At 40.5% G+C, this 70136-nt stretch overlaps 6 protein-coding genes, 2 non-coding genes and 1 pseudogene across 29 annotated transcripts; all 9 read left to right on the top strand.

Annotated features, from left to right (window-relative positions):
• Positions 1-7076: 7076 nt before the first annotated feature.
• Positions 7077-10017, top strand: LOC121977781 (annotated as a pseudogene).
• A 1237-nt stretch (positions 10018-11254) lies between these two features.
• On the top strand, positions 11255-24787 carry LOC121975783 (probable protein S-acyltransferase 23). The gene is made up of 13 exons (XM_042527643.1): positions 11255-11616; positions 11704-11844; positions 17380-17492; positions 19169-19248; positions 20558-20721; positions 21386-21524; positions 21618-21717; positions 22553-22607; positions 23163-23237; positions 23366-23464; positions 23599-23677; positions 23751-23899; positions 24152-24787. The coding sequence occupies exons 1-13, from the start codon at positions 11362-11364 to the stop codon at positions 24353-24355; spliced, it is 1653 nt and encodes a 550-aa protein (XP_042383577.1). The 5' UTR covers positions 11255-11361; the 3' UTR covers positions 24356-24787.
• A 1292-nt stretch (positions 24788-26079) lies between these two features.
• LOC121975782 (tubulin beta-1 chain) lies at positions 26080-27947 on the top strand. The gene is made up of 3 exons (XM_042527641.1): positions 26080-26517; positions 26754-27023; positions 27114-27947. Exons 1-3 carry the CDS (start codon positions 26124-26126, stop codon positions 27791-27793), a joined length of 1344 nt encoding a protein of 447 aa, XP_042383575.1. The 5' UTR covers positions 26080-26123; the 3' UTR covers positions 27794-27947.
• A 5137-nt stretch (positions 27948-33084) lies between these two features.
• Positions 33085-39600, top strand: LOC121975780 (pentatricopeptide repeat-containing protein At3g49710-like). Of its 14 annotated transcripts, XM_042527629.1 has the most exons (6): positions 33085-35547; positions 35715-37063; positions 37859-37968; positions 38081-38793; positions 38910-39134; positions 39425-39600. In XM_042527629.1, the coding sequence occupies exon 1, from the start codon at positions 33133-33135 to the stop codon at positions 35299-35301; it is 2169 nt and encodes a 722-aa protein (XP_042383563.1). In that variant the 5' UTR covers positions 33085-33132; the 3' UTR covers positions 35302-35547; positions 35715-37063; positions 37859-37968; positions 38081-38793; positions 38910-39134; positions 39425-39600. The 14 variants fall into 14 exon arrangements, with proteins under 14 accessions (XP_042383563.1, XP_042383574.1, XP_042383573.1 ...); XM_042527640.1 differs by lacking the exons at positions 38081-38793; positions 38910-39134; positions 39425-39600 and having other exon boundaries at positions 33085-35391; positions 35489-35547; positions 35715-35773; positions 36912-37063; positions 37820-37969; XM_042527639.1 differs by lacking the exons at positions 38910-39134; positions 39425-39600 and having other exon boundaries at positions 38093-38543.
• On the top strand, positions 38400-41856 carry LOC121978469 (growth-regulating factor 6-like). Its single transcript, XM_042530810.1, has 7 exons — positions 38400-38793; positions 38910-39134; positions 39425-39758; positions 40234-40916; positions 41217-41308; positions 41414-41482; positions 41806-41856. The coding sequence occupies exons 1-7, from the start codon at positions 38400-38402 to the stop codon at positions 41854-41856; spliced, it is 1848 nt and encodes a 615-aa protein (XP_042386744.1).
• Positions 41530-41601, top strand: TRNAD-GUC. Its single transcript has one exon. It is a non-coding gene; the product is annotated as a tRNA-Asp (tRNA).
• Positions 41692-41763, top strand: TRNAD-GUC. The gene has a single exon. It is a non-coding gene; the product is annotated as a tRNA-Asp (tRNA).
• A 50-nt stretch (positions 41857-41906) lies between the features above and the next one.
• On the top strand, positions 41907-44990 carry LOC121975779 (EEF1A lysine methyltransferase 4-like). The gene is made up of 7 exons (XM_042527625.1): positions 41907-42062; positions 42141-42237; positions 42326-42464; positions 42573-42655; positions 44286-44420; positions 44514-44618; positions 44768-44990. Exons 1-7 carry the CDS (start codon positions 41974-41976, stop codon positions 44900-44902), a joined length of 783 nt encoding a protein of 260 aa, XP_042383559.1. The 5' UTR covers positions 41907-41973; the 3' UTR covers positions 44903-44990.
• Positions 44991-46695: 1705 nt separating this feature from the next.
• Positions 46696-68026, top strand: LOC121975777 (disease resistance protein RGA2-like). Of its 9 annotated transcripts, none has more exons than XM_042527619.1 (4): positions 46696-47089; positions 47177-47326; positions 47405-47494; positions 62894-68026. In XM_042527619.1, exon 4 carries the CDS (start codon positions 63120-63122, stop codon positions 64791-64793), a length of 1674 nt encoding a protein of 557 aa, XP_042383553.1. In that variant the 5' UTR covers positions 46696-47089; positions 47177-47326; positions 47405-47494; positions 62894-63119; the 3' UTR covers positions 64794-68026. The 9 variants fall into 9 exon arrangements, 6 of the variants coding, with proteins under 6 accessions (XP_042383553.1, XP_042383555.1, XP_042383557.1 ...); XR_006110419.1 differs by having other exon boundaries at positions 46714-47089; positions 47177-47494; positions 62897-67060; positions 67781-68026; XR_006110418.1 differs by having other exon boundaries at positions 46714-47089; positions 47177-47494; positions 62897-67060; positions 67180-68026.
• Positions 68027-70136: the final 2110 nt, after the last annotated feature.

The raw sequence follows: 70136 nt of genomic DNA, 5'->3' as shown, positions 1-70136 counted from the left end.
TCTGTCTTCTACTTTCTGCATTTTTACAGCTCTTCTGGGGAAAAAGTACCTGACTTGAGCATCGGAGAGCCTGCTCTGGGGACTTTTCCCCTGGTTCTTGGTCTCTAACGTGGAGAGGGTTCGTTTGAGTGTGTGCAGGGAACTCTCGCTTCGTCATCCTAGTCACCGCCCCTCGTCAGTAGCCTGGGGAACCCACTTGTGAAGTACTGTACTCGTAGGAAGTCTTCATCGCCTTCCATCAACGCCAGCGACAGCGCGGCCGACCTCCATCTGACTCAGATTCCAGACGAGATCAATTTGGCGTCGTATGTGGGAACACATTTACCTGTTCTGGAACATGAAAATGGACGAGACAGGCAAAATCAACATGACTATGACCGCTAGAGAATACGAACTATTCAAAGAAGCCAAAAGGCATACAGCTTCAGCAAAACAAACCACCGTTTCCTGACTGCACAAGATGCCTGAAGTTTCCAAAGATCCAACAAATATTTTCGATTGAGGATCTAAAAGAAAGCAGCCCGAGGAGTTTTCCCCGACCTTCTACAAGAGCCCGGTTTGGGTTTCTATCAGCGGGACCCTAGGTGCTACAATCAAAAGAAAGAGCAACCACAAGCTTCCATGGCAGAGAGTTCCTCGCCCAGGGACTCTAAGAAAGGAAAGACCATTGTCCTTAGGGAAGAGCCTACGATAGAACCTGAAGAACAAGTGACTTTCTCCTTAAGGGTACTAGAAGAGAAACTACTTAAAGGGTACACACCCCCTGCTATTGGGGAATATGACGGTAGCAAGGACCTTGAGGATCATCTTCGCAAATTTAGGAACGTGGCGATGTTGCATCAATATAGTGATGCTGTCAAGTGTCGGGTATTCATGAACACTTTGTCGGACTCAGCTCAGAAATGGTTTGATGAACTGCCACACGGGTCCATCACTTGTTTTCAGGACTTCAAAACCGCTTTCTTGCGTCACTTCGCTAGTAGCAGGAAATATCAAAAAATGGACCACTGCCTCTTTGCCCTCGAGCAAGGATCTGCTGCGCCTTTAAAGAGTTATATTAAGCGCTTTAATTAAGTGGCTCAGGATGTCCCATCTGCCAATTCAGAGATATTGATGAGCACCTTCTCCCATGGATTGGTAGAGGGGAAATTCTTCAAAGACCTTATCAGAAGTCCTGTGAAGAATTTCGATGAGATGTTGGAGAAGGTTGCCAGTTATATCAATGTGGAGAAAGAGCAGGCGACGCGAAGGAAGGTCGATAGAACGCCTTCTTCCGTCAACAAGCCGGAGAAAAGAACACCCCAGCCACTGGCTCAACCTCTTCCGCGCGCCCGGGAAATCCGACCTCCCTTTCCTCCTAGTCAGGATTCCCGGTCGGCCCCACGGGTGGCCACAGTTCACGCTCCCAGACCTGGTCCATGGGGTCCGCGTTACTATACCTACCACCGGTCACATACGCACACCACCAATGATTGTTTCCAATTCGCTCGAGACTCTCGATGCGCTGTTGAGTTAGGCCTACCAACGCCCTAGCTGGCCCCCCAAGTGCAGTAAATGATGGACGACCAATGTATCACGGTGGGTCAAGCAAGTATGCCCCAATCAGATCGAGCGGGGCCAAATGGCCAGCAGTAGGGAGGTGCCCGGGAGCAAGGAGAAGTTCGAGAGGAGGAGAATAGAGGCAATGCGGTCATTCGAGAGATATACATGATTTCTTGAGGGTCTACAGACGGAGATTCGGGCAGGGCAAGAAAGTCTCATGAACGACATTTGGAGATTTATGCTGTTGGATGCAGCCAAGAGCAAGCTTCCGCCCCTGTCGAGGACAGACTGATATGAATCGATGACAGGTCGTTGTTATCTAAGTCAGAAATAAAATATGAGTACCAGGGTACCTCCCTCTCCCCAACTATGAAAGAAATGGAAATGAGGAAGAATAGGAGGAGAGCACTTACAAAGGACAAATACGAAGAGGAGTGCTTAACGGGTGAAAGCAAGAGGAAGTTGAAAGAGCGAAGGCGGTTAAAGCAGGAAGAAGGCGAAAGGTCGAGGGCAGTTGAAGCAAGGAGAAGACGACGACATACAACCTTTAGGGTTTATAAAACAGAACCCTTAGGAAGCATCGAAGGGGGGTATGATAACTCAAGCCGTCAGATCAAGAGGCTAGACTTATCTAGGGTTGTGTGCAAAAAAGTGCTTATCAATCACAGTATTGTGAAAGGTTTGTGGGGCACGTGTCACTCCCCGATGAAAGGTATTAATGATGGACGTGACAAGGAAATTATAGAGAGATAGATTTATGTACAACAACAACTAAACGCAGGAAAGTCATATGTCGGGTGGCAGGACGCCCATGCGGTTACCTTGGGAAAGGGAAAGAAAGATCATACGTCAGGTACCGAGATAGTTATGCAGTCACCTCGGGAAAGGGGAAGGAAGATGAAAGGAAGCGTCAATTTGAATTTGGCGCTCTCATTTTATTCTTTCTACCTCAAAAGCAGAGTAAGATTTAAAGATGTCTTGTTAATTAATTAAAGCTTACGTAAGGTATTTTGAGATTGCAGGGGGCATCACAAGTTACGCACAATTGGCTCGACCTTTAAGTGCAACACCAAAGCAGGAGTTATGGGACTAATTCCTGGGCCAACCTTCAGACGCCAATTAGATCTCCAGACTAGTTCCAAGGGATTTCTGAATGACCTCCCGGTCGGATTCCAAACTCTCGCCCCAGCGTGAGTTATAAATGAGTATGCTCTCACGATTCCAGACTCTCGCCCCAGTTCAAGTTATAAGTGAGCTTGCTCTCACGCCCAATGACCTCTCAGTCGGGATTCCAGACTCTCGCCTCAGTGCATGTTATAAGTGACATTGCTCTCACAGCTAACGACCTCTTGGTCGGGATTCCAGACTCTCGCCCCAGCGCGAGTTATAAGTGAGCCTGCTCTCATGCTCAACGACCTCTCGGTCGGGATTCCAGACTCTCACCCCATCGCGAGTTATAAGTAAGCCTGCTCTCACGCCCAACGACCTCTCGGTTGGGATTCTAGACTCTCGCTCCAGTGCGAGTTATAAGTGAGTCTGCTCTCATGTCGAACGATCTCTCGGTCAGGATTCCAGACTCTCATCGCAGCACGAGTTATAAGTGAGCATGCTCTTATGTCTCCAGACTCTCGCCCCAGTGCGAGTTATAAGTGAGCCTGCTCTCACGCCTAACGACCTCGCGACCGAGATTCCAGACTCTCGCCCCCAGCGCGAGTTATAAGTGAGCATGCTCTCACACCTCCAGATTCTCGCCCCAGTGCAAGTTATAAGTGAACTTGTTCTTATGTCCAACGACCTTTCGGTCAGGATTCCAGACTCTCACCCCAGCGCGAGTTATAAGTGAGCATGCTCTCATGCCTCCAGACTCTCGCCCCAGTGCGAGTTATAAGTGAGTCTGCTCTCACGCCCAACGACCTCTCAGTCAGGATTCCAGACTCTTGGCCCAGTGCGAGTTATAAGTGAGTCTGCCCTCACGCCCAACTACCTCTCGGTCGGGATACCAGACTCTCGCCCGAGCGCGAGCTATAAGTGAGCATGCTCTCACGATTCCAGCCTCTCGCCCAGTGTGAGTTATAAGTGAGATTGCTCTCACGCCCAACGATCTCTCGGTCGGGTCCCAGACTCTCGCCCCAATGCGAGTTATAAGTGAGCTTGCTCTCACGCCCAACGACCTCTCGATCGGGATTCCAGATTCTCGTCCCAGTGCGAGTTATAGGTGAGCTTGCTCTCACGCCCAACGACCCCTCGGTCGGGATTTCAGAGTCTCGCCCCAGCGCGAGTTATAAGTGAGTATGCTCTCACACCTCCAGACTCTCGCCGCAGTGTGAGTTATAAGTGAGTCTACTCTCACACCCAACGACCTCTCGATCAGGATTCCAGACTCTCGCCCCAGTGCGAGTTATAAGTGAGTATGCCCTCACGCCCAACGACCTCTCAGTCGGGATACCAGACTCTCGCCCGAGCGCGAGCTATAAGTGAGCATGCTCTCACGATTCCAGACTCTCGCCCAGTGCGAGTTATAAGTGAGCTTGCTCTCACGCCCAACGACCTCTCGGTCGGGTCCCAGACTCTCGCCCTAGCGCGAGTTATAAGTGAGTCTGCTCTCAAGCCTAATGACCTCTCGGGCGGGTCCCAAACTCTCGCCCCAGTGCGGGTTATAAGTGAGCTTGCTCTCACAACCTTCGATGTTTCGGCCTAGATTCAGGACCCTCACCTCGGCGCAAGTTTTAATGATTCGAAAGGTCACACCAAAGAAGAAATACCACGAAAGGAAGGAAAACACAAGCGAAAAAGCATGAGCAAAGGTTGACAATATAGCCTGATTAGCATTCATTTGATAAAGTTCAGAGGACATTCTTTAAAATACACGCTATCATATTAGGGGTGCCAGTTATGCCGAACTCCCTTTCAGATGGCATGATCGGGTGGGCTTTAATGGCTGGAGTTATATGCTCAACCTGCTTGCTCCAGTTGAGCTCATACCTGAATCAGTTCTGTCTTGATATGCTGAAGGGAGTAGCGTTGTTGGGCGATAGTTTCATCTTTTATCTGATTTTCTTCTTGAGGAAAGGTCAGAGAATCCTCATGTTTTATCTTCATATATGTGATAAAGTGGGTCTGACTCTCCAAATTTACATAAGCCTTATGCTTTAAAGCCGATTCAGCCCGGGTCCGGGACTTAGCAGCCAACTAGAGCTCCTCCATCTCTCGAAGAAGGGAAGACTGAAGGTCCCTACTCTGATTCATCTCCAATAAAGTCTCATCTTTTTGTGCAAGCAACTGAGTCAGATAGGTAAGTTGGTGACGTAAAGATGATATTTCATCATACCCCATTAAAGGTTTCATGGCGTGTAGGAGCACAAGGAAAGCATAAGTGTAGGAGGAGGGTTAACTCTTCTTAAAGAGATGAAAATAAAACATTTTCCTTGGGGCGTGCAACTGCCTCCGGGAAATGATGTCGCATTTAGGGACACGTTACATATTCCCAAATCTAGGGATAGATGAGTTAGCCCAAACATTCGGGAAATTGTACAACACTTGGTAGCGTGATAAATTCCCAAGGACCAGGGGAAAGGCAGAAGTGGTTAATGTCTCGGTAAGAGGGTAAAGTGAAATCGAATTCCAGTCTAGTCGGTCGAGCCTGAACCTCCTTCGACTAGACTTGAGGGGGAGACTTGTGATATGGTGCATAATGGTAGGGTGTGGTCAAGGGAATGTGACAATCAAAAGTCAAGGGGACGTGACAGTCATAAGTTAAGGGGACGTGACAGTCAGAAGTCAAGGGGGTGTGACAGTCAAAAGTCAAGGGGGCATGGTGGTCAGGAGTCAAGGGGACGTGGTAGTTAGAGGTCGAGAAGATGTATCACCCCATAGAGGGGCTGTAATTTTAAAAGTCGTTACCCAGCTAACACTCGGTTGGGAGGCCTAGGTCTGGAATTCAGACAGGTTACTCGGGCGAGGGGCCTAGGTTGGGAATTCAGACAAGTTACTCGGGGGAGAGGCCTAGGTCGGGAATTCAGACAGGTTACTCGGGCGAGAGGCCCAGGTCGGGAATTCAGACAGGTTACTCGGGCGAGAGGCCCAGGTAGGGAATTCAGACAGGTTACTCGGGCGATGGCCCAGGTCAGGAGTTCAGAAAGGATGTTCGGTCAGGATGTCCAGGTCTGGAATTCAGACAGGTTACTCGGGCGAAAGGCTCAGATTGGGAATTCAGATAGGTTACTCGGACGAGAAGCCCATGTCAGGAATTTAGACAGGTTGACCGGTTGGGATGCCCAGGTCGAGAAGTCAGACTAGTAGCACAAGGAACCTTGTCAGACTAGTAGCCCAGGTCGAGAAGAAGGAGAAGGAACCATCTCTACCGGTCGGGTTTTCTTATAGCAGACTTATATATAAGAATTTGATGTGCCTGGGCGGGATATAACAGACTACTCAGATGCACCCCGGTCAGGCTCGTTGAGTGCTGGTTGTCAGGAGTTCTCTTGTTCATGCCCGATTAACAAAAACGCCAATAGAGTCTGAGAATCGTAACCACCTGTCAGAGAATATCTATTGTGTCTCAGGGTATATTTCAACGGTCTGTGACCAACTGGTAATAGAACCTTCCTTCGACCTATAAGAGGATGCCAAGTGTCACCCATCGCTAGACATGGTCTGACACCCGACATTCCTTGACACTTGCCAGAAACCTTAAGTACACATGGTCATATAAAAAGAGGTGTCCTCTCCCTGGTACAGGTACGCTCACTCATCTTTTCGCATCTGTCTTCTACTTTCTGCATTTTTACTGCTCTTCTGGGGAAAAAGTATCTGACTTGAGCGTCGGAGGACCTTCTTCGGGGACTTTTTCCCGGGTTCTTGGTCCCTGACGTGGAGGGAGGTTCGTCTGAGTGTGTGTAGGGAACTCTCGCTTCGTCATCCTAGTCACCACCCCTCGTCAGTAACCCGGGGAACCCACTCGTGAAGTACTGTGTTCGTAGGAAGTCTCCATCGCCTTTCGTCAACGCCAACGACAGCGCAGCCGACCTTCATCTGACTCAGATTTCGAACGAGATCAGTATAAGTATTACACTCTTTGGAAAAACTTAGAAAATATATTTTATATAATGTTACACTTTTTGAAGAATATTAAAAAATATATTTTGTATGGAGTTTATCATATTTTAAATAAAATATATTGATTTTTAAATTTTTTTATTAAACTATATTGAAATTTAAGTATAGAGATCTTTTCTCTTTTCTTTTCGTACAGGGACCCCAAAATCGGGGCCAGCCATGGGGAAAAAATTGGAGCTCCCTGCGAAAAAATAGAACGAGATTTTTGCTCTTAAATATATTTGCCAAATTAATTAAATTTTATTTTCTAAACATTTTTTTTTTGGCTGCAGTTCGTCTACACCGTCGAGAAACGCGACCGAACATGTCAGAGGACTAAAAGAGAACGTGATTTTTCCCCTTAAATATATTTGCCAAATTAATTAAATTTTATTTTCTAAACTTCCTTTTTTTTTTTCCCTGCCGCAGTTCATTTACACCGTCGAGAAACGCGACCGTACAGTTCAGAGGACTAAAAATAGTACTTCCCAAACAAAAATCGGCACCACCGGTGGACGGTGGTCGTCGATCCCTCAACTCGACGCCCTTCTCCTCCACCAGTTCATTCCCTTCCCCCGATTCCCTTCTCTGTGAACCAAAACAGCCAAACAAAATCGTAGGATCAACTCCCATCTTTGGGTTGCAGCTACCCCTTTCAACTCGCTGAGACGGTACTCGCGACTTTGATTTCCCCATTTCTTGCAGGTTTGGAGATTTCCGGCGATGTTTCTCATGGTGGATTTTTCATTTTGTGTTTTACAGTTTGGCTTAGGAAGCACGGGAAGAGAGAGAGTGGAGTCGTCTGCATTTTGCACTCCGTCCTATCCGCATGGCTTCGACGCCCGCGGCTGCTCCGCCGCAAACTAACTCCTCTGCTTCTGCTCCGCCGCCGACCAATTCCTCTGCTTCCTTGACCTCTCCTCCTGCTCAGCCATCTCCTCCTCCGCAGTCTCCTTCGCCGCCGCCGCCTTTGCCGTCACCTCCCCCGAAATCTCCGCCCCCTGCCTCCTCGCCGCCTCCTCCGTACTCACCAACCGCTGCTCAACCTCCACCTTCCTCCCCGCTGCCGAATCCCTCCTCCTCGTCTTCTGCTTCACCTCCGCCACCCAAGTCCGGCAATGTCTGGTCGCCGCCCACGCCGCCATCGTCTAAACCAAAGTCGCCGCCTTCACACAAGCCTCCGACATCGGCAGACGGCTCCCATACGCCGTCAGAGAACCGCCACTCTGGCAACTCCGGCGCGAGTCTTCCTGTCGTTATCGGCGTTACCGTCGGCGTCGGAATTTTACTAGTCCTGATGCTTTTTGCATTGGTGCTCTGTTGCGGCAACAAGAAGAAGAAGAAGAAACCCATGGCCACGGACTACTATGGCACCCCCGGTCCCAATGGTATTCCAAAGATAGCTTCTTCTCCGTCGTCGTCGTCGTCGTTAAATTTCTAATTTCGTTCACTTCAACACGCGCAGGAAGCTTCAACAACTGGCAGCACGCAGAGCAGAGAACGGACTACCGCGTCAACTTGCCACCGCCTCCCGGCGCCACCGCCTTCTCACCGTGGCACCAACCTCCCCCTCCTCCCCAATCGTACAGCGGCGGCATGAGCTCGACGAGCTCCGGCCTTCACAGCGACGGCGGCACAGGCGCCGCATTGCTGCCCCTTTCCCCCAACTTGGGCTTCAGCAAGAGCAGCTTCACCTACGAGGCCCTCTCGGCCGCTACCAACGCGTTCAGCCGCGACAACATCCTCGGCCAAGGCGGCTTCGGCTACGTCTTCAAGGGCGTGCTCCCCAACGGCGTACCCATCGCCGTGAAGCAGCTCAAGTCCGGCAGCGGGCAGGGCGAGAGGGAGTTCCAAGCGGAGGTGGAGATCATCAGCAGAGTCCACCACCGCCACTTGGTCACCCTCGTTGGTTACTGCATTGCAGGGGCCCAAAGGATGCTGGTCTATGAGTTTGTCCCCAACAACACTCTTGAGTACCACCTACATGGTTAGTCTCACCTACAAACCGATAACAAACCCAATTATCGATCTACTAATGATCGATCGATCGATTGATCTCCCGATACAGTAAACAATAATCCGGTGATGGATTGGCCCACGAGACTCAAGATCGCGATCGGATCCGCAAAGGGACTTGCTTACTTGCACGAGGATTGTGAGTTCACAATCGTTCTCCTCTTCGAGTCTTTCCCCCCCTCTCCTTATTACGATCGATAATTTGATCTTTGTTTAGGCCACCCTAGGATCATCCATCGCGATATCAAGACTGCAAACATTCTCTTGGATAACAATTTCGAAGCCATGGTTAGTGATATCCGTTGGGATGACAAATTCCACCTTTGTCATGTCAGTTAATATGAGTATTCAAGAATTTACTTTGTCACTAAATCTAGGTTGCAGATTTTGGACTAGCGAAGTTCAATTCCGATACGAACACTCATGTCTCTACCAGAATCATGGGAACTTTTGGGTAAGAAAACACTATAGGATTCATTTTAAAAAGTGTTTGTTCTTGAATGGTTGGTGAACTCCATGAAGGTACTTGGCTCCGGAGTATGCATCGACCGGCAAGTTAACCGAAAAGTCGGATGTTTTCTCGTTCGGCGTAATGCTTTTGGAGCTAATAACAGGAAGGAGGCCCGTCGATCCCTCAGGGTACATGGAGGATAGTTTGGTCGATTGGGTGAGCATGCCAATTTCTAGCCAATTCTAAACAACTCAAACGTTTTTTTAAGTATATATGCTTTTGAAAAACTTTTGCTTTGTTGCAACAGTCCAGGCCTATTCTAACCCAAGCATCGGTCGACAAGAACTTTGATGAGCTCGTGGATAAGCGGCTCGAGAACAAGTACAATGTCGAGGAAATGAAACGAATGGCAGTGAGTGCCGCTGCTTGCGTTCAATATTCCGCACGAAAACGCCCCAAGATGAGCCAAGTAGGCCTCCCTCTCTTCGCCTTATTCATGGATTAGTATGTTTCGAACTTGACTCTATTCATTGTGTCGATGAAGATCGTTCGCGGTCTGGAAGGTGACGTTTCGCTCGACGATTTGAGCGAGGGGGTGAAGTCGGGCAACAGCAAGCTATACAACTCGAGCTCGGACTTGGATTCGGGCAACACACATTCATCGCAAATGAGGGAGTTTAGGAGGGTCGCATTCGAGAGTAATGAATACTGAATACAATGGTGGCGCTATCGAACATGGGCTCAATGCATCTGACTCGAGTAGTAAGTAGCTCAAGGGAGTTGAATTCGTTTGGCATGGGTCAAAAGAAGCCATATCATCCTAATGTTTGAACAAATAGGAGAGAATCCTGATGCTTAAACATTAAAGAAGGGACACAAGAAGCATGAAAGACTATTTAAGCTTAATCATCTAATCACGTTGCATGTGCATTTCCTTCTCTCGATTTACTATGCATTTAGATGCGGTCTAATTTTGCTATTAGTAAAAGTTTTAATTTTGCAACTAGTAGAATGTTCTGCTGGAGAGCTGTTGGCATAATTGTAAAATTATTACTATGTGATCTGGAGATCGAATCTCGAAAATATTTTCTTGCGAAATAAGATATGCTATCTACAATAAATTTTCCCTTGGGACCTTACATTGATAAGAACTTAGATGCACTAGCAACTTCCAATAGTGAGGAGGCTATTCCAAGTGTTTTGCTCCATCATGTACATTTGGTTTGTTTCGAGGTGATCGAGAGCCGCCTTTATGAATTGAAAGATCGGAGTGATTTTATTTTGTAATAATTGTTATGATTAGCAAGTGTTTAATTAGTTTCTTATTTTATTGAGTAGTTTTATTTATAATCGGGTATTCAGTTCTAGCAAGTGGATTGAGATGACTATCAAATAAATTAGGAAGGGCTTAAGATTGTCCATCCAACACGCCAAATTATTAAATTTGTCATCTTAACTATAGTAAAATGTCCTATAATGCATCTTAATTGGAAATTGAATTGGTCTGACCACTGCATCAAAATCTGGGATTGTACCTATAAAATTTATAATTGAAAAAATTATAAAAAATATCAATCATAAAAAAACATATAAAATAAAAAGCACCATACTCACTATTATGTTTCATGATCAATTTACTTAGGACAGCGAAAATCAAAATTAAAAAAAAAATTTTGTCGTTTAATTCATTAAAATTTTTAGATGGAAATGAAACATAATCCATCAACTGATGATTTTGAAGTCAAAATTGATCATCAAAAAATCGGACGAAAAGCAACGGATAAAAAAAAAATGACACATATACTCCTTTTAATTCATAAAATTACACCATATACTAAAAAAAATGATACATGTATTATTTTTAACTCATAAAATTATACTATGTACCTTAAAAAAATGATACATCTATCATTTTTTTATTTATAAAATTATCTTACATATATCCATCATCCTCTATTAAAATAAACAAATATTCGATTTTTTTTTTTATCCTTCCTCATCCACGCTTTAGGGGAGGCGAGGTACAGAGGAAGCCAACGGACAGCCCGCATTCTTAGACTTGGTGCGGTTTTCTGACTGCCCAATTCTCCTTCATTGGGCCGGGCCCTAAGGAACCCGATCGCGAAACGGAGGGAATTGTTAACATACGACCCTGATTCCCCACCACTCTTCGCCACTGTGTCGCCTCCCCCTCCCGATTCGCTCCTCTTGGGAGATCCCTCAATCTCCCGATTTGATCCTTTGTTCGACGTCGTTACATGGCGGAGATCGATGTGATCGTCGACTCCAAATCCGAGCACGGCGTCCGTGATCCTCACGCTAGTTCGGCCTCTCCGAACACCGAGCTCGTCGTCGACGTCTGCTCCGCGTGCGCCTACGGCGACCTCGAGAAGCTCCGGGGCTTCGTGGAGAGAGACGGGCAGTCCGTGTCTACCCCTGATCGGAATGGGTACTACGCCATCCAGTGGGCTGCCCTCAACAATTTTCCTAACGTGGTTCTGTATGTAATCGAGGTAATTGGTTTCGTGAACAAGTTTTGTTGGTTTCCCCCTCGTTTCGGTATGGACTGAGAAATCTGTCTTGGCTTCTTTGATTGGAAGCACGGGGGAGATGTAAACGCTAGTGACCACAGGAAGCAAACGGCTCTGCATTGGGCCGCAGTAAATGGGTCTATTCCCGTGGCAGATGTATTGTTGCAGAATGGAGCTCGGGTTGAGGCGGTTGACATTAGTGGTTACCGGGTAAGATCTCCTGTAGACGCAGATGAGATATATTTTGTTCATGTTCCTCTTGCTAGGTGAGTGCTATAACATGAAATGATGGTAGGACTTCTATATTACCCAATAATGTTCGACGACTAGATAGTTAGGATCTAAAAATCACTGTTTGTGGTTCTTCTCCTCATTTTCGATTTTTATTTTATTTTTTGCTTACGTATGTTTAGGACAAATTATGTTTACAAGGATTGCAGGGATAAGTCCATATTCCATGGTCAAGGACACAACCATGAAAATGCCATGTCCATGCTTATAGATATGATAAATCTTTTGAAACGCATGACTATATCTAGTGTTTATACAAATACATCTATGTTTACACTTATTTGTGTTGATCACTTGGTGCATGCTATCTTTGCACTTCCTTTAAGCGCATTTGATGGTTGTAAGTCAATCCCGTCTAGAAGCTGAGAAGGCGGAACGACCGAAATGATGTGGTTGAAATGTTAACCGAGTTGCTATGACACGGAGGGGGAGGGTATTATGAGCTGTCTTCTATGTTGACCAAGTCGTCAAAAGGCCTTTGGTCAACACTATCTGTAGATAGCAACCGGGTTGCTCCGGTCTTGGTACCTGATGCTCGAGGCAGATCCCAAAAATATATAAGAAGCAGGCTAAATAGTAGAATAATGAAATACGTGAAAAATAAGCATGGAAAATGTACCGTGGCCCCGGGGGTGCCCTCTGGTAAATCGGTGAACAAGTTGAAACGTTGATCGAGTCGTCATTACCCGAAAGAGTAGCTGCATGTGAGCTGGATGAGGAGTTAGATTTGAGGAGCCGAGGGCCGGAGCATAACAGTGACTCATAGGCCAAACCATAATAGCACGCAGGCCGGAATAGGATGACAACATGCAAGCCAAAATAAGACGGTGACACGCACGCCGGAATATGACGTGTCACGGTGGCTGAAATACAATGGCTTGAAGGCCGGAACACAATATCGGCTCGAAGGCCAGAATACAACATCGGGTTGAGGGTTGGAACACAATAGGTCAGATGGTCAGGGCGGCGGTAAGGGCCAGATGGCGACAACGACTGTGGATGTTGGAAAGGAGGCCGCTGGTGGTGACGCACGAGCTGTCGGCATGCCTGTGAGGAGGTGATAGCAGCGCTAGAGGCCACGCGGATGCTGCGGCAAGATGTGGTTGCGATGATGTGGGGGGTCTGCTGGAGGTGGCACGTGGTCTGCCAGACACATGAAAGAGGGGGGCAACACTTAGCTGCTAAAGGAGAGGGGATCGGCGTGGGGCGGCTGCTGGTCGGCGACGACAAGGGGGGCAGTGCTTAGCTGCTAAAAGAGAGGTGACCGACGACGATGAGGGGGCGGTGCTTGACTGCTAAAGGAGGGGTGACCAGCGTGGGACTAGGTTGCAGGTGTGGGAGATCTCGTGGGAGGAGATCAACGAGAAGGGAGTCGGCTACGAGGCTTCTGGCGAGGCGGCGGTGGCGAGTCCTCCGGCGATGCGGCGCCGAACTGAGGAAGGGGGGCCGACTGGTCTTGGGCGGCGGCAGCGGAAAAAACCCACGAAGACCTCTTTCCTTCTCTTCGATGAACAGTGCCCTAAATTAAAGGGGCTACAATAAAATGACAAAACTACCCCTCTTGCCCACGTGTCTTTCTTTCCATATCACCGCATCACAAGCCTTCCCTTCAAGTCTAGTCGAAGGAGGCGCGAGTCCGATTGTTTAGACAATACATCGCAAAGGTTGAATCACTCCCGAGTACAGCGATCTGACTCTGGGCTCGTCATATAACATCTTGGCTGTAGTTGTGGTGATGCCGAGCGAATGGCGGAAGCGGTGTCGAGCGAAAATCGAAAAATAATACCGAGTCGATAACCGAGAAGACAATCGAGCGAATGCCGAGCGAGCCATCAGGAGAATGTCGAGCTGGCAATCGAGCGGACGACCTAGCAGAGGCCTAGCGGATGCCGAGTAGAGCGATCGAGCGAATGTAGAACGGGTGATCATGATCCCGAGCAAGAATTAAAATGGGTGCCGATCGAGCGGTGAATGTTGGGCAGGGCGGCGAGTGAGGTGGGCGGCGAGTGAGGCGAGCATCAAGACAAGTGTTGACCGAGTGACGAGTGACCATTAAGAAGTCCCAAATGGCAAGTGAGGTGAACAGAATGTCGAGCTGAGCGGCGAACAAGGTGTTGGGAGTCGAACGTGAATGGGAGCGGAGCTTGAGAGATCGAAGGGCATGGAGCTTGTGAAATCGAAGGCGAATGGGAGCGAATCGTGAGCCGGGCAAATGTGGAACTTGAGAACTGAGCAGGAGCATAGCTCGTGAAATCGAAGGCAAATGAGAGCGAAACCCGTGAGCTGAGCAGGTGTAGAGCCCGAGAACTGAGCGGGAGCGTAGCCCGTGTAATCGAAGGCGAACTGGAGCAAAACTCGTGAGCCGAGCGAGCGTGGAACTCGAGAACTGAGCGGGAGTATAGCATGTGAAATTGAAGGCGAACAAAAGTGAAACCTGTGAGCCGAGTGGGTGCGGAGCCCGAGAACTGAGCGGGAGTGTAGCCCATGAAATCAAAAGTGAATGGAAGTGAAACCCCTGAGTCGAGCGGGTGTGGAGCCTGAGAACTGAGCGGGAGCATAGTCCGTGAAATCGAAGGCAAATGGGAGTGAAACTCGTTAACCGAACGGGCTTAGAACCCGAGAACTGAGTGGGAGCATAGATAGTGAAATCGAAGGCGAACGGGTGCAAAACCTGTGAGCCGAGCAGCCGCGGAACTCGAGAGATCGAAGGGTGTAGAGCCCGTGGGATACTCTGGTCTGAGTCCAATGGAGATAACTCGACCCCAAATGGGTGAGGTTGAGCCCTAAAGAGGACATATTGATAGAGATATTCAGGTCCGAGACTAGTGGTGATATTTTAGTCCGAGAGTAAGCTCGCTTATAACTCGGCCGAATGACTCCTGATTTTGGAATATAAGCGCGAGTGCAAGCTCATTTATAACTCGGCTGAATGACTCGGGAGTCTGGAATATAAGTACGAGAGCAAGTTCGTTTATAATCCGGCCGAATAGCTCGTGAGTTTGGAATATAAGCACGAGAGTAAGTTTGCTTATAACTTGGCCGAACGGCTCGGGAGTCTGGAATATAAGAGTGAGTGCAAGCTCGTTTATAACTCGACCAAATAGCTCGGGAGTTGGAATATAAGCGCGAGTATAAGCTCGCTTATAACCCGACTGAACGGCTCGGGAGTTTAGAATATAAGTGTAAGGGTAAGCTCGCTTATAATCTGACCGTACGGCTTGGGAGGTTGGAATATAAGCACGAGAGCAAGGTCGCTTATAATCCGGCTAAACGGCTCGGGAGTCATGGAATATAAGTGCGAGGGCAAGCTCGCTTATAACTCGGCCGAACGACTCGGGAGTCTGGAATATAAGCTCGAGCAAGATCGCTTATAACCCGGTCGAACGACTCGGGAGGCTGAAATATAAGCGTGAGTGCAAGCTCACTTATAACCCGGTCGAATGACTCGAGAGTCTGGAATATAAGTGCGAGGGCAAGCTTGCTTGTAACCCAGCCGAACGACTCGGGAGTCTAGAATATAAGTGTGAGGGCAAGCTCGCTTATAACCCGGCCGAACGGCTTGGGAGTCTGGAATATAAGCGCAGAGCAAGTTCTCTTATAACCTGGCCGAATTGATCGGGAGTTTAGAATATAAGTGCGAGAGCAAGTTCGCTTGTAACCTAACTGAACGACACGAGAGTCTAGAATATAAGCGTGAGGGTAAGCTCGCTTATAACCTGACCGAATGACTCGGGAGTGTTTGGCCGGGAGTCTGGAATATAAGCGTGAGAGCAAGCTCGCTTATAACTCGGCCAAACGGTTTGGGAGTCTGGAATATAAGCGCGATGGTAAGCTCACTTATAACTCGGCCGAACGGCTCGGGAGTTTGGAATATAAGTGCGAGTGCAAACTCGCTTATAACTTGACCGAACTGCTCCGAAGTCTTGAGGTGCGGTGTATGATCAAAATGCCTTCGAGATACTATGGTTCGAGACCGGCTGCGATGAGGTGGAACCCTGATGTCAGTGGAAGTAGAGCCCATAGCATGCCTGATCGGGGAGCTTAGTCTCTAGTCTGTGATTGGAGAGCTAGGCCCCTAGATCCTGATTCGGGAGCTATACCCCTAGTCTTTAATCGGGGAGCTGTGCCCTTAGTATCTAATTGGGTAACTGGACCCCAACCTTTGATCGAGGAACTGTGCTGCGAGTCTCTGATCAGGGAACTATGTTCATAGTCTCTGATCGGGGAACTATAGCAAATCTTGTGATTGGAAGAGGAAATATAATTGAAAAACTAACCTGCTGATCGACTGAGGATCTGACTCGGACCCTCGACTCCCAAATACCCGTGGAGTGAGGGGAAGAATATAATATAATATAATAAGAATCCAACACTAGTGCCACATGAGGATCTAGAGAATACGGGTCTCGACAAGACGAAGATTCGTAAGCTTCTAGCGCCTCGATCGACCGAGAATGATGCATAAGAATGAGGATATAATCCTTGGCCGCTGAAGGAGAGGCAACCTGCATGAGGCCACTGTTGGCCGCCGCCGCCGAGGGGGCAACGCTTAGCCGTTGAAAGAGAGGCGACAGTAGCGGCGGGGACAATGCGAACGTTGCGGCATTCTGCTGCGAGAGGTGATTATGACACTGTGGGTTGTTGACGCCGTGTGTGTGTGTGGGGGGTGTCTACTGAGGTGGCGCGTGAGCTACCGGACACATGGGTGGGGGGGTCTACCTAGGCGGCGCGTGACCTGCCGGACGCATGAGAGGGGGTGCTTGGGTGCTAAAGGAGATGTGACCGGCGTGGGGTGGCTGTTGACCGGCGGCGACAAGGGGGCGGTGCTGAGCCGTTGAAAGAGAGGTGACTGGTGTGGGGTGGTTGCTGGCAGGCGACGACGAGGGGGGCGGCGCTTGGTTCGCTGAAGGAGGGGCGACCGGTGTGGGAGGTTACCGGCGTGGGAGATCATGAGGGAGGAGATCGACGAGAGGGGAGTCGGCTGCGAGGTTTCTGGCGAGGCGGCGCCGAACTGGGGAAGGGGGGGCCGATTGTGCTTGGGCGACGGTGGTGGAAAAAACTCATGAAGACCTCTCTCCTTCTCTTCGATGAACAGTGCTCTAAATAAAAAGACTACAGTAAACTGCCAAAACTGTCACTCTTGCCCACATGTCTTCCTTTCCATATCACTGCATCATAAGCCTTTCGATTACTGAGATTGGTTTCTGCATTCTACACATGTATCTCCAATTGTTGCTGAAACGTGTGCAGTTCTTTCACTGCCTTTTTGTACTATTAACAGGCTTTTTGGGACCAACTTTTTTTAACTGAATTGTAGCTGTTGAGTAACTGATATAGTTTCCTTATAGAATGGCATTTATTCTCTTAAGACTAAGTCACACTACACAACTAGCTATTCCCTTGTACTTTGGCATTATGTTGATCACACACTGTTTTGGCTACTTTTCCAATCAGGCAGTTCATGTTGCAGCACAGTATGGACAAACATCATTCTTGAATCGCATTATTGCCAAGTATGGTGCCGACCATGATGCCACAGATAATGATGGGAGAAGTCCACTTCATTGGTATGTGGTGTCTTGACCTAATTATATGCTTGTTTTTTTTGTAAAATTGATGTTTTTTGAACTGAAGGAAAATCTCTTAAGTAGATCTGTATGCTATGGTTGTGAATTTAGACTTGTTGGTCTGATTAGGCTGCTTATACAAGGTTTGCATTTAAATGGGATGATAAATCAAACTCATACCTTGCTTTCAGGCTATGTTGCATGGATATGGGTATGAGTATCGTATCGAATACGATACAGATATGGCGATATGACAAATTTTGAAAATATAAGATACGATACGGCTAGGATACGACAATCATTATATATAGTATTGAAAATTAAAAATTATAGAGATCGAAAAGGATTATATTCAAATTTCTAAATCAAATCTTTTTAACAAAATGATTAGGGTTTAAGCACTTTAGAGTAGAGCAGAAATCAGAAACAATAATTTAGGGTTTACACTGCGGCGTCGGCGTCGATGTCGGCAAGAGGCGTTGATGAGAGGCAAGTAGGGCATTTAGGGTTTAAAAACCCACAACTCAATTTATTTTTATTAATTATTTTCCAAGTAATCCTAGAAATTTTCAAGTTTTTTCAATTAACCCCTAAAAATTTTAAATATTTGCAATTGTGCCCAAACGTATCCGGAAAAACGTATCCTAGCCGTGACCAAAACGTATCATCATGGTCAAACCTCTAAAAAGTCAATGACACATTTTTGCCCGTATCCGATACGTGTATTTGCGTATCGTATCCGTGTCGTATCCGTGTCCGATACTTAAAAAAAAAAATCAGAGTATCCGTGCTACATAACTTTCAGGTTTTGTTCAATGTGTTGTATTGTCTATTACAGGGTTTGTTCAATGTGTTGTATTGTCTATTACGGACATCAAACTCAAGTGTGAAATCCATCTTTAGCAGTTCCTTGCATATTACTTAAGCTAATCCAGTTCCCTATCTGATTGTTATGTTGCTTTTGTATTTTTTTTTCATTCTATTTTCACTTTAGTCTTGTGATTTTTAACATTATATTATATTATTATTATTGTTCATATGAAAACTTTGATTTCTTTAGCATTTCTTCATATCTTGCCATTACCGGCAACCTACTGCTCTTCCTCACTTTGTCATTAGCTAGTTGGAATTCATGAGACTTGAGATCAAACTCGTTTCCTAATTTCCTGTTATAATCTCAAGGTTATACTTCTTTTGTGACTTAAGTCCCTTCATTTACTACCTAGCATGGTTAATCTACAGATTTCTAATGGCTTATAATTTACCAGGGCATCTGGTTGTATGTTCAGTTATAGAAGGTTACTTGCACTGTATGGTGCTATTGTAATCCTTGAAGTACTTGCCACCCTAATTGCCTGTGTTCTAACAAAGCTTCTAAGCCACCACCAAGGATATTTAAATATAGCAAAAAAGAAGATGTATTTAGGAAACAAGGCAGCATTAACAAGGACCTTAAATTTGTTGGTGGGCCAGGGTCACACAAGAAAGGAGGATTTGTTGCATCTGTGTAGTATCTTAAGTTCGGCAATGAAACTCTTCCAAACTACTGATAATATCTGAGCATTATTTCACTTGCATAATTATTTTCTTTCATCGAAGGACTGCTAATTTGTAGCAAATCTATATTGATGCATAATTATTTCTTATTATAGCCGTTAGTTTATTATACTTCTCAGGGCTGCTTATAAGGGATATACAGATGTTATCAGGCTACTTCTTTTCAGAAATGCATACCAAGGGAAGCAAGATGGAAATGGTACTTCTCATGGTTTCTTACTTTAGTTCTTTTTCGAACATCATGTTTTTCTATATTCAAATTCCTAAGAGTAGAAGAGGTGCAATGGTTAATATTTGATAATCCTTCTTTAGATTAATACATGCCTATATTTTCAAGAAATTAATGATAGATATTTATTGCTAATTTGGTGCATAGTAAACTACTTGCTGTTCAACCACTCTGCCAAAGCAGATTTTGCATGTTTGGTTTGATATTAAATTTTGATCAAGGAAAGTTGCTAAAATGTCCTGGTTAAGAAATGACGTTGTTATAATTACAATAGTGCCACGTCATTTTGTTAGTGTTGTGTTAATAATCTACTTCGAATATTAAATAATATTTTGTTTACTGTTTTTTAAGTTTTTATATTATTAATTTTAGCATATTTCTTTTATTTTGTTGTAAGCTATTTCCAATCATTTTTCATTTTATTATTTGTATTAGTAAATAATGCAGTCATTATTTACTGTTTCTTGTGATATTTATGATGCCAAATCATGCAACTCTCAATTTAATTTTTTTTTTCCCCTTGGGCCTAGTACAAATGGTTTTACATTAATAAATTTTGAAGTTGGGTAAGTTGAATTGGCCACAAGATGAGGTGGTCTTTCTAATAGAGGGTGACAAAAAAAACTCTAGCACTAGCAATTAAAGAGGATCTAAGATGGAGTGGCATTAAGTGGTCCTATTTTAGATATGTGGTGAAGCTATATCTGTAATTGGCATGCCCCTTTTTTTTTGTTACAAGGTTTTGGTTATTTTTACTAGTTTTTAGATTTTTAATTTTTTGATAGAGAGAAATAATTCCTTCTTCCATGTTTTCTTGACTACCAAAAAGGCTGGGGTTCATAGCACTGTGAAGTGTGAACAGTTATTTTTCTTACACCTTGTTAGTTTCCTTGTGCACATGTCTGCCAGAGAAGTAAAGCCTTCTAATATTTTGGTGTTTGCTCTTCTAATGCTTCAGTTGCAACATCAGGAAGTGTTTTTGTTCATGTTTTCGTGATTTTATTGGGTTAATTGCTTGTTTATGCAATTCTTATGTCTTTTTGGATTTCTAGTATGTCTAACGAATTCTTTGGCTTCCACTTGCCTTAAATAATATATATGCAACTTTTTTTTTCTTTTCATGTGGCTTTGAGAATTAATTGGAATATTGTTACTCTTGGTTGATTTTAGTGCATATCATTTTGTCATTTTTAATTTGTAATTTTCTAATTAATATATTTCAGAATGACAATATCATCTAAATTTGTAATTAGAATGACCATTCATATGATTACTGCAGGCTGTACGCCTTTGCATTGGGCTGCATTGAGTGGCAATCTGGAGGGATGTACTGTGCTTGTGCATGCAGGCAATAAGAGAGAATTAGTGGTGAAGGATAGAAATGGCTTCACTCCTGCCAACCTTGCTGCCAACAGGGGTTATCGACATGTCGCATACATTCTTGTATGTGGTTGTTCAGGGGCTAATGTTTTAATTTATTTTTTCCAATTGAAAGATTAATTTATTATGAGAATAGAGTTGATTAATGAATAGAGTCTTCAGATGATTGGGCCTCTTTTGCTGGCATACACCAAAACTTCCACCCATTCAATAAAATCTGCTTTGATCACGGCGGCATTTGCATTTTGAATTCACCTTGGTTGAAACTAAAAATATTTAACGATTCAAAGTGACAATAGTTTTGTCTTAGTTCAGAATATTGAGTTAGCTTCAATATTGGTAATTTGGATTAATCTGAATTTAAATGAGAAATAAAGTAACTTTAAAGGTAAATAAGGCTGTCTGTGTCCTGTACGTACTTTCTAAAACTATTTTGATTCCTCATTTGTTTACATAACACACAGCTAATATTTGCTGAAATTTGGAAGAGATATCAGCATTAAGATCCAATATTACAACCAACATTAATTACGTGTGGATGGAGATAGATGGCAACAAGTTAGGTATCTAATATGACATTTGAAAATATTGTGTATGAGAGGGATTTATAAATATTTGTTCTAATTTTCATTGCGTACTTAGCAAAATGTATTGTTTCTCTTCATTATACATTTTTATTTTGTGAATGTCATTAATACCGCTGATGCATAGTGCTTTGTTTTTATAGAGTAATGCAGGAAAAACAAGAGGCAATTTTTGTAAAGGCAGGATGTTTTCTGGAACAACTGGAACAGTTGGATATGCTCCTATCCTTCTGTTTTTGATAATCATTTTAGTCATTCTCTTCATAAATTCCATTATGTTAGGTTGGTATGATTTTTGTCTAGAGCTAGTTATTGGCAGTCAGTGGATTCATATTTGCGGGAAAAAAAAATTCCAACTGGATTCTTTGTTTCTAGGACCTGGTTTTCCTGAGGCTACTACAGTTGTTTTGCTTTCGGGATGGATTGGTGTATCTTTGGCACTTAGTTCTCTAATAATGTTTTATAGATGCAGCAGGTGACTACTCCTTTAGCGCAGTGTCTCTTTTCACTTCATATCTGCTGAACAAATTTGAATGTTCTTATTTCTAGTACTACGTATGAATTTACAGCCATATATATTCTTGAATGCAAAAAATGGAAAAGTATCCTCTCTTAACTAACTGGAAAGAAAAGGAGGTAATAAGAAAGGAAATTAATATATGGCTATATAATAATCTAAAAATATCATCATTCTATCAATTAGTGAGAGTAAAAATAACCCAGCACTCAAGCTGGTGAATGCATGTTTTTTTCCCTTAATTTGCAGGGCATCTGCAATTTGTTCTTCTGATTGAACATATAATATGCTTAAATTCAGTTGCAGATTCATTTTATTTTTATGTATTAGCACATGGATAATAGATATATTTTATTTCAAGTTTTGGCTTCTCTTATGCACTAGCATACATCTAAAACATTTATTGTTCTGGTTTATTCACATGTGTCTGTCCAGCAGCTATCACATCTGTTCCAGTGGCTAGGCTGTTGCTTTTTCTGTTTTGGCGACATAATACTTTCTCATCCACCTAGGCCATACTGAAAACATATTGTTTGACCATTCTTTGAAATAACAATCCTTCTTGTGGACTGATTTTACTTATATTGTATCGGTGTTAATCAGTCACTTCAGAGGCCAGAGCCCATGCCATATCCAGTGGAGCCTCAAAATGTTATTTTGTTAGCATATTTTGACAGTGCAAATGAATCCTTCCTCCTTTATTTACTTTCCAAATAGTATTTTGATGACATGATGCATCACTTTATTGTCTTATTTACGTCTTCAATGAATTGATTTAGTTGATTTCATGCAGCAAGGATCCAGGTTATATCAAACCTAACTCAGGAAAATCTGAAACTCGTGAAAGTGTAAGCGACAATATCCCATGCCTTTGATACAAATTCAAATGGCTAGTTGTTTTGTTGAAATTCTTGTAAAGGTTCTGGAGCAAAACATCGGTTAATAAAAGAATAATTAAAACCTGTGGGAAATGTGTCTCTCTTTTATTTGTCAATCTTAAATTTGAAAAAAAAAGGAACTAAATGCATAACCAATAATCCTTAACATTTGATGGTGCAAGAAGTATCAGCTACCAAAGTTAATGTACAAGATTTCTTATAGATAGTTACTTCACTATATTGTCATTCATAAATTTTTTTCTCTGCCATAGTTAGTGTTGCTTGCTGTTTTACTGATTCCTTGGTCAGAACTCAGAAGGTCGCAATTAAAAGAATATCAATATAACTTTATGAATTGTTAGTATTAGTAGAGGATGTTGTTTTGCTTATTTTTTGTTACAGAGTTCACATTTGAGGTATATTGTTGACCTAGTTGAGCCCACCCACTATGCATTTGCACCTTTTTGTTGCTTATTTTTATTTTTTAAATTATTTTTTACAATTGAATAATTTGATATTTGATAGGATCCTCTGTTGGACATTGACTTCAACAACTCTACTTGGACAGGAAGTTGGTCTCAACTCTGCCCTACATGTAAGGTAGTGACTCTAATTCTGTGCATTACTTTGCCCAAATTCACAGGCAGCATCTATTGGGTGTTTTGATCTCTATTCCTTCTTTTGTGGGTCCTATTTTTGACTTCAATAGAACTCTCATCTCTTATCAGATAATCCGACCTGTTCGGTCTAAGCACTGTCCTCAATGTAAGCACTGTGTGGAGCAGTTCGATCATCACTGTCCTTGGATATCCAATTGCGTTGGTAAGGTTAGTAGTAGAATAAACCAAACTATACAAAAAAATATATCAATAGATTTTGGCAGAGTTCTTAATCTGTGGATTTGAGATGAAAGACCTTTTTTGCTTGGCTTCATCGTTGCCCTTTTTATTTGTTTTTTCAGAATAACAGATGGGACTTTTTTGTTTTTGTCTTTATGGGAGCATTGACATCGTCCATTGGTGCTGCCGTTGCTATGCACAGTAAGTGTTTTATAAGTATATCCTTTAAGTTGGCCTGACTAAACAAAGCTTTAACCTGCATGTACTATAATAGGGTTATGGACATGGTCACCGCAGATTCCCTCATCTGAGACATGGATGCATCTTGTCATGCTTGAACATCCTGGTGCTGTTTCATTCATGGTGATGGATGTTATTTTGCTATCTGGAACTCTGACTTTGACGGTGACACAGGCATACCAGGTAACCACTGTTTGCATTTGTTTCCAGCACAAGTTTGGATCCATATGTGATGGGGAGAAATTGCATTTATGAATAAAGGAACTGAATTTATAATATTAAAGTATAATGGAGAACTCAAATATTTCATGGAAAGGAATCATATATAAAGTTTTGCTAAATGGACGGCCAAGTGTGTCTCTGCAATTGCAGATCTATACATCTTCACATGATTTACATGAATTAATCATGAGTTCTGATCCAATCTCTCTGCAGGTAGCTCGAAATATCACAACCAACGAGTTAGCAAATTCTGCTCGGTATTCTTATCTTCGGGGTGCGGATGGCCATTTCCGCAATCCTTATAATCACGGATGCCATAAGAACTGCTCAGATTTCCTTATTCGTGGGTACATTGATGATGAAATAGCTTGGCCGTCGCTCCAACAAGCTGTACCGCATAAGCATACAAAAATATGAGATTCAATTATCACACAGCCACATCTTCTTACCCTTCATTCTCGTCTTCACAACTCCCTTGGCACGTCAGTAGGTGCCATCGAGTATCTCTATCTTCTAAACTTAATACTTGAAAGACTGGGTTGAGTGTATAAGCTGCTGTTGCTCTGGTGGATGTTTCAGGGACTACTTTCACACCAGGTTCTACGATAAGAGGGGGAAGTGAATTCTGGAGCAGCTCCAGTATTTATAGCTAACTTGTATTTTTATGATGCAATAATTAATATTGGTTGTAAATCAAGAAAATATAAGATCACAGCACGTCACGTTGAATATTCCGTATAGCAAAAGTGATCAGTTGTATGGTGTGCAAGGAGACTGATTCGGAATAGTATCAAGTGGTGAATAATAAACAATCTAAAGTTGCAGTTAAAATGCCTATGTTTTCATGCATTTCAGGTGTTGTGTTTCATACGTGTAAAGAAAAAGATAACTTGTTATAAACGTCGAGAATGTCTTTTATATTTCATGTGTTTGTTTCATGTGTTGTGTGTTTCATACCTCTAAGAAAAAGATTATATCTTGTTCTCAAAGTCGAGAATGTCTTTTATGTTTCATGTGTTGTGTGTTTCATACCTGTAAGAACACTTCCTAAGGAACTCCAGTTCACTCGGCTACTTGCAGAATTGAGCAGATCCCTTTGCTTGAGACAATGCTGGATCTGCAGAATGCCTACAAGCAATGCGAGGTAAAAATGCAAATTTTTATCGCAATGATTTTTATTATTTGATGATGTTATTCTGATTGGTTCTTGGATTCCTGCAGGAAAGAAAGAAAAGACGATGGAGGTAAGTTTTATCATTGTGCAAAAAGGTGGGTCCCGCCGCCCCCTAGCCTGGTCCCACAGGGATTCTAGGAGGAGGTAAATCAGCGGTGAATGTTGGCCCGGGTAAAGCGTGGTGTCTCCGGAATTTAACACAGCCAGTCCAGATTATTCATCCAGTGCGCGTCCGTGGACCTTCGACCCTACGACTCATTGTACAAGGATGTCACGCCTTAACCGGTTATCCAGCCCGCGGGGGCAAAGTAGTAATCTCAGCGATGAGAAGGATCAGAGGACATTAAAGGGGGAAGAAAAATTTCAAGTAGCCATCATTGAAAACATTTGCTATTGATGTTTTATTTCTCTCAAAGAAAACACAGCCTGAAAGCTCTATCATGGCCATGAAGTAGCCCCTACTCCATTTATGATCCAGTTGCAATCTTCGTGAAGAGTAAGGCAAGAAACCAGGCAGTTGTGTTCATTATGGCCATTGAGGATCATCCATTTCAACTATTTTGATCTATTTTGTGTTGAATTATTTCTTTTTGATTTTTTTTAATACAAAAATTTAGGTGTTAATTTATAAAATAGTTAAAAATTTGGATTAATCTGAAAATTTCCCCAAGAATTTAGATTATTTTTGGCCCCTAAAAAAAGAATGAATATTCACAGATAGAAGATTGTCTCTGAAATTAAAAGTTTAGAACGGTAAAAATGGCCGTTACGCATCACGTTTGACTACCCCATTTCAAATTTCAAATTTCCCGCCTAAACTAAACGATCGCCGTTAGTCGTACGCCGCTAATCGTACGCCGTTACTAAGAAGGAGTCCACGTTTCAACTCTCACTCCGCTCCAAACGTCCGTCTGGCTCCGCCACGTTCCAGGTTATAAAACCCCCTTCTCGTTCCGTTCCCAATCACGTTTCTACTTCCTCGCTCTCTGCCGCAACCCTAGCGGGATCAAGATGCGTGAGATCCTCCACGTCCAGGGCGGCCAGTGCGGCAATCAGATAGGAGCCAAGTTCTGGGAGGTGGTGTGCGCGGAGCACGGGATCGACCCCACTGGTCGCTACGCCGGCGACAATGAGCTCCAGCTCGAGAGGGTGAACGTCTACTACAACCAAGCTAGCTGTGGCCGCTTCGTCCCCAGGGCGGTGCTCATGGACCTCGAACCCGGCACCATGGACAGCGTCCGATCCGGCCCCTACGGGCAGATCTTCCGCCCCGACAACTTCGTCTTCGGCCAGTCCGGGGCCGGTAACAACTGGGCCAAGGGGCATTACACTGAGGGCGCCGAACTCATTGATTCGGTGCTCGATGTCGTCAGGAAGGAAGCTGAGAACTGCGATTGCTTGCAGGGTGAGGTTTCCTTTCCTCCTGTTTTATACGTTTATTTTGATCAATCTAAGAAATTAAACGATTTATATTATTTATTCAGCGGTGGTGAATCATAGCTTTTGTCATTTGTTTTTCATCTCTTACGATTCGTTTTTTCTAATTTTGTCGTTATTACAAGCAGATTTGAGCATTTTTTTTATCGTCAGAACTTCCAATTTCAACTTCAATGGTTGATCGATTGATTGAACATGGAACAGGTTTCCAGGTTTGCCATTCACTAGGAGGTGGGACTGGTTCTGGCATGGGGACGCTCCTCATCTCCAAAATAAGAGAAGAGTATCCAGATCGTATGATGCTAACGTTCTCGGTCTTCCCTTCACCTAAGGTATCTGACACGGTAGTCGAGCCCTATAACGCGACTCTTTCGGTCCACCAGCTCGTCGAGAATGCCGATGAGTGCATGGTGTTGGACAATGAAGCTCTGTATGACATTTGCTTCAGAACTCTTAAGCTCACCACTCCCAGTTGTAAGTATCCCTTCCCCTGTTCACCCTAATACTGTTTTCCGTTGGGCCTATCAATAGTTAATCATCATTCATCATATATGCAAACTACAGTCGGCGATCTGAACCATCTGATTTCGGCCACCATGAGTGGGGTCACTTGCTGTCTCCGATTCCCCGGACAGCTCAACTCTGACCTCCGAAAGCTCGCCGTCAATCTCATTCCTTTTCCTCGTCTTCACTTCTTTATGGTCGGCTTCGCTCCTCTCACCTCCCGCGGGTCGCAACAATACCGTGCTCTCACCGTCCCCGAGCTCACCCAACAAATGTGGGACGCCAAGAACATGATGTGTGCTGCCGATCCCCGTCACGGCCGCTACCTCACAGCTTCAGCCATGTTCCGTGGCAAAATGAGCACAAAGGAGGTGGATGAGCAGATGCTGAATGTGCAGAACAAGAACTCCTCTTACTTCGTCGAATGGATTCCGAACAACGTGAAGTCTACAGTCTGTGACATCCCTCCGACTGGATTGAAGATGGCATCTACGTTCATTGGCAACTCGACATCCATCCAAGAGATGTTCCGGCGCGTCAGCGAGCAGTTCACGGCCATGTTCCGAAGAAAGGCTTTCTTGCATTGGTACACAGGCGAAGGGATGGACGAAATGGAGTTCACTGAGGCGGAAAGCAACATGAATGATCTGGTCTCGGAGTACCAGCAATACCAGGATGCAACTGCAGATGATGTTGAATACGAAGACGAAGAAGAGGAAGGCGAGTATCAAGAGGACTGATATCAAATTCTCTTCTATTGGTAATTTGTATGAATTTTGCATTCATACAGTTACCGGTCTCTCTTTTCTCTTTTCTCACTGTGCTAGCAAGGAAAATGGAAGTGGATGCTTTGGTATGTTCCTTCTAAATATATAATTGTTCTTGAGTTTCCCACATTGATCCTCAAATATAGAATTAAATCTGTATTTTTTTAAAGGAAAAAAAATGATAAAAAGTGAAAATGTTTGTAAAAAATTAGACACTTTGCTAAACTGCTTTCAGTATTATTCAAATCACATATATAATTTTTATAATATTTAAATCATATATTATATTTTTGAAATATCTCTTCAGTCAGTTTATTTGAAATCGATATAAAAGAATTTCAAATCATATCAAATCACATTTAATTTATATTTAAAAATCTTCTTATATTTGTCATTATTGAATTTAAATTTAATAATGTAAATTAACAAAAATGAATTTTTAAAAATTTGATAAAATTTAATATGAGATGTAGAATAATGAAGGATAATGAAAAAAAAATCCTTTCCACCCTTAAACAATCGGTTATACAAGTGGGATGGACTAGGAGAGACATAAAAATATAATTACGTTTTTTATTACAATTAAAACTTTTTATTTACAAAAATATCAAACTTATAAAATTTAGAATGGTATAAATCAATCTATAGAAACTAATTGATAAATTTAGAAAAGAGAAAAATATCTTTAACATTTTTTTTTATTTTCCATCCAGTAGTATTTTATCCCTTACATTTAAAAAATAATATTAATCTTTCTTTCACCAAAATTAAATGTGAAAAACATTATAAAAAATAATTATGGCTGTTTTTGTTAATACAAGGAGGAAAAAAAATATGAAATTGATGTGGAAAATAATTATATATGTCTTCAGGGTCGACTTTTTAATTATTAATAGTGTATACAAGGAGAAAAATATACATAAAAGGATAAAAAAATATAGAAGCATCTAGTGATTGTACCCTTTGTCACTCTTTCATATCTGTGGTTGATGTCAGTTTGTCGGTGCGTCCGCTATCGATGTCTTGCAAAGTAAAGTTTGTCAACCGAGGGTTGATATTTTCGATGTTACCCTCTTTGACGATCAAAATAGTGATGAACTAAGTTGTAAGGCTCGTGTGTATGCATGAAAAAGCAAAAGAGTTCGAAGAATACGAAGAAAATTTGCCTTCGTGTAAGAAAAGAAAATTATATCTTCATCTATTTTCACGGAACCTTATATAATCATGGACAACGATGGATCTAAAATTTTAAATTTAGAGGAAAATAAAGAAAATAATCATTATACATTGTATTCAAAGACCGACGAGGGATGAAAATATACATTTTAAACTACTTAATTTTATTTCAGCTTTTTATTGGCCACGTACATAAGTTTGCAAAATACTCATTTCACGTAGAGAAGTTTCAAAATGACCAAATCACGTACCTATTTCTTTCGAAGCTCGATTCGATAAAAACTCGTTTGAGCTCATTTAATGAGACTCGTTAAGATAAACAAACCAAGCTCAAGCTTCACAATATTCGGCTCGTTAGCTCGTGAACATGTTCGTTAAGTTCATAAATCAACTTCTAAATAAAAAAAATAATAGTTTTGATATTGAATTTATAGATTTTATACTCTACTTATGAAAACATAGATAAATATATTAAATTTATTTATTAGAATAAAATTATAAATTTTAACAAGAATATTATAATTTTTTAAAAATATATAATTTAATTTTTAATGAATATTTAAATTTATAATTTATATTTATTAAGCTCGTTTAGGCTCGATAAAAGCTCGAATAAGCTCGTGAACCATGAATATATTCATTAAATAAAGCTTGAGCTCGGCTCGATTATAAACGAACCAAACTCAAACATCCAAAAGTTCGACTCGACTCGGCTCGATTACACCCCTAGCGGCGGTCGTCTCCCCTTAATTTTTAAGTATAAGAAATGTATGAGGTATATGAATAGAGGGTGAAAGAGAGGCGAATGAGAAGCTACGACATGGTCGCCTCCCCTCAACATAAACACATACATTTCACCCCCTCGATATGAAATTCCTGGCTCCATCCCTGGTTATGGAGTAGTCGAATCGATTTGGTTTTGTATTGAAATGCCAAATTTTTAATCAAATTTGTTAAATGAGTTTTGAAATTAGTCGAACTGATTTATTATTTTTTTAAAAAAATCAAAATCGATTTAAGATTAAATCGGTGGATAGATTAAACGACTTTGGATTGATATGAAACTAGTTCCTATGTGTTCGTCCATCTCTCTTGATTATATCTATGCCCTCAAATGTCAATTCGACGTTTGGTACATCAGCCGATTTTGTCCAAAATCGACTGATGTACCAAATGATCTCGGATTGACATGAAACACGTTCTTATATGTTCGTTTACCTTTCTTGATTATATCTATGCTCTCAAATTTCAATTTGACCTAATATATTAAGAACAATAATTTGTTGGACATGAATATGTTTGAAAATTTTAATTCATATTCAAAAAATATTACTCTCAATATATTAAGTCAAATTAATGTTTGAGGACATGAATATAATCAAGAGAGGTAGACGAACATATAAAAACTTATTTCATGTAAATCTAATGTCATTTGGTCCATTAGCCAATTTTGCCCTCAAACTTCAATTTGACCCAATATATCAAGAACAATATTTTTTGAATACAAATTGAATTTTTCAAATATATTTATGTTGAAAAAATTATTGCTCTCAATATATTGAGTCAAATTGAAGTTTGAGGGTATGAATATAAATAGGAGAGGTAGGCGAACATATAAAAATGTATTTTATGTCAATCCGAGGCCATTTGGTCTATTAGCCGATTTTGGGCAAAACCGGCTGATGGACCAAATGGCCTCGGATTGACATAAAATACATTTTTATATGTTCGCCTACCTCTCCTATTTATATTCATACCCTCAAACTTCAATTTGACTCAATATATTGAGAGCAATGATTTTTTGAAATAAAAAATACTTAAAAAAATTTAATTTGTGTTCAAAATAAGATAATGGATCAAACGACTATGGATTAACATGAAACTAGATCCTATATATTTGGTCAGTTCTCCTGATTATATCCATGCTCTCAAATTTCTATTTGACCCAATATATTGAGAACAATGATTTTTTGAACACGAATTAAATTTTTTAAACATATTTGTGTTCAATACCTTGCTCTCAATATATTAGGTCAAATTGAAGTTTGAGGACATGCATATAATCAGGAGAGGTAGATGAACATATAAAAACTTGTTTCATATAAATCCGAGGTCAGATCCATCAGTCGATTTTGGACAAAACTAGTTGATAGACCAAATGATCTTGGATTGACATAAAACAAGTTTTTATATGTTCGTCTACCTCTCCTAATTATATTCATATCCTCAAATATCAATTTGACCTAATATATTGAGAGCAATATTTTTTTAAACTTGAATTAAAATTTTTAAACATATTTCTATTCAACATATTATTACTCTTAATATATTGAGTCAAATTGACGTTTGAGGACATGAATATAATCAGGAGTGGTAGAGGACATATAGGAACTAATTTCATATCAATATGAGATTATTTGGTAAATTAGTCAATTTTAGACAAAATCGGCTGATGTACTAAACGTCAAATTTACATTTGAGGGTATGAATATAATCAAGAGAGATAGACAAACACATAGAAACTGATTTCATATTAATTCGACCTAAAACCGGCTGATGTACCAAACGTCAAATTGATATTTGAGGATATGGATATAATCAAGAGAGATAGACAAATATATAAAAATTAGTTTTATATCAATTCGAAGTCATTTGGTCTATTAGCTGATTTAATCTAAAATTGATTTTGATTTAAAAAAATTAAAAAAACAAAACAGTCAGTCAACTGATAAGGGTAAAATCAAAAATAGTTACGTGATTGGATCATTTTGAAACTTCTCTATGTGAAATTAGTATTTTGCATACTTATGTATGTGTTGCAGTAAAAAGTTGATTTTATTTTATTTATATAATTAAATATTAATTTTTATATATTATTGGAGGTTCTATATAATTTATTGATTTTAATTAGTAAATTAATAGTAATATAAATATTAAAAAAATATCAATTAGGAGTTTGAATTGTCTAAAATTAGTTATGATATTAATAAAGAAATATAAATGAACGTAAATTATCAATATATTCAATATGTTTTTTTTCCTCTTTAGATTATCAAATTATCTTTTATAATTTTATTTGACATTTTACTTTGGTAAAAAAAAAAGAGTTAAATGCTATATTTAAAATATAAGGAGACAAAATGTTACTTGATAAAAGATAGAGAGGAGTTAAAGTATTTTTCTTTTGAAAACTCTAAATAATTTCAAAATCCTTCTAAATATATGTCACATTTGAATTTGAGACTGCTCTCAATTTAATTCATGTTTTTAATTTATTATCATATGCCGGTGGTTTTAAATCAATATCCCGGAGGATATATAAGAAATATCCCATCTAAATATTTGGAAAAATATCTTTTACAATATCTATGATTTAAGCTTCAGGAAATAGTCAGTTATCATATAACAGATTTATCGAATTAAATAAAGATATTCCGATTAGGGGTGAGCAGTTAATCCGTCAAATCGACCAACCCGCTTATATCGATCCGAAAAAAAATAATCCACTGGATATAGGGTCGGATGTAGGGTCCTAATATTACATTATCTGATCTAGTAGGGTCGGATAGTTTTTTATCCTAATAACCGAACCAACCCGATCCGTGATCATCCCTACTTATAGCAACTAATATTGATAAGCTATTACACGTTGTAGCAACTACTGCCGATAAGTTGTTACACGTTGTAATAGCTATTTCCGATTAGCTGCTATAATATGTAATGAGTAATGTCTTTTATCATTTTAAATTTTATTTTATTTTTGTTATATTTATATTTATATTTTATATTTCATTGGATATAGGGTCGGATATCCAAATAACTGACAACCCGTTGGATATCCGATACATAAGAACCGCTGGATATAGGGCCGAATGTAGGTCCCAATTTTACATTATCTGATCTAATAGGATCGGATAATTTTTAGCCCAATAACCAAATCAATTCGATCCATGATCGCCCCTAATTCCGACAAAGATCAAGGACCTTCTCATATAATAGTTAGTTTTGATTTACTCATTTACTCTCTATGGACCGCCAGGTGTTTTTGGTTAACAATATCTATGATTTGACTAATACCGAACGGTTAGTGAGATTACGTGTCCAAAAACAATCTGTCGATCAAGCGCAAGCTTGGAATGAACCGTCTCTTGGCCCAGCTATCCCAACTCCGAGCTGCCGATCTCCGCTTCCGTGACCTCCTAAAGCTCTGTGTCGCCCGCCGCGACCTCGTCGCCGGCCGTGCTCTCCACGCCCTCTTCCTCAAGTCCCATGTGCCTCCATCCAACTACCTTGCCAACCATTTCATCCTCCTCTATTCGCACTGCGGCCACCTCCCTCTCGCCCAGCAGTCGTTCGACGAAATACCCCAACCGAACGTTTTCTCCCACAACGCCCTGCTCGCGGCCTACGCCCGCCTCTGCCACCCTGACGCTGTCCGCCGCCTCTTCCTCCGCATCCCCTCCCCCGACCTCGTCTCCTACAATACTCTCCTCTCCGCCTACGCCGCCGCCAACGGTGGCGCCTACGCCGGCGATGCCATCCGCCTCTTTTCTCGCATGCGCTACCTTGGCTCCGACGCCGACGGCTTCACCCTCTCCTCTGTCATCTCCTCTGTCGTCGGTGCAGTCGAGCAGTTCCACTCCTTCGCCATTGCCTCAGGTCTAGGCTCCTATATCTCCGTGAACAACGCCCTCATCAGCAGCTACAGCAAAGGCGGCTTTTTGTTCGAAGCCGAGCGGGTTTTCAATGAGATTTTCTGCGAAAGGGATGCGGTTTCTTGGAATTGCATGATCGTTGCGTTCGGGCAGCACCGTCAGGGACTAAAAGCCCTCAACTTGTTTCAGGCAATGGTGAGGAAAGGCTTCGAGGTTGACATGTTCACGCTCGCCAGCGTGCTCACAGCATTCACTGCCGTGAAGGATTCAGCTGGCGGTGCACAGTTCCATGCGCAGATGATCAAGTCCGGTTTTGCAATAAACTCTCATGTGGGCAGTGGCTTGATTGACCTGTACTCGAAGGTTGGCTGGATAGTCGATGCGAGGAAGGTCTTCGAGGAGGTTCATAATCCTGATTTGGTCGTATGGAACACAATGATCTCAGGGTACTCGCTCAATGATGAGTTCTCAGAGGAAGGCCTTGAATGCTTCCGCTGTATGCAGCGGGCTGGTTTTAAGCCGGATGATTGCAGCTTTGTGTGTGCGATCAGTGCGTGCTCAAATTTGTCATCCCCATCGCAGGGGAAGCAAATGCATGGACTAACCATTAAGACTGAATTGCCATGCAACCAAATCTCTGTTAACAATGCACTAGTTTCCATGTATGCGAAGTGTGGAAATCTCAAGGATGCGAGTATGCTTTTTGAGAGGATGCACCAACGCAACACGGTCTCATTCAATACTATGATAGCGGCTTATGCTCAGCATGGACTTGGTTTGGAAGCATTGGAGCTGTTCAAAGTGATGCTTGATTCAGATAATGAGCCCACAAGCATCACATTCATCTCGGTGTTGTCTGCGTGTGCTCACACTAGGAGGGTCGATGAAGGATGGGAGTATTTTGATTCTATGAGGCAAAAGTATAATATTGAACCCGGAGAAGAACATTATTCATGCATGATTGATCTCCTGGCTCGCACCGGGAAGTTTGAGGATGCCAAGAAGCTAATTGAATCGATGCCCTTTGATCCAGGCTTGATAGGATGGGCTACTTTGCTCAGTGCTTGCAGGACCCACGGAAACTTGGAGGTTGGAGCAATGGCAGCACAGAAGCTTCTCCAGCTGGATTCTTCTAATGCAGCTGCTTATGTGATGCTCTCAAATATTTATGCCAGCACGGGTAGATGGGATGAGTTTGCGAAAGTACGAAAGCTGATGAGAGGCAGGGGAGTGAGGAAGAAACCTGGATGCAGTTGGATCGAACTGGGGAAGCAAATCCATGTATTTGTTGCTGATGATGTATCACATCCAAGGATTAAGGAAATTTACTTGTTCTTGGAGGAGATTTCGAAAAAAATGGAACAGGCTGGGTATGTCCCAGATATGTCATTGGTGCCTAGGAGGGACAACATTGCTGAACGTGACACGAGGCTCGGATATCACAGTGAGAAACTCGCTGTTGCCTTTGGGTTGATCAGTACTGGAGAGGGTGTGCCTCTACTGGTGGTGAAGAATCTTAGGATATGTGGAGATTGCCATAACACAATCAAAGTTGTTTCTGCAATGACTGGAAGGGAGATCACTGTGAGGGATGCACACAGGTTTCATTGTTTCAGCGCTGGAAGTTGCTCCTGTGGAGATTTCTGGTGATATAACCTTCAAGCTGACTAGTGTACTTTTCGCTTGGAACTCAGTTATCGCAACACTGATCCAATCATCTAAAGAAATTGCCGTCAGCAGGTTCGGAACTTGTTTTTCTGGAGAATGCATGGCATTTGCACTTAGCAGGGAAATTGAAATCCTTGATCTTCTAAATTTTGCAACTAAGGGTCATCAGGTGTTAAATGGTCAGCAGTTAACGTGCTTATCACATATGTATACCAGCCAAGAGAAGAGGTGAATCTTGATCATAGATCTCGACTTCATTTACTGGCTAGAAAGTTAAGAAAAAGAATGAATTATATTTATTCTTGATCCTCCTGATATTTGTAAACTGGATCGTGGTTTTATTTAGTTGCATTAGAAGTGAATGAATAATTGTTATACTGATCTGTTCATTTTAGGATTCATTTTCCATGAGCAAATCCTCCTCATTGAGACCTGCTATTGGGTGCAAGCAAAGGTAAGCATTACAATTTCTACTGGTTTGAGCATATATATGTTGATTTGCAATTCACATGTTTCTTTTACCTCGAATTATGTGGTTTGCCATATATAAATTAACTTTCTGCAATTGCAAATGGAAATTGTTGTATCAGATACCCTTTACAGGCTGAACAAATAGTCATGTCAACATGTAAATACCAACTGATTGCAGGCTAACTGAAATTACATGCATGGTATATTTTTGGAGTTTTAGTCATGCACTGTTTTTCTTCTATACTTGTTCTTAGAACTTGATTAGTCAAACAATGGTTTATGAGATTATATAGTGTTGGAAGGTCCAACATAGGATTCTCTTGCAATTCACTTTTCTAAATTTTTTGTGTTCAAATCTATCTACAGTTTGAAATAGCCTTTACTTGTGGGCTTTTAGGTGTTTAATTTTCCAAAACGCAAAATCTATTGTGGTTTTAGATGATTAACTATCAAAGAAACATTAGGCACAGTTGCAGTGATGTGCTATTCACAAGTATCAACACAACTAAGTGCACGTAACAAGGCTAGGAAAAAAAGCTAGGCGAGTAAGGAGTTGACTACCATAACACAACCAAGCTGAGCTCTTCCACTGTGTTCTGAGGACTGCTTGTAGCTTTGTCTTCCCTTGCTTTTTTAAGGTTCTCAAAACCTTCATTGAGGGCAACCAGTTATACCAACATGTGAATGTTAGCTTGACTCGGCAACATCCATGAAGTAGGATATTGAGAAAGTCCTGCCTTTCGCCATGGCTTAATCTGTGCTAACTACCAAGAGGACTGAGGAGGTAGCTCTTTGCACAGTACGAGCCTCTACCTTAGATATAGTGAGGACAACCAATGAATGTGCTTGATATACATATAATATAGTATCGTAAGAAAATGTGTTGGATAGTGATGTTATCGTGCAGACTAAGGAGACGCTGTTACCTGCACCTGCACCTGTGTGATAAACATTCATCACACGTGATAGCGAGCACAAAGCAATGCTACAATGGCATGCATTATTCTGAAGATTTCAGTAGTTAAACAACAAGAGCAGAAGGAATTCAGGCATTTTTTTAATATCAATGCTAACATTGCCTAATTTCATACTTATTTAAGTCCTTGAGACACTGGTTTCAGAGAAAGAGAACAGCAGTAAGCAATTCCAGTTACAGCTTACAAGAGACAAATTGTAAAGAGCAAGAAAGTCTTTTAATTTTGGGCAGCAATTGAATGAAAGCAGCAGCAACAGCCTTGTGAGGGAGGGAACGTTACTGAAACCAATCCTAGAGGTGAGAATAAAAAACTTTTCTGTCTTTTAATAATCAGCTATTTCTTAATCATTTAACAATGAATAAGGTGCATTAGCATGTGAGGAATGGTCTCTAGGACAATTCATTTAAGTTGTTTTATGCATTAATAATAATAAAACTCATTGGGGTTTGTGAGATCTAATTGGGTTCCACCCAATCACACAAGACTTCTCTTTTGTTGCATTCCAAGTGCCAACTTTATCATTTATGTCGTCGAAAGGAGAAACCTTTTAAGGGCAAAGGCAATGGTGAGGATGATGGAAGTAGAGCTTGGCTAAGCTATATATATATATATATATATATAATATATATATATAGGACAGTAGTCAAAGAGACAACACTAATTGAATATATAACATAGAGAGAGCTATGTTATCTTCCATTTTATTCCTCTTGGCTCACCTTCTTATGTATGCATGTAAGTTTCTTTAATCATGAACCACAAGCCAACCACCAGTACTACTACTGACCTTATTCAATATATTAATATATACAATAGTTAGTGTTAATGAATTGCTGCCTTACAACTATAAGTACTGTTATTTATATATCTGTTCAAAAGGTGTAGCCCATGGCTTCCACATGCATGGATTGAATCATTGGATGCAAAGGTTTGGCATCTACTTCTTTTCATTAAACTACATAAAAATACATGGCCACGTGCTTCGACAACCTAAGCTTTTTCTATTATAAAATTTATTTTATTAAAAAGCCTCGCGTGATTAATTTGACCAGGAACTGAGCTCTTTTCATCAACTTGGTGTTTTAAATCAGCTCTGCCTTTGGCTTCTCATTCAAAGTTGCATTGCAATGGCTGCCAAAGAACTAATAATTTATGGTCAGATTCCTTGAGCATCACAAAGCTGCATGGAGATCTGTGTTCAGTTAAGCAATTTTTAACCTTAAGAATTAATTACTACCAGAAACATAAAGTTGGACTTGAATTTTGTTCTCTTTGAGCTGCTGCTGCTGAGCTGAGTCTAGCTTCTTGGAAAGCTTGTTGTGCAGGCAAAAAGGCAAATTGCTGCGCCGTTTTAATGTCAACTGTTTGGTGGCAATCTCACTGAGCGAGAGGAACACTTTTCTTGGCCACTTCCATCAATGGAGGTCATTACTCACACAGATCATCAGCTTCTAAACCAGGTTGATGGTTGAGGAAGATGTGCATGCATCCAAAATATTGTTATCAGACCACCAAATCTTTTGTCTGCATGTCCAAATCCAATAACTTACTGTAGCCACCAACGCCCCTCCTTGAAAAGAAAACCACCCTGGTTTTCTGAGCTCTATGCTTTTCCTTTCTTGCTCCATAAGAATGAATGCTCCCCTTGCTGCTTTTCTTCCCTCCCTCTCCCTTGCATCACATGAGCCTTGCATGGAGCTCGGAGGTGCGGTGAGCATGGTGGATGGGCTAGCAGTAGCTAGCGGTACTGGTTCTTCAGAAGGTGGCAGCCTTCTGTCTCGTTCTCTGACCACCTCCAGTGGTACCACTGAGCCCTGCTGCAAGCCAAAGGGGCTCCTTGGTTGTGCCTTTCAGAGGGCTTCTGAGGCAATGGTACCTCCCTTTGACTCTCTCTTCTCTGATGGGGAGCAAATGCTGAGCTTCTCTGCAACTTCCAATCAAGATAGCTTTGCGCTCAACTGTGATGGGGCACTGCCTTCTTACTACTGTTCCCCTCCTTCCCCAAAACCCTATATTTGGAATCCGGGTAACTTGGGCCATCACCTCTTAGTCAGATCTATTCTTCTTCTTCTCCTCATATTCTACTGTTGCTGTTCTTCACTATCTGATTTGCCTCTTCTTCTTCTTCTTCTTCTGTTACAGGGTTGTATTCTGGGTGTCATGATGTGAGTAGCAATGGTGTTTTGGCAGAGGTGAAGGGACCATTTACTCCATCCCAGTGGCTGGAACTAGAGCAACAGGCCTTGGTTTACAGATACATTGCTGCAAAGGTACCAATACCACACAATCTTCTCAACCCTATCAAGAGAAGCCTTGGCATTTCAGGGCTCCCTCACTTCTCAGTTGGATCCTCTGGCTCAAATGCATGTAAGGCTTTTATCTCTTTAGATATGATTAGAAAGATCCATTCTTTATTTAGCTTTGTTAGAAGATTAGCCTTAAACTGCAATGCAACACTACTTTGGTGTCTCATTCATTGACTGTTCTCTCTGCTCATCTTGAGTGAATTGGAGAACTCATGTTCTTCATGTTTATATCGATTACCCAAAATAAACTACTAATGAAGCTTTAGTTTTCCATTTGATGTGTCTTGGTAGCTTAGGCTATGGCAGTGGTAAAGTATATGATCAATCTAACTTATTCATGTGTTTTGGTAGTTGGTTGGGGATCATTCTATCTGGGGTATTCTGGAAATAGTGATCCGGAGCCTGGTAGATGCCGTCGAACTGATGGGAAGAAATGGCGGTGCTCGAGGGATGCAGTCGCCGATCAAAAGTACTGTGAGCGTCATATAAATCGGGGCCGCCATCGTTCAAGAAAGCATGTGGAAGGCCAATCTAGCCACGCCGCGAAAGTGATGCCTATTGTGCCTCCTTCACGGTCAACCTCAACAGTTTCTTGTGGTGAATCATCCAGTGGCCTCAGAGTTCCGCAATCACAGACTACTACCAACTTGGCCACAAGTGAACCTTCCCCTGTGCCATTCAAGACGTATAACTTCTGATAATCATCGTTCATTCCTGTTTCGATTGGTTGCATTTTTTTTAGTTCCTGGCCATAATCATCAGCATCTTATCTGATTTTTGCTTCAGTTTTTGTTGTCTTAGAGCAATGATACTGTTGTTTTGCAATTTCTAACTTGCTGAATGCACATATCTTGTTCTTCCTAACAGTTTTTACCGATCACAAGTGGGGCTGGTAGGCTGACATCGAGTTTTCACTTGCATGCTTCGAGCTTTCTAGTTGTAGGATCAGTTCTTCCATTGTTAATAGGTTGTCTAGAACTACCATGGATAATTAGCCATATGTATATAGTATTCGATCAAAGTGCGGCAAGACTTAGTTGTGTGCATTACACTTTTGCAAGTGATCTTGAGATTTCTCTAGCGATGAACTGATTTCCTTTTCCTTGTGATAGATACTAGAGAGTCCTTTTATATACTTGACTTTTAATCGCTGAGTGCAGGAAGTCATTGAGCAAAGAAGACGTGAAAGATGATGGAAATGAAGCCATGAATCTCTCTATATCAGCTTCTATGAGCTCGAAAGCCATGACATCGATGCCCGTCTCGAGCAAACAAAGTGGAGAGTTTCAACTTGTTTCTGCTGGTGCTCATTTCAATCAAGAAAGTAGTTCTTCATTGGATATCAACCATTTGCCGTCATCGAAGCTTGATGTTCTACAGCCACAATCCAATCCTCTTCATCATTTCATTGACAACTGGCCCCAAACCCGACCCCATCATTCAACTGTTGCCTGGCCTGAGATTGAAGACATGCAATCTGAAAGAACTCAACTTTCCATGTCAATATCGATGGCTTCCACTGAATTCTCATCCTCCACTACTCCTAACCATAACAACAATACACTCTCACCCCTTAAGCTGTCACGTGAATATGATTTTGCTCGGTTGGATTCACAGTTGTGCAGGATGAGCGAAGCCAACCAAAGACAAGCAAGTTGGATTCCAATCTCTTGGGGGGCCTCCATGGGTGGACCTCTCGGCGAGGCCCTTAAAAGCAAGACCTGTTCATTATCATCAATGAACAACTTGACTAGCAGCTGGGACTCAAGCCCTCGGTTGGAATCCTCTCCGACCGGCATCCTCCAGAAACCTTCATTTGGCTCGCTGACCAGCAGCACAGGGAGTAGCCCGAGGACCGAGAATAAGAGGACTAACTAGCATATGCAACTATTAACATGGATTCATCATTGAGATAGATAATGCTCGAAAACTCCCTTCTCTATATGGTTGCATGTCTACATGTTTTGCTTTCCCTGCTCTATTCAGTTTTTCCATTGTGATCTTCATGGGTGGCTCCAAAATTTGCTTTTTACAAAACCGGAGAGCACCTTGGATTTGATTTGAATCAAATCTATATTGTATGAACCTTCAATTTGATAAGTATTGCTTTCTGAATCCTCAACTTCAAATTATTGCTGAACAGGGAAGAATATATCCAAACATGATCATGTTCATGGAAACTCTATGCAAACAAAATCAGCAAGATACTATGAAGAGCTGACGAACTTGTTTTGGGTAAAATGGTTGCATCTAGATATGAAGAAACGGATGTTTTTATAGTTCACGACTAAATTAATCAGCAAGAAGCAAAGGTACCATGCATCGAAATCCTGTCGGCAGATTCGGTGCCCGGCGGCGGCGGCGCGTGGCGGCGGAGGTGAAGGTGCTCGTTGCATGCTGGCCTACAACGTAAAATAATAAATGTAATAATTGTATGAGTTAGCTAAACCACCAATGTCGTTGTAGTATAGTGGTGAGTATTCCCGCCTGTCACGCGGGTGACCCGGGTTCGATCCCCGGCAACGGCGTTTTTTTGGATTTATCCTATTTTTTCCTCTTCCACTTGCTCTTTTTAGAAATTGCATTAATTGAGTAAATCCAACTCACTATAGACAAATGTCGTTGTAGTATAGTGGTGAGTATTCCCGCCTGTCACGCGGGTGACCCGGGTTCGATCCCCGGCAACGGCGTGAAAATACGGATTTTTTTACTAACTTTTTTTCGAATTGCAGCCATTAATAAACTACTTGCTTGAGCAATGGAACCAACTAGATGTGGCCTAGTAGGGCCCAATAATTCATGCTGCTTTTTAATTGGGCTCGTTTCCTCTTCAAATCCGACTCGTGAGCCTAATCGACGGAGCAGAAGCTCGACTCCCTGCTCAGGGCTCACCGCAACCGATGGGCGATTCCGGCGATCATGGTCGCGGCAGTAGCCCCGTGGACGTCGCCCCGCTCAACGCTTCCTCCTATCTCGATCCCCACTATTGGTATGGCAGCTCGCTACTCTTCTCCCTCTCTTTTCCTTCGCTTCGCTTCCTGCCTCAATCTCTGTTCTGGCTACATAGGGACGAGAGGTTCGCCGCCGAGGAGCACTATGAATGGCTCAAAGACTACTCCCACTTCCAACACCTCCTCCGCCCCTTCCTCAATCCATCCCACTCGGTAACTTCACCGTCTTCGCTTTCTTACTGACGCGTCCGGCATGCGTGCATAGTTATAGCATTTAATTTGTATTCTTTGGTATTGCCAGGTGTTGGAGATCGGTTGCGGCAACTCGCGGCTCTGCGAGGAGCTTCGCAAGGATGACGTTGCCGACATGACCTGCGTCGACATCTCTCCTGTCGCTGTTGAAAGGATGCGGAGCCGCTTTCGAGACAAGGGACTTGAAGGTGATGAGTCTGAGTAGGATTTCCGCTGCTCTTGCGTTGCTTGTTGAAATGCCTACTTTGACGGTCTGACATGAAGGTTTTTTTTTTTTTTTTTCCTTGCACCGCTAGGCATCAAGGTGGTTCAGGCCGACATGCTAGACCTACCCTTTGGCAGCGAGTCCTTCGATATTGTGATCGAGAAAGGCACCATGGTAAAGGCTGAAATGCTCTTTGGATGTATAATTCACTTTTGCAATCTGTATCGTAACTGCAATTTCCTTTTTCTACCACCCTGCTTGATTGTTGATATTCATGCCTCATTATATTAACATGCTTACTGTCCATGAAATCGACTGAAGAACTATTTATATTAGTTTATGCTTGTTCTTTAGCGGCTGCAGTATTTGTTAGATGTCCTAGCATGTAGTAAATTTTATTTTATTCAAGTTGTTAAATTAACCGAATAATGCTAGTTTGAATGACTATGAGTCTCAATTAACCCAAGTATTCTTTTTTACCCTTCACAAAAAATTCCAAACACATGCACTTGTTATTGGTTCTTCATAAGGAATGATGGGCAATGCTTCTTTGGCGGAAGGGGTTGAAAGAGAAATGAGGGATGAGATTTGCATTCTTTTGCTTGGATAGCTCATGTTAAGGAGAGCAATGAACCACTTAACATCCACTGGATATCTTTTTCTATATAGCTATTACTAACATATAAGTCTTGATTAGGTTCTTTGCTAGCAACATAAGTGGCAAAAGGCGATATCGCTCGCCCCCAGCGCCCCCGCCGCATCACGCCCAAGGTCTTCACGAGAGAGGTAAATCACGGTAGCTGGAGAAGTTAGTGCGCAGTGGGAAGAGGTGCACAGGGACCAGGGAATTATGCCCTGACTACCCCGCGGTTCGAACCCATGCTCTCAAGTGGCAAACTTCTACGCACTAACCGCTCCAGATAACCCCGTGGGGCTTCTTTGCTAGCAACATAAGCTTTTGGGGCAGGTGGTCACCAATCAATCATGATTGTATCCCAGCAAAAGGGCTTGGCTCTGTATGTTTTTTTATCAATATTTTGAAAAATGTCTCTGGTAAGTTGAGTTGTTCCACCTTTGAATTCAGCAAGTGTAATCTACTCTAGTCCGCCCAGCTACAAGTGAGGGGGAATGTTAAAATGTGTAAGTCTAGATCTGGTTTTTTCCACACTTTAATCTTTCCAAATAAATAGTTTTCAAATCAAACTAAATGTTATTACTCATCCCATATCAATTCCTTTATGCTGATTTTTCTGTCTATCCTCTCCTTCTCTTAATTTACTTTATGGAAATATTGTAGTAATATTTTTATTCAAATACTTTTACACTGGACTAGATTTGGTTGACTTATGGAAAGAATGTGCAAAAGATGCCCATGTAATTGCATCCATAGAATTTTTTTTTTCAAAAGTTACTGAGGTACTTACCTAGTTTTTAATGTCTCCAAGAACTTAGATTTAGTCTTGATATATGTGAACTTTAAGGACTGAATTTTTTTTATATCAAATATGAAATTGTACTAAAGTATTCTAGAATTGGACTGGGTGGAAGGATTATCTGCTTTTAATTGTCACAACAAAAATTATTTATTTTTCACTATGATGATATGGACAGACCGCATATTTTATCTTCCTCATTGAAACTTTTTAAATCTTATATCTTGGTTCATAATTCAAGCTTTTGTTTTTATCACTGCTAGGAATGTTCATGAGTTTGTATCATTAATCTTATTAGTTGGTTTTTGTGAGTTGACATTAGTCCTTTAATAAATTTTTTAATTCTCTGTCATTAAACATCCTTTTTAAAGGATGTATTGTTTGTGAACAGCGGTGATCCATGGAATCCCCATCCCGAAACAATAAATAAGGTGATGAAAATGCTTGAAGATGTTCATAGTGTTCTAAAACCAGAAGGCATCTTTATTTCAATTTCTTTTGGACAGGTAGTCAGCTGAATACGGTTCATTCACTTAGTCTACTACTACTTTCTCTATTTTACCATTTCTCAGTTCTCACATTGCTAGTTTAACTTGCAGCCACATTTTCGGCGGCCACTATTTGAAGGAGCCAGCTTTACCTGGTCAGTAGAGTGGAAGACCTTTGGGGAAGGTTTCCATTATTTCTTCTACATCCTAAAGAAGGTTTTTTTCTTCTTCTTCGGATGCTCCTTATTTGACGATTGTCTTAGCAGTTTTCTTCATATATTATTTTTTAACCAAAAGGACATTTATTCTTAGTGTTTGTTGTGAGTAATCAAAATGAATTTCTCATATGCATTGACATTTTTCAGGGGAGGAGGATATTGAAAAGTGATGATTGCAAAAATGAAAGGTCGGATGTTCCATCTATCAGTTTATTACACGAAGAGCTGGAGGATGAGGATTACATGTTCCGGACCACCTTATGTGATGAGCTTGAGAACTAAAGAAGCAAATTCTGATCACTTGTTTATTCTAAATGATTGCTAACTTGCATCCCTAAGCTGGGAAATGGAAAATCGTATCAGTTTATAATTGCAACGGCAAAAGTAACACTCGTTAGAGTCAGGATGGTTCCTCCGACGCTCAAGTTAGAAATCGGTGGAGAGAAAGAGAGTAGAAGGAAGAAGAAAAACTTAAAGAAAAAAGAGTTGTCTCTGTTAATTAGAAACAGAAGACCATTGTACTTAAAAGTGATTATCTGAAGTTCTTATATAGTTGTTAAAAGAGAATCTCCTTGTCACCCGTCTTCACACCTTTTTACTTCTCCCCACTTAAGTCAGTGAGGACGTAATTTCTGATGATCCGTTACCATCCTTCCAATCCTTGATTACCACGTAAAGTAAAGAGGTCTTCCAAGAAACCGCCTTTGACAGTCACTATTTATCCATCATTCATTAATTGTCATGTATTATGAAGAGAAATCAAGGGAACCACCTCTGCTATCCATCACTTATTTTCTCAATCATCAATCACCATGTAAGATGAGGAAGGGATGAAAGGAACCACCTCTGATGCTTCTCCATTCAATCATTATCATGTGTTGCTAGAAACTTTCTAGCGAAAGACTTAATAATATTGCTTTGGGGATCCTAATGCTATTGCCCTATAGAACTTAACAATGTTACTCTACGAAACATTGTTTTGGGGACCTCGATGACATTGTTTTGTAGGATTTTTGGTGATTACTCTGCAAATCTTCATGTACACTACAAGAAATTTGGGATTCAACAATATCTAATAGACAACAATTTTTTGAAAAAATCATTATCTTTTTTCATTTAACAACGCTTTTATTGAAAACTGTGGTTGTTGTTTTTTTTTAAAATAATAATTTTTAAAAAATCATTGTCTTATGTATGTCAAAGACAATAATTTTTTAAAATCGTTGTCTATGAACTTATTTTTTTACCCTATAATAATAACTTTAATCAATCGTAATTATAAGTATTGCTTAGATAATAATAAATAATAATTTTATTAAAATATTATCTATGTGCATATTTTGAGGTATAAGAGCATCTACATCAGTTACCCTATTTAAAAATTTTACCCTAAATTTTGGATAAGTTAACTAAAAATTCTTTACATCAGTTACCCTATCCATTCCCTAAATTTAGATTTGATGAATAGTGATTCTCTAAATTAAGGGAATGAAACCTCTACCCTAAAAATAAAATAATATTTTTTTTTAATCTCTCTCCTTTCACTCAATCTCTCTCCTTCCACTCATTTCATAAATATAATAATAAAAAATAGAAGAAAGAGAAACAAATAATAAAAAATTAAGGATGATGGAAATTTTAGGGTATTTGATGTAGTGTGTAGTGACAAATGATTATCTAAATTTAATAAAGTGGGTTATTTACCCTAAATTTTAGATATAGTAATAAAGAAATTGATGTGGATGCTCTAAGAAAGCGGTGTCGTTTTTAAAAATAAATGTTTTTATACACACGTATTTGCACATACACGTATTTGCACATACACACACGTATTCTTATTCTCCTCCATGCCTAATACCCTGACGCCGCCTCCACATCCGCGAGATGGCCTCTGCTCGTCGCCATCTTCGTCGACTCTTCTCCCCTCTCCCGATCCGCCGCTGCCTCCTCTCTTCGCACGGCGCTGGTGCCTTTTTCCGGCCCCAACCGTCCCGTGGCTCCTGCCGAGAGGTCACAGCAAGCAGCCCCATCTCCCCTGTTTCGATTCATTCCCGCCGCGATCATGAGCCGTCGCCGTATCCGCCTGAGTCATCTTCTGCCCGAGGCAGCCGCCACCGCATTCCGGGACAACGTCGCACCTCCTTCGACCAGGCAAGCTGACGGCCCTTCTCCATTTCATGGACCAGGCGTCTGCTCCTCTTCATGTGAAGCTACCTCAGCGAACGCTGTGGCCGTCGAGTCATCTTCATCCGTTGCCTTCGCCCGACGCGGCTCTCCTCTTCACCGGCCAACTTGACTTAACTCAAACAAAGGATGGTGACTTTCTGCTTCCTAGCTGCTGTGGTCCCTTCAACGAAAGTCGAAAAAGCCCTTAGAGCAGCCGGTGGAGCATCCTTTCAACTCCCTCTAGTTTCTGCTTCCTGGTCTCACCTAATAGCTCTAAAGTCTAAACATGATATGCAGTTATTGGTAGGTCACCCCGAGAATACTGCGAATGAATCCAATACAATTCGTTCACTATCTCATGAACTCGTGGAGTTGTTGTCTTGTTGATAGGTAAACCATGCTTGGTATTAGGCAGTGAAGGGAAGGGTCCATTTGAGCAAACTGTCCAGACCTGCGAGCCAGCAAATATACCCATGGCTGGTGGTTTTGAGCAAACTGTCCAGACCTTCAATAAGAGCTTTAAACTGCCTTACGACAACGGTGATGTGGAGCTTCATAACTTTCTTATGAATTTTTTCTGGTAGTGTTTAATAGTTTCTCACTAGCTTCCTCTTGTAGTTTGCTGGATATCTTATTTCCATCAACCCATTTGATGTCTGCATCCATTTTCTAAGCTAGTGTTGCTAAGCACATTTTTTATGACTTAAGGTACTTCTAAAGTTTATGTTCCTTTTATTGAGGAACTTTTTGTAGTTACTACTTAGATTTCTAAACCAGTAGTCTTTTTTTATTGATGTTTATAATTATTAGATTTAGAATCTTATTTATGGTTTTATATTTTTCATGCTATTTATTGAAACCAAAGAGGGCTGAAATGAATTTACGAAAATTTAAGAGGTTACACCAATAACACTTTATATCAATCTGTTATGTATACAATTATAGTTTCTAATTAATTTGTAATATATATTTATTTGAGCAGAGTCCTCAAGGGTACTGAGGAGAATGTTGAAAAGCTAAAAAAATGGAGACTTGTTAACAAGTAATGAGAGCTACAATGCCGCCTTTTTATTGGCATCTAAGCAAAAAAAATCTCATGTTGCTGTGTTGCTCTACCTTTGTTTATTAGTGTTGTTACTTGTCATTATGTTGGTTGCTTATAATTTTTTTTTAGAATATTATAAATATTATTTTTGAATATTGGAAAATTGTATATTAAATTTTATTTTCAAATGTTGCATTTTAAATGATTTATCATATTAGAAAATTTTATATTTTATATTTAATATTTTTTATTTGAAAAAGACAAATGGTTTTTCATCGTTACAAAGCTGTTGTCTCTGCCTTCTTTTACCGTTGTCTTTGAGCATCTCCTTTAACAACACAGTTTTTAACAACAGTTCTAAAGGAGCTACGACAATAATGAAAAACTATTGTTGTTAGGTTTTTTTTTGTAGTGGTGGTTGTTCTATGGAACTATGCAATATTGTCGGACAACCCTTTATGTTGTCGCTATGAGAGATTGATCGTTATTCGGCGGAGTATTGATGTTACTCTGCGGACACTTAACATTATTGCCCGACGGACCTTTTTACTGTCGCTCTGTGAGACTGAGTGTTATTACTCGGCAGAGCTTTGATGTTACTCTGCGGACACTTAACATTATTGCTCAGCGGAAACTTAACATTATTGTTCGGCGGATCTCAATAATATTACTTTGTAAGACTTTGATAATATTGCTTTACAATCCTTCCTGTGACTGGTTTTATAGAACTAAGTATTATTACTCAATGGACCTTCAGTTACTCTTATGAGATTATTCTCGAAATCTTAACACAATTACTCGGTAGTTCGACGGTTACGATTCAAGATAACTGATTCATGATATTGCTTTGCTGAGTCTTGACATTACTGTTCTGTAATATTTATTCATCCCACGGGAAAAAATTCAACTATATTGCTCGGAAAAATCTACTATAGATTTTTGAATTTTGATTTTTTTTGGTAATCTAATTGTCATGCTTTTCGAACTCCATAGAAGTTTTCCATCGGTCATCAAGATAAATCGTAAAGCGCTCGTCGATGTCCATCTAATTGGCCAACATTCTTAGATTTGTCGTCCCATGAGAGAAAAATCTCTGCAGTGTGTCATAGCTAAGATTCAAACTTTAGATGTCTGATTAACTACTTAGAGTGCCTAATTCATTGGACCGTAGCCCTAGGGCTGAATTCGGATCCCTCTATGATTTTTCTCGATCCCTCCAGGATGACCTCACCCACTCTGAATTGCAATTTTTTTTTAGTTGGTACCATGTATATAACTTACGTTGACTAATCTTGGCTTGGTCCCATGGAAATTTCTCACTGGTCATCAAGGTATATCGGAAAACGCTCGTAGCAGGCAACTTATCAGCTCTTCTTAGGTCAATCGCCCATTAAACAAAAAATTTAACAAATGCATTGATCCATCTCTTTTGTTAGTTGTCGCTAAGTATTCAGCTTGCGCTAGGTATCCAGCTTATGCCAAGTAATCCTAGAGGTGATCAACCTGACCCTACGAAAGTTTTCTGCCAGCTACTAGGTAAATCTAGAAGTGTTCGTAATGGACAACTAATCAACCTTGTGTTTGTAGGTCAACCACTTATTAAGGAAAATTCATCCGTTAATCTATTGAAGCTGGGACTCGATCCTTAGATGTCTGGGAAATTGAGAAGATGTCATGTCGCTGAACCATTGCTCCGGGGCAATAAATTGGTCCTTCTCTCTCTTTATTTTTTATTTTTTAGTTGACACCAGGTATCCAGCTTATGTTGACTAATCTTAGGATGACTGGCTTGCCCCCATAAAAGTTTCCCACTGACCACAGGCTAAATCGAGAAGTCCTTGCAGCGGGCAACCCATCAGCTCGGGGTTCTTAGGTCAACCGTCAATTAAGAAAAATTCATCCATTAGTTCGTAGAAGCTAAGACTGTTGGTGTGGTTAGCACTAACGGTCTAACTCAGGTTTTGATAAATGACAAAGTAGGTTAAGTTAGTTTCGTTGTAATCTAACACTTTGACTAAGTGTGCAGGAGAAGTCCAGACAGGTCGACGGGTTGACCGGATGTCTGGCACGAAGTCCAGCTAGGTCAACAGGCTGACCGGATAGCTGGCACGAAGTCCAGCTAGGTCGACGGGCTGATATGATAGCTGGCACGAAGTCCAGCTAGGTTGACAGGTTGACCAGATAGCTGGCACGAAGCCCAGCTAAGTTGACAGGACAACCGGATAGCTGACACGAAGCCCAGACAGGTTGACGGGCTGACCGGATGTCTGGCACGAAGTCCAGCTAGGTTGACAGGTTGATCGGATAGCTGGCACGAAGTCCAGACAGGTTGACGGGCTGACCGGATGTCTGGCACGAAGTCCAGCTAGGTTGACAGGTTGATCGGATAGCTGGCACGAAGTCCAGACAGGTTGACGGGCTGACCAGATGTTTGGTAGGTAAGTTAAGGTAAGTCACTGGAGGGGAGTGACTTGATGATGACACGCTCTCGGTTAGGGAACTTAAGCGTCGATCCAACTTAGATCCATTTCGAAAGTCTAAGTTGAAATCGTGATTAGATTCTGGTCTCGAGGAGACAGAATTTAATTACTCTATCTACTCTTGACTGTAATTGAACTAACACTTTTGTTTTGCAGGGTAGTATAACTTTTATTTTGCCTTGGACTAACATTTTCTTGCAGGAAAATGAGTCTTCTTGAAAATGGTGGTCCGGGCGCTCGGAAGAGATTTGAGCGCCCGGAAGGCAAACTCTATCCCGTTGCAGATATGGAGCGCGTTGATTGGCTGGGCCTACGTCACGGTCCGGGCGGTCGGAAGGGATCCAGGCGCCTAGAGCACTCCTATATAAGGAACCTATCTCCAGAGCTGAAATACAACAATTGCTTCTTACGACTACTTTTTTGCGCTCTGCTCCTGCGACGCGACGACGCTTCTCCGACAACTTGCGGCTCAAGTTATTTTTAATTGTTGTCGGTATATTTTCTTTTTAAACGAGTTCTTGTACTTTCATTTGTAAACACTTTTCGAACTGCTAGTGAATTGCCCAATGAAAGTACTCGACGAGTGCGGGCCTTAGAGTAGGAGTTGACGAAGGCTCTGAACCAAGTAAAACTGGTTCGTGCTAGCATTGTGTTTTATGCTTTTATTTTTCCGCTGCTTACTCTAATTCGATTACAAATTTCGATCGCTATTCACCCATCCTCTAGTGACTTCCATGATCCAACAAAGACTTGATCCTTATATGTCTAGGAAATATAAATTGATCATTTTATTTTATTTTTAATTGGCATTAGGTATCTAGCTTACGCCGATTAATCTTGGGATGATCAACCCAACCCCACCCTACGAAAGTTTTCCACCTGCTAGTAGTGCAAATCGGGAAGTGCTTGCAATGGCCAGCCTATCAACCCAATGTTTTAGGTCAAACACCCATTAAGGGAAATTCCTCTAGAGCTGTTAATTTGCCGAGACTATGACTTAATCCTTTGATGTCTAGAAAATTGAGAAAGCACCCTGCTATTGCACCATTACCCTGGGGGCATATAAATTGATCCTTTTGTTTGATACAAAACATGATAACGCTCACGCCAAGTACCCCCTCATCGTTGGCTCCATGGTGAGATGAAGGGAGGTAAATCAAGTATTAAGTAACTCCCTAAATGAGAGGTTATTTGTCACAGTCATGACTCGAACCCTTACCTATTGATACAAGTCGACCACTTGGGTACCAACTTAAATAGGCTCGCGGTGGGGGGGCTGGGGGGCTATAAATTCACCTTTGTCTTGGAGTAAAATGTGATATCGTTTATCCTAAACGACCCAGTATCACCCGCCACACGGTAAGATTTAGATAGGTAAATCACGAAGGACATTTTGCCCTAGTATAGCATCCCTTTGCATAGGGAAGATCAGACACCCAACGAGATATTTTTGCATCCGTTGGAAATTAACCTCAAGATGTATTAAAGCAAACATCCATGTAGATACCAACCGCCACAAGGTGGGGACAATAAATTGATCCTTCTCTTGGAGCAAAAAGGTGATAATGCTCACCCTAAGAGACCCAGTATCATTGACCCCCTGGCTAGATACAGACAAGTAAATCACAGAAGCATTTTGCCCTAGCACAGTAGCCCTTTGCATAGGAGAGGTCCGACATCGAACGAGACATTTTTGACCTGCTGAAAATTGATCCCAAGACTTATTGGAGCAACCACACATGTAAGTAACAACTATGCCAACCCGTGGGGGCTATAAATTGATCTTTCTCATTGTAATTGCAACAAAAAGTGATTACTCTCACCCGAGACACTCCTCACATCCCTTCCCTAGATTATATGAAGGGAGGTAAATGACCATAAATTGATCTTTCTCAAAAAAAAAAAATGATAAACCAGGTAACACTGAACGTGGGGTGACCGGTTTGGTCCCATGGAAGTTTCCCATCGTCCGCTAGGATAAATCGGGAAGCACTCACAGTGAGCCGCCAACATCCCGTGGTCGCGTGCTCCATTTGAAGGAAAAATTCTTGCAAATGCACCGTAGGCGGGGATCAAACTAACTTGGGTGATAACCTGACGCCCTTCCGCTGCACCGTAGTTCGGGAGATAAAATTGATCTTTCTCTAACATTGTATATGTTTCCATGATTTAAATTGATCAATCTTTGTCCTCCTCATAATTTCAGCATATGAATCCTCTTTTTTGTTTTCAATTCTCCCGCTGAAAATGAACTAAGTCGACAATCTATTTAGCTAGTTTCATCCTTAGTGTAGTATTTCAAAGTAATAGCTTTTTCAGGTTAACACTCATTTCACTTGTCAACTAATGAAATTCTATGTCAGACTCTCAAAGAAATGCACAAGTTAGATTAATTAATTACTATATAATTATGACAAATAAATTAAGATTAAATTAAATTTTGTTATAAATTAAAGAACTGTTTGATGGTAAATATGTAGGTATGATATGATAAATAATACTTAGAGTTAGGTTAATTTATTATTAAATAGTAATTAAAAGTGTAATAATTTACATATATCTTAATGGTTTCTGTGCGGATCTAACTGGATACCATTGAGCTCGGTTCAACTTCGATCATATGAAAACTCCAAGGGCGAAAAGCATAAAGCAGAAAATATTGCAATGCAGATCCAATTAATTAACGGGAAAGTTCACAGAAAGTCAAGTCGTCTTCTTGGTTCTTTGCATATCTAACAAGATAGCAATCGAGCTCTGTACAAGTTCAACCTGCAGGTAATCATGCTAACTTTCTTCTTCTCCACCTTTTCTTTTTTTGGTCAAATTTTTCTTTAGTATCTCTGCTGCATCTTTCTCTTTCTCTCTCGGTTGTCTAATGATCGATATCAATTTACCTTTTTTCCATACAGATTAGAGGAAAGTTGTCTGAACAAGTCTATGTTGGTTGCTACTCGGAAAACCTATAGGTTCCACTGTACAAAAATTTTGTACAAAGGTCTGAACCTTTTCCTAGCTACCATGTGTTCTTTTAAATTAAATTTTGGATCGCCTACGGAACTTAACACGTTTGATCCAAAACTTAATTTATTTGTTCTTTTAGGTTTTGACTTGGATCTCCTGCGGAACTTAACACGTTCGACCCAAGTCTCCTTAAGTTATTAATTCCATTAAATATTAATTTCCATAATTGGTTCCCAGTACTGACGTGGCGAGGCACATGACCTTCTTGGATATGAGAGCAACCACCACCGACTAGACAAAACCTTTTATAGAAAGATAATATTTAATTTCCTAAAATAACTTTAGGTTAACCAAAGAGAACAATCAAATCACAAGGAAAAGAAAAAACAAAAGAACACAACTTGAAAAATATATGAAATTTAGAACGTAAGCCTCTTGTATTTGGTATTATTTCCATAAATAACTAGCGGCGGAAAGGAAAATTACTAGTTATACCTTGTAGAAAAAACCTCTTGATCTTCACCGTATTCCTCTTCTAACCTCGAACGTCGTGTGGGCAACGATCTTCCGAGACGAGAAACCACCAACCACCTTCTTCTCCTCCAAGCAAGGTTCGCCACAAAGGAAAACTTCCAAGGAGGAAAACCAAAATACTAACCAAGCTCCAAGAGATGCTAGCTTTCTCTCTTCTTCTTCTTGAGTAGTATCCGCCACCACAAGAGCTCGATGGAAGAGAAGGGTCTGCCACCACAAGAGGAAGGAGGAGAGGATGGCCGCCACACGAACAAAGAGGGAGAGGAATAATAGATGTTGTGTCTTGAAGGCACCTCACCCTTCTTTTATATTCCTTGGCCTACAAATTAGGAAATTTAATTATAAAATTTCCTCAATTTTCTTGATAATTTCGAGAAAATAAAATAAAATTTCCCAAATTCAATCCAATGTGCATACTCTTTCGACAAGTTTTAATCAACAATTAAAACTTCCTAATTTGTTCGAAATTTTAAAAATAAAATTTCTCTTTAAAATCTCTTCATGGTTATAAAAGGAAATTTCTATAATTTTAATTTTATCAACACGTGAATAATTTTTAAAGAAAAATAAAACATCTCTCCAATCTATAAATAAGGAAAGAGATCTAATCTTTCTTTAATCTTTTGATCTTTTAGAGAGATATTTTAATTTTAATTCTTTAAATTATATCTTCCACGATAATAAAATTAAAATTAAATTTCTTTTTATTTAATTATGCCCTCTAGCTTGGGTTCAGTTAGGCCGCCACCAATTTATACTCCAAATACTTCATTGTTCCCAAGCTGGCCCACCCTATCGGGTGGGTAGAAGGTGGCATGGTGGGTAACTCTATAAATAAGAGGCTACGATAGGGAGAGGAGGAATTGGTTTGGTCTCCGATAAAATTAAGATCCCGTGTTCGCCCTTAACACACAACTTAATTTTATCAATGATAATTCATTCCACTAGAGAACTATCATTGAACTACCGACCAATCCCAAATTATATTTTGGGCTCCTTCTTATTATGAGTGTGTTAGTCTCACTGTTTAAGATATCGAATGTCCACTAATTAAGTGAGTTACTCGATAACTCATTTAATTAATATCTAAATCCAAGAGTAGTACCACTCAACCTTATTATCGTGTCGACTAAGTCCACCTGTAGAATTCAATCTTTATGAGCTCCTCTCGAGGACATTATCAATCTAGATCTCTAGGACACGATTCTTCTATAATCAACAATACACACTATAAGTGATACCATTTCCCAACTTATCAGGTTTATTGATTCATCGAACTAAATCTCACCGATTGATAAATTAAAGAAATAAATATCAAACATATGTGCTTGTTATTATATTAGGATACACACTTCCATAATAACTGAGGTCTTTATTCCTTTATAAAGTCGAGTATAAAAGAAACGACCTCTAACGGTCCTACTCAATACACACTCTGAGTGTACTAGTGTAATTATATAGTCAAGATAAACTAATACCCAATTACACTACGACCTTCTAATGGTTTGTCCTTTCCATTTTAGTCGTAATCATTTATAATTTATATCTCGATAACATCATCTTCTGTGTGCGACACCACATACCATGTTATCTACAATATAAATTATATGAACAACTACAAACAAATGTAGACATTTGACCAATGTGATTCTTTATTCATAATGAATGTTTACAAAGCTTAGGCTTTCGATACACCCAACAATCTCCCACTTATACTAACGACTAAGTCGCCATATCTTCTACCATACATCCGATTCATTCCTCCATACCGATCGAAAGCACCAAGGGCCTTAGTGAAAGGATCCGCCAGTTATCGTTGATGATCTTGATAACTTCTCCTCGCACGATATCTCGATCGTGGTACTTGCCTATATGCTTACTTGCCTTACGAGCTCGTGGTTCCTTCGAGTTTCAACTGCATCGCTATTATCACAATAAATCGTGATGATTTGGCAAACCAGAATCACATCTAAGTCCATTAGAAAGTTCCCGAGCCATATCGCTTTTCGCCTTTAGGAGCTACATACTCGGCTTCCACGGTTGAGTCCAAACGATGCTTAACACCTCCATGAAACGGCTCCACCTAAAGTAAACACATACCGATGTAAACTTACATATCCCTATCGATTGATCGAATCAACTGTAACCCATGTGAGCAGATCGTCTTGCTAAACTAGCATATAATCTCTAGTCCTTCTCGTACTTTAATATACTACCATCAATGTCCTTGTCGAGTTACCCGATATCTGACCACGCCCACTGAAAGCAGATATCGGTCTCGTAATTCAGATACATTAGGCTTCCTGCGTATGAACCGCTTTCGTATCATTTATCTCTTTCGATGTCCTTTGAGACATCTCTTTAGATAAAGCTACTCCATGCCTAAAAGGTAAGAAACCTTTCTTGGAATCCTGCATGCTAAAACGAGCAAGGATCGTATCTATATTGGGATAAGTACAACATTCTTTTCTTACGATCCTTATAACTTCGATCCCAAGAATGTGTGCGCAATCTCCTAAGTCCTTCATATCAAATTGTTTGGACAACCATACCCTTACGTCGATAATACCTTGGCATTGTTGCCAATTAGCAAAATATCATCTACGATAGTACAAGAAATACCACCACGCTTCCGTTACACTTTTATATACACAAGACTCATCCGGACTTTGAATAAATCCATACTGGATTACTTCATTAAACGGATGTTCCAAGATCTTGAAGCTTGCTTTAGTCCATAAACGGACCGATTGAGCTTCAGCACTAGATGCTCTTTGCCTTTTTCAACGAACCCTTCGGTTGCTTCTATACGGATGTTCTCTAAGACTTCCATTAAGGAAAGCATCTTGACATCCATTGCCAAATCTCATAATCCATGAGCGAATGGATAAGAGTATCCGATAGACTTAAGCATGGCCACCGGTGAAAAGGTTTCCTCATAATCGATTCCCTCTTTCCGAGTGTACCCTTCGCAACAAGCCTAGCTTTGAAGGTTTCTACCTTCCCGTCTCCCTCTTTTCCTTTAGATCCACTGCATCCAACGGCTTTATACCATCGTGGTTCTACAAGCTCGGACCTTATTGAAGTCATGGACTCTATTTGTAATTCATCGCTTTTGCCAAGAATCTATATCTTGGAGTGCTCATTCGTCGTATGTTCGTGGATCAGGTTATCCGGGATCAAGTCCAAGACTCTCCCAAAACATAAATCTTTCAGGTTGCCTAACTCCCACTACGACGAGGCACTGTCGTGGTTGTTTATCAGTGTGACACGTGTTGCTCTCTCTGGTACTTCATCTTGTCTTGCATGGCAAGTTTATACGTCCTCTAAGTTCTTCCAAACAACTCACATCTTCTGGGCTTGTGATCCATTATATAGTCTTCTTCAAAAACCGGGCATTGGTGCTAACAACGACCTTCTGGTCTTTAGACTATAAAATAAACCACCTTTCGCTTCGATATCCTATAAACACGCGAACTTCACATGCGGATTCTAACTTATCAAGATTCGGTTTGACACGCTTTGGACTACCCCAAATCCGAATGTCTTGCGGGTTTCGCCCATTCCACAATTCTATGGGAGTAAGAAACCGATTTAAAGGTATCTAAGTTCGAACATATCGTTGTTTCAGAGCATATCCCAAGCGACTTGGTAATTCAATAACTCATCATCGATCCAACCATTTCCATAAGAGTCTTATACCTTCGCTCGCCACACCATTCTGGGGTGTTCCAGTGCATAATTGGGATTGAATCCCTCCTCGATAAGTAATTCCTAAACTCTCTCAAGAGGTATTCGCCACCACGATCGCATCATAGTGTCTTGATACTTTACCTAGTCGTTTCTCCTCATATTCTTCGAACTTATCAAATCACTCGGACTTGCGAAGCATTAGGTAAATGTATCCATATCTTGAATAATCGTCATGAAAGAGACAAAATATTCAAACCTCCTCTTGACGGATATAGACCACACAAATCGAGTGAACAATTAACACTTCTTTGGCTCTATATCCCTCGGTTGAACGGCCTTTTGTCATTTTACCTTCTAAGCAAGAGTTGAAAAATTTTCCAACTCTAACGAACTCAAAGTCCATCTTTTATAAGCCTCTCGAATCCTACTTTGTTAATATACGACTGCCTGATGCCAAAGATACGCTTGGTTCATTTCCGAAGGTTTTTTCTTATTCGAGTTAGAAGATGAATTATAAATTTTCATGTTTTGCTTTGTGGAAGAAATTGGATTTAAAGTATACAAAGTCGACTAATGCACCGAATAGATAATCACTTTATTTCTTTTAATAACTACATCGTTCATCAAAGAAATCGAATATCCATCTAAATAATTTAAACCGAAATTAAATTCTTTCTAAACCTGAGTACATAAAGACAATTTCTTAAAATCAATTTCTATTTCTACTAAAAGATAAGTAGACATCTCCATTGCACCGCCACTCGCCCGTATGATAGTAATCTCCTTCGCCATTAATGTCTGGGTTTCTCGGAACCCTGCAGGAATCGCAGACATGATCATGGCTTCCGTGTTCACACACCAGTCTGGTAGATAACACGCTAAACATGTTCAACAACTGAGTACGTGAGATATACCTTTGTTGCTCGATTCCCACGAGGGCGCCTCCAACGCCTCGACATGTTTTGCGATGAAGCACTGCCTTCTACTTCACTCCAAATTTTAAATCAGACTCCGAGATTTATTCACTTTCACGAGCCACTTTTCTTCTTCTTCTTCCTCCTCGGTTTAGAAGTAACCATTTTCAAAGATAGTGAATTGAGGTGTTAAATAATCCTTCCGGCCTTGAAGTTCACAATGTGTTCCCCAATGAATAAATCCTCTTATTCATATTATAGTTCGGGAACGCTCAAAACTTAGGTAGCGTTTGAGGATCATATCGATCCGGTTTCCATCAATTTCTCCTCCAAGGATTTGTATCTCATTCGGATAAGCCATCATCTTTAGGATACCCTCAGAGTACCTCTCGCACGGTGGTCTGTCATTATCTTCTCATAGCTTCGCCTGAAGCCCTATCACGATGACGAAAGAGTTCCTCGAGATTGTTCATAATATCATGCTGTTGGTAAATCTTTACGCCGATGTTGCAATACATTTGACATTGAAGCCAAATGTAACACCGCCGTCTCATCCGCCTTTACCCATCTCTTATGATATTCAATCTCCTCGTTGATTCACCAGGTGGACTGTGACAAGGTTCGATAAATTTATAGCTTTCAAGAATGTAACAATGTCCGGTCCTTTTCCAATCTATGAATTAGTCCAGAAGTCTATTTTATTAAGTATGATGGATGTTGGCAAAGTCATCAAGAATCACAAATAACTTTGTCGTAACTCTAAATTTAGAATAATATCGATTCCTCAAACAATACTATTTTAAATTAACCAACACTCATCACACCGTGAATTTTGATGCCACGTTAGTGTGGACGTATAAATTCAACATTTGTAAAAGAAGAGTTTTAACCCATTAATTTTATTATCTTGTCACAACCAACTTTTCGACAAATAAAATTAATAGTTGGTATATTTGGTCACACAAATAATAGTGACTCCGTTGGGAGGATACTATTAGATGTCTAAGTGTACCATTACTTGACACTAAGTCCATTAATAAGATTATGCCCCTTCCGGTTGGGGAAGAACACACGCTCTTAATTAATTTCCTATACCATCCAAAAGGAAGTTTGCTCAGTGATCCACAAACAAACTCATCCGTTATGGAGGAAGGCACTCACGCGCAAGCTTGTTTGCATCACTTACAAACCAAGAATGGAGACCGTGAGATTTATTTAAAATCCTCTCCCACTTAGTTATTTATAAACGAGAATTTTAACTATGCTGCCTACTTAATATTTGTAAACTAACATGCACATACAATATAAAGCAATAAATAGAAAATTTAATTTTCAACTATTATGGCTTTTATCTCTAATCGTCCTCCGCAGGTCCCAAGTCATTTCGCCATATTTGCCACCGCCCGGCACTGTCGATCCATCTTGCCTCCTGGTTAGCCTCGGTCCTTAGAAGGTTCCACGCTGAAGATTCGATCCATGACATAAATAGAATTTTACATTTTGATCCTATATTCCATAAAAGGAATGTATATGTATCTAGATCAAAATAAAATCCTAATAAAACTAAATACAGCCTACTGTATTTAAATACAATCATGCACACACATATTAATGCCCTCGACATGTCCAAGGGTCCAATCACACACATAATAACTAAAAGCCATAATAGTTGGATCCTCCATTCACAAAGTTAGACATCCTACTATTATCCCTCCTAAATTTATGACATGCGCATAATTAAACTAAATACCAAATACACAGGCGAAAATCTAGCTATGATACCAATTTGTTCACACTTAAAACCTATAGGTTCCGCATAAAAAATTTTGTCAGAAAGGTCCGAACCTTTTCCTAGCTACCACGTGTTCTTTTAAATTAAATTTTGGATCGCTCATGGAACTTAACACGTTTGATCCAAAACTTAATCTATTTGTTCTTTTAGGTTTTGACTTGGATCTCCGAACTTAACATTATTGACCCAAGTCTCCTTAAGTTATTAATTCCATTAAATATTAATTTCATAATTGGTTCCCAGACTGACGCTGGCGAGGCACATGACCTTCTGGATATGGGAGCAACCACCACCGACTAAACAAAACATTTTATAGAAGATAATATTTAATTTCCTAAAATAACTTTAGGTTAACCAAAGAGAACAATCAAATCACAAGGAAAAGAAAAACAAAAGAACACAACTTGAAAAACATAAGAATTCTAAAAGCGTAAGCCTCTTGTATTTGGTATTATTTCCATAAATAACTATGATGCGGAAAGGAAAAATTACTAGTTATACCTTGTAAAAACCTCTTGATCTTCACCGTATTCCTCTTCTAACCTCGAAGCGTTGTGTGGGCAACGATCTTCCGAGACGAAACCACCAACCACCTTCTTCTCCTCCAAGCAAGGTTCGCCACAAAGGAAAACTTCACCAAGGAGGAAACCAAAATACTAACCAAGCTCCAAGAGACGCTAGCTTTCTCCTCTTCTTCTTCTTCTTCTATCTCAAATCCGCCACCACAAGAGCTCCAATGGAAGAGAGAGGTTCGCCACCACAAGAGGAAGGAGGAGAGGGAGGGGCCACACCAAGGAACAAAAGAGGAGAGGAATAATAGATGTCATGTCTCATGAAGGCACCCTCACCCTTCTTTTATTGGCCTAGGCAAAATTAGGAAATTTAATTACAATAAAATTTCCTCAATTTCCTTACCATGATTTAATGAGAAAATAAAATAAAATTTCCCAAATTACAATCTCATGGTCGGCCACAGTAAATTGGACAAGTTTTAATTAACAATTAAAACTTCCTAATTGCTTCCGGAAATTTTAAAAATAAAATTTCTCTTTAAAATCTCTTCATGGTTGATAAAAGGAAATTTCTATAATTTTAATTTTATCAACATGTGAATAATTTTAAAGAGAAAATAAAACATCTCTCCAATCTACAAATAAGGAAAGAGATCTAATCTCTTTCTTTAATCTTTGTAGATCTTTTACAAGAGAGATATTTTAATTTTAATTCTCTTTAAATTATATCTTCCACATGATAATAAAAATTAAAATTAAATTTCTTTTTAATTTAATTTGGCCGGCCCTACTAGCTTGGGTTCAAGAGGCTTGGCCGGCCCTAGCTTGATCCCAAGCTAGCTTGGCGGCCCCTACACCATGGGTATGAAGGTGGCTATAGGTGGGTATAGAACTCATAAATAAGAGGCTACGATAGGGACCGAGAGGAGGAATTGGTTTTGGTTCCTCAAAATTACAGACCCCGTGCAGTCTTAGATCTATGATATTTCCATTTGAGAACTATCAATCACTGATAGCCAATCTCAAATTACATATCAGAGCCCCATGTGTTAGTCTCCCTGTGTTTAAGATATCGAATGTCCACTAATTAAGTGAGTTACTGACAACTCATTTAATTAATATCTAAATCCAAGAGTAGTACCACTCAATCTTATTATCATGTCGGACTAAGTCCACCTGCAGGGTTTAATATGACAATCTTTATGAGCTCCTCTTGAGGACATTATCAATCTAGTATCTCTAGGACACAGTTTTCTTCTATAATCAACAATACACACTATAAGTGATACCATTTCCCAACTTATCGGGTTTATTGATTCATCGAACTAAATCTCACCGATTGATAAATTAAAGAAATAAATATCAAACATATGTGCTTGTTATTATATTAGGATTAAGAGCACACACTTCCATAATAACTGAGGTCTTTATTCCTTTATAAAGTCAGTATAAAAGAAACGACCTCTAATGGTCCTACTCAATACACTCTGAGTGTACTAGTGTAATTATATAGTCAAGATAAACTAATACCTAATTACACTACGACCTTCTAATGGTTTGTTCCTTTCCATTTTAGTCGTGAGCTATAAGGTACTGATAACATCATCTTCTGCATGTGACACCACATACTATGTTATCTACAATATAAATTATATGAACAACTACAAACAAATGTTGACAATTTGACCAAATGTGATTCTTTATTCATAATGAATGTTTACAAAGCTTAGGTTTTCGGTATACACTCCAACAGTCTATTTATTATTGTCTGAACACATTATTATTTGAACAAGTTTAATTGTAAACAACAAGTAGATCTGATATATTCCTCTTTGATCCTTTTTCTGTTTGTGTAACTAATTTTCTTTTTTTCCTAAGATCTCGGCTATTATATGTGTTTTTTAGGAAGTTGAAGATCATGAATAATATCTAGTTTATCTTAAATCATTGATGGATAGCTGAAGCTTTGTTTGTTCATTTACCTTTTGTTCCTGGTGACCAGAGCAAGTTGTCTGAACACGTTTAATTTAGGTTAACAAGTAGATGTTCCCCTTTTGTTCCTTTATTGTTTCTATTGCAGATTTGTTTCTGAGATCCCAGCTACTATGTGTTTCTTTTAATAAACCAAAGATGATTATGAACAGTATATCATTTATCTAAAATTATTGATCAATAGCAGCAGCTATGGACGTAGTCTCGCCAATCCTGGAGAAGGCAAGTGCAAGTTATGCCATCAATAAACTAATTGATGCAGCCACTACTTATGTGCGAGATCAGTACTACTGGAAAACCGACTTGCAAGAAGAATTGCAAAACCTCAAACGCTCACTTCCTCATATCCAAGCAGTTGTTGGTTTTGCCGAAGGTAGATTAACTATGTATGAATTTCTAATCCAGCATTAATGGAGTGGCTTTGGCAGTTCAGGGATGGGATCGATGAGGCCGAGGAAGTACTGGATGAGCTGGAATATCTTGAACGGAAGAAGAAAGCTAACAGTGACAAAAATAGGCTTTCTAGAATGGTTGATGCTACTGTTAAAGCTGCAAAAAGATTATTGAAATTTGATGATGTTCTTGGGAGATTAAGGACATGCGTGAAGAACTTGAACACCTCTGCTTCAGATGTCCAGAATTTTCTGACACTGGTGATGCAAAAGGATGGCAACAGCACTGGACAAATGCAGCAGGAGATTCTACCGTTGTCTTCTATCCAAAGTAGGATCACCTCTTCTTTACCTGTATTATCATTTAAAGGACGTGAGGAAGAAAAAGGGACAATCATCCAGTATTTGTTGGGGGAATCCGTGGAAGAATCTGAAATTCAAATCAGTGAGAATGTGCATTTCCTTCCTTTGGTAGCCATGGGTGGTATGGGGAAGACTGCACTCGCTCAACAAGTCTTTGATCATTTTGAAAACGTGAAGAAGGAACACTTCGACATCAAAATCTGGGTATGCATCTCAACTGATTTTGATGCATCAAGTCTTATGAAGAAAATTCTAGAGTATTCAACTAGCCGATCTGAATTTGGACCAATGGAACAACTACCAGTGAAGCTCAAGGAGAAGTTACATTCCAAAAGATTTTTACTTGTCTTAGATGATGCTTGGGATGACAATAACCAGATAGAGTGGGAGAAACTATGTGCTCCATTGCTATATGGCCAAAAGGGTAGTTGGATAATATTAACAACTAGATTGACATCAGTTGCGAAGATGGTCTCAAAAGTAATGAGAGGAGTCACAATGGAGCCAATGATGTTGCAGGGCTTATCAAATGATGAATGTCGTTCACTCCTCTATGAGCATGCATTTGTTGGTCAAGACCCAAATAGATTCCCACTCCTTAAAGAAATTGGCGAAGAAATAGTAGAGAAATTGAAAGGTGTACCACTTCTAGCAAAGTCAATTGGAGGAGCGTTGAACAGTAGACTAGAAGTAGATCACTGGACGAGCATTTCAAGAAGTGAATTATGGAAAATGCCACAAGATTCAAAGTACGATTTCATTCCATCTCTAACACTCAGTTACATGATGCTTCCACCACGTTTGAAGCGGTGCTTTTCCTACTGCGGCATATTTCCTCAAGATTACAAATTCAATAAACAAAAGCTAGTGTGCATGTGGGTGGCAGCAGGCCTAATTTACTTGGATGGATTAGAGGAGGGCTCAGATGAGGACATAGCTAACTGCTGCTTTGATATGTTGTGCAATAAATCTTTCTTTGATATTCATACCTACATTTGGAGATCAATTTGGATTGGTCAAACTTGCAATGCACCTTATGGTTTAGGACAAGACTATTACACCATGCATGATATGCTGAACGGTCTTGCTTGTTATGTCTCACGCTATGAATGTTGTAGAATTATACATGGCGCTCCAACTTGCATTTTGGATTACAATGCCATCTGCCATATATCTTTTACCAGTAACCACCCCGCTCAACTCCATGAATTAGGTAAAATGTTGTGCAAATTCCAGCACTTGCGAACCCTTTGGATAGAGTATGATGGCGATCATCAACAATTTGATAATTTTATTCGAGATGCGTGTAAATCATCAAGAAGAATTTGAGTATTGATTATGCATTCTAATTATTCCAAAGTAGGTTCTGATCAGTGTTTGGAAAGCAAAAGCATCAGTGACTTCGTAAAACTAAGATTTCTACAAATATCAGGCTTTTTGCTACTACCATCACTATCAAAATGTAAGTTCTACTTCTTACAAACACTAATTGGTGATGGATACCATCCCAGTCTCGCAAAAGATGCATACAAGTTGATCAACTTAAGACATGTATACAAAGTGGATATTGATGCATTTCTCTCAGTGGCTAAAATAAGAAAGTTAACATCCCTCCAGGAATTATGCTTCACTGTGGGCACAAAACCCGGATATAGAATTGATGAGTTGATGAATATGGATAATCTTCGTCAATTATCTATTAAACAACTTTCCAATGTGCGGAGTCTTGAAGAGGCCAATATGGTCAACTCGGTCAAGAAACGTCATCTCACAAGATTGAAACTCTTCTCACAAGATTGAAACTCTTCTGGAATGGAGTAAGTAATCCTGACATTGATCATCAGGAGGTTTTGACAACTCTACAACCCCCTCCCACAATTAGAGAACTCATCATTACATGGTATGAAGGTGCTATGCCTGCACCATGGATGGATACTCCATCTCTTTCTCGGCTTGAGCTTCTTCAACTAGATTCTTGTACAAGTTGTGAAGAACTGCCCCCTCTATGGAAGTTGCCCTGCCTTAAGTTTCTAAAGTTGAGTCACATGAAAGCTATAAGAAGTTTGGGTTGTCACTTCTCCGATCGTATTGACATACAATTTCCAGTTTGAGAGAATCTTGATTTTCGTGACCTTCCCCTTTGGGAGGAATGGAATGGTGCGGATGACTATATATGGTTCCCTCATCTCAAATGTCTTCAAATTCAAAACTGTCCGAAACTACAGAAAATTCCTGGCCTTCCGTTGTCTATAGAGAATCTTTGGATGGGAGATTTGGGGTTAGAAGCTCTTCCACTGTCCTACAAGTGTTCTAATGGTTCTAGGACATTTGGAGGATTTCAGCAGCTAATGTCCCTCGAGTGCCTTCGAATTGATGGCTGCCCAGGGATTGCACAGATTGGATCAATTGGTGAAGGGGATGATAATATCCTTCCGTCATCACTGAAAGAACTTGGAATTCTTGAAGAACACAAATATTTGGCAAGTTGTCTACGAGGTCTCATTTTGCTCACTGAATTGTATTTATATTGTTCACCGAACATGGAATCACTTCCTTTAGCAAATGAGCTAGAACATCTGACTGCACTTCAAAGCTTGCGTATTTTCAATGGTGAAGCCTTGACTTCACCTGGAGGCTTATATATTATAAAGTCTCTTACATCTCTGTACATTTATGATTGCCCAAAATTCCTCTCTACTGAGGTTGAGTCACAGGAATTTTTAGAAGACAAGATAAGGAAGCATGCGGTATTATCTTCCTCAGTTATTGATCACTCTGCAAGTAATAAAGCTGCTACCATCCTTCCCTCCTCCCTTGAAGACCTAAAATTTATAAACTCTGACATTTTGCAAGAGTCATTGGGTCTATGCCTTGAAGGCCTTACCTCCCTCGAAGAGTTGATAGTATCAGATTGCCATCATTTGGTGTCTCTTCCGAACATAGAGTATTTGCATAATCTGACAGCGTTGCATACATTGTGGATTTCTGATTGTGACAAATTATGTGAATTGGAGTCCTTGATGGCACTTGTCTCCCTCAGAAAATTGATTATTAATTGCTGCCCCAAATTACTCGCTACAACATTTTCTATTCTTCAACATCCTGCAACAACAACAGAACAAAGTGCCACAAAGAAAAAGAAGGGAACATTACCTTCACTTGAAAAGATTGATATGGACGACATCTTCTATCTACCCATTTTGCCTATTCTAGAAAGGCTAAACACCCTTTCTATCAAAACTAACATAGAAAATCCCTTAGTGCTTCTCGAGTTCACTTGTTTCCCTTCTGAGATAGAGGAGTGGTTGTTGCAATGTCGGGAGTCTTTGGAATATTTACAATTGGGACAGATGCCTCATCTGCAATCTTTACCAACAAGTTTGAAGAGCTTTTCATCACTCAGGTCTCTTGGAATAGATTTTGCTCTAGAACTTAAGTCACTACCCAGGATGCCTGCCTCACTGGAGGAATTGATGATTTCTGGATGCAGTGCAAAGCTTATGCAACATTGCCAAAAGAACATCGGTTCTTATTGGCCTAACATCAAGCACATCCCTTATAATGATATTACAACAGATGAAGAGGACAAGGCCGAGGTGTGTTAATGCTAATAAGGAATCATCACTTTTTTTTTATAGTTAGCACTAGATATCTAGCTCCTAGAACCAATTAATCCTGGGGTAATTGGCCTGACCCTATGAAAGTGTCTCACCAGCTACCAAGTTAAATCAAGAAGAGCTCACAGAGGCTCATCCAGACAACCAACGTTCTTAGGTCCGCTTCTCACTTGAGGAAAAATTCCTTACATACGTCGCAGCTGAGACTCAAACCTGAGCATCTGGTTATTCGTTGGGAGGCCTAATCGCTGAAGCGCCTAACCGCTGCACCCTAATCATCACTTTGTTCATACTGCATCTTGTGTTTTCTTATTGAATTACCTCATTGTCACTTAACATGCCATCGACTAAGTTTTCTCAAATTGCTTGTGTCCATTTTATTCTATGAGCTATTTAATAATCTTCATGTTTCTTATTCTGTGTTCTATACGTATCACCTCAGGCTAAGTCAATTGCAAATGTGTCAGCAACAAGCTTTAGAGTTCCACATGATCACATATATATAATTCCAAGCACAGGACCTGGTCATTCATCAAAAGGTCAAGTTACCAATCACATGACCTGGCCAGTGCTTTAAGTTTACATTTCCATACATTTTAAAAAGAACACATGCACTATCAATTCCAGTGGTAATATACATCTTTTTATGTTGATTAAGCGAAAACATTCAATTTGTTGATCTTCTTGAGTGTCTTTCAGATCCACATTCAGCACTGAGCAGATATTAAAATTAGGTGACGATTAAACTTTTCTTTCACTCTTGTCGCTGAACCTACAAGCATTGCAGCTTCCGGTGAAGTTTATATATCTAAAGTGCATCTACAGCTTTCTCAAGCTCTCCCCCCTCCTTTTGTTGATAATTGGTTTGTCTCAGTAATAATTCGAGCAAATCTATAAGAATTTCCAAAATGTATTTGATCTCACAAGTTTGTATATTTTGTTCAACGTTTGTGTGGTTTAACATTCATCTTGTGATGCTCATTGAGATGATACATTTATATGTTTTTTTCTTGATTACTTGTACTTTACTCACATTCATAAGCAGTTCAATTGCTGTGACAATTTCTATAGAATTTTTCCCATTTACTTCCTTGTTTGTGTCTCGTATCTACACAATTGTTGAATATAATCAGTGAAGCTTCAGTAGTAGTGGTAAAGTTCTTCCATTTTATTCTCACAAATATGATGGAACAAATTAAAAAGTGAATCAAAGCAACATATCGAGGACACAAACCAGTCAACAGAAATATCAGTTGTCGCTTATAATTTTTAAATTCATTTCATTTCACCTCTAAAACAGAGATTTTAGATTAATGTATCCTTAAATGCTTTTTTCTGAACACTTCCTTTCCTGCAAGAAGGAAAATAAATTGAGAATTTCTTTTCAATCAAAGCACAGAATTTATTCTCTAGTTAAGTATCCATCAATTCTGGACATGCTTATTAACTAAATGTAAAGAACAGATACATGCTACACCTAACCATCAGCCAAACTAAACTAAAATTAATTTGGCTTAAAAAAAACAATTGCTTCAATGGAGTTCAAGTCATAGTCTGAAGTTGCAGATCAGTAGATTACATTGCTGATCAAGGCATCAAGAGATTGCAGATTGAAAAGCCATGCTTCAGTAATTAAGCAAAGCCAGAAAAGAAGTATGAAACCAAAATGACAGCATGATTCAACTACACCTCCTCCTTGCAGCTATGAGATTTCCTTTCTGGCAAGCAGCACTTCTGTTGCTCTTTGAATCTTCACTAGATTTTGCAAGTTTCTTCTGTTTAAATGCGATAGCTAGTTCAGATCTCTGAAGCCTCCGGTTCTCTTTAAGAGGACTAATAGATCGTTGCGACCGAGGGTTATCTGTTAAGGAAATAGAATGCTCTGATAAAGGTTGTCCGATACTGTCTACTGTTCTACTGCAATGCTGCTTGGGACTCATCCTTGCCAATTGGAAATGGCAAAGGGTGTCCTTTGCTGGCCATCGGAGAGGGTCAGAGGATGATGGACAGGTGCTACTCATGTCAAAACAAATATTAGTTGCCATGACTGAAAGTCGTGAACTTTCAGAGTATGAAGCACTAGAGGAATCAGACTCCAAAGTAGTGGAAGAACGTCTTTGGAGCATCGTAAGTTCAACAACCTACATCAGTTTTTTGTTATCTCATTAGCTAAGTCAAGAGGACGTATAATGCTCGTAAATTTCGAAGGGAATGAACGTCATGGACCTGCTTCTCCAGAACAGCCATATCCTTTTTCAATTGGAGATTGACCATATTCTTCCTTCGTATGATTTCTTCTAATTCCGTTATTCTCTATTGCAAGAAAGAAGTAACTTTGCTATAACTTGCCTAGCTCTATGAATGGGCAACATTCACCTTAGAGTCAGCAGCCTTAATCGCATTGGTAGAAGTTAATTCCTTGATCATCACATCTCTTCACACTCCTTGCGAAGGTTGTAAAACTCTTGCTTTGATGCTAGTGTGCTTAGCTGAAAGCGACATGCAGAAGCTAATCAAACCTAGTTGTATCTCTTTCCATAAGAAATTTAAGTCTAATATAAATAGTGGAAACGGGTTCAAATGGGCATGTATTCTTTAGGGGGTTTAAGTTATGAATAATATGGAATGGTAAGCACTGAGTTGGGATGATAAAAGTTTTTGTCCTGAATTTTCGTTCCTACAGGGATGGTTTGGCTTGTGACTATGAGGTGGAACTGGCAATAGACTATGATGGAACTGCTATATCTGTATATCTGGTAAATCCTAAGTCGCATGAATTCTAAAAGCATTCAAGAACTCACATATAAGGAAAAAAAAAACAAGAACAAGAATCTAGTTCCATCAAGGATAATCATGGCATAAAATAAATATAAAAAATGAAATTACAAAGAACATGAATGCAGTGGATTTACCCTTGTTTTTCATGTAATGCTCTTGATCCTAAAATCTTGTGGAAGAAGATGAAGATGAAGATGAAGGGGATTGGTCTTATGGTGGAATTAGGGTGACGGCTTTGAAATCTCTTCACCAATGGAGAGCAAAGAGAATGGTCAAA

This window comes from Zingiber officinale, chromosome 4B, assembly GCF_018446385.1.
Source record: "Zingiber officinale cultivar Zhangliang chromosome 4B, Zo_v1.1, whole genome shotgun sequence".
NCBI classification, from domain to species: domain Eukaryota; kingdom Viridiplantae; phylum Streptophyta; class Magnoliopsida; order Zingiberales; family Zingiberaceae; genus Zingiber; species Zingiber officinale.
Note: the sequence above shows the minus strand (reverse complement) of the source record. Positions and strands in the feature narration are given on the sequence as shown.

What these genes read in the sequence shown, in the direction of transcription:
- LOC121975777 (XM_042527619.1), top strand. Translation starts at nt 63,120, where the DNA reads ATGGAGTGGCTTTGGCAGTTCAGGGATGGGATCGATGAGGCCGAGGAA.
- LOC121975782 (XM_042527641.1), top strand. Translation starts at nt 26,124, where the DNA reads ATGCGTGAGATCCTCCACGTCCAGGGCGGCCAGTGCGGCAATCAGATA. An exon ending in GAACTGCGATTGCTTGCAGG is followed by an intron (nt 26,518 to 26,753) that starts GTGAGGTTTCCT and finishes AACATGGAACAG; the next exon opens with GTTTCCAGGTTTGCCATTCA. An exon ending in TAAGCTCACCACTCCCAGTT is followed by an intron (nt 27,024 to 27,113) that starts GTAAGTATCCCT and finishes TGCAAACTACAG; the next exon opens with TCGGCGATCTGAACCATCTG.
- LOC121975779 (XM_042527625.1), top strand. Translation starts at nt 41,974, where the DNA reads ATGGGCGATTCCGGCGATCATGGTCGCGGCAGTAGCCCCGTGGACGTC. An exon ending in TATCTCGATCCCCACTATTG is followed by an intron (nt 42,063 to 42,140) that starts GTATGGCAGCTC and finishes CTGGCTACATAG; the next exon opens with GGACGAGAGGTTCGCCGCCG. An exon ending in TTTCAATTTCTTTTGGACAG is followed by an intron (nt 44,421 to 44,513) that starts GTAGTCAGCTGA and finishes TTTAACTTGCAG; the next exon opens with CCACATTTTCGGCGGCCACT.
- LOC121975780 (XM_042527629.1), top strand. Translation starts at nt 33,133, where the DNA reads ATGAACCGTCTCTTGGCCCAGCTATCCCAACTCCGAGCTGCCGATCTC.
- LOC121978469 (XM_042530810.1), top strand. Translation starts at nt 38,400, where the DNA reads ATGAATGCTCCCCTTGCTGCTTTTCTTCCCTCCCTCTCCCTTGCATCA. An exon ending in GCTGACCAGCAGCACAGGGA is followed by an intron (nt 40,917 to 41,216) that starts GTAGCCCGAGGA and finishes ATTGCTGAACAG; the next exon opens with GGAAGAATATATCCAAACAT. An exon ending in AGCTGACGAACTTGTTTTGG is followed by an intron (nt 41,309 to 41,413) that starts GTAAAATGGTTG and finishes TCCTGTCGGCAG; the next exon opens with ATTCGGTGCCCGGCGGCGGC.
- LOC121975783 (XM_042527643.1), top strand. Translation starts at nt 11,362, where the DNA reads ATGGCGGAGATCGATGTGATCGTCGACTCCAAATCCGAGCACGGCGTC. An exon ending in TTGACATTAGTGGTTACCGG is followed by an intron (nt 11,845 to 17,379) that starts GTAAGATCTCCT and finishes TTTTCCAATCAG; the next exon opens with GCAGTTCATGTTGCAGCACA. An exon ending in TGCTGCCGTTGCTATGCACA is followed by an intron (nt 23,678 to 23,750) that starts GTAAGTGTTTTA and finishes GTACTATAATAG; the next exon opens with GGTTATGGACATGGTCACCG.